The sequence below is a fragment of the Lichenostomus cassidix genome, chromosome 18 (assembly GCF_008360975.1).
Source record: "Lichenostomus cassidix isolate B80296 chromosome 18, HeHo_3.0, whole genome shotgun sequence".
Lineage (NCBI taxonomy): Eukaryota > Metazoa > Chordata > Aves > Passeriformes > Meliphagidae > Lichenostomus > Lichenostomus cassidix.
Window position 1 is genome coordinate 11713761 of NC_139498.1, and position 60994 is coordinate 11774754.

The following is a 60994-nucleotide window of genomic DNA, read 5'->3' on the forward strand; positions in this document are numbered from 1 at the left end:
TAGTGTAAAACTTGCTCCATGCAGGCATGAAACTGCTGCAGTCAATTACCTAACCATGAAAATGGAAGGATTTTATCAAGCACCATTACTGCCAAATCTGCCTATGTGTAAGGCCTTCCAGTAAAGATATAAATCAGTAGTTAAATGGTACAAAGTGGGGGGCATGGCCTTGCTGCTAGGAGAGAGCTTGACTCACAGGTGAGGGAAATAGTCCCTTGGAAGGGCTTCCAGGGAAGCCCTCTTGAGTCTCTGCACAGCCAGCTTGAACCAGGAAAAAAATTGGGTTCTACCCCAAATGTTGTCATGTTATGATCCATTTTATGGTCTTGGGCAAGATACAGCCCCATTTTTACCTCAGTTTCTCTAATACAAAGTGAACCCAGCCGACTTCTGAGAACTGCTTTAATGTTCATGGGGAAATAAAAGAAAAACCAAACAACATTAAATTCTCCCCCCAAACAACAGACAAAACCAACTCAAAAAACCAAGCAAAGTTTTTACAGACTCATCAGTATGAGGAACCAACAACTATTTTTTTTCCTTTGCAACAGCAGAAATCTATAAAGACCCTCCTCACAGGCTCTTGCAGCTGGTAATGGGAACACACAAGAAGGTAGGTTTTCCTGTTCAATCATTTTGGTCAAAGTTGTCCCTGCCTAGGGGCTTTTCACTTAGAGGACACAAGGATTTAAAGTTCTTTGTTTTACAAGCAGACAGAATATTTTACTCCTGGGAGAGTTGTTGTTGTTAAAATCATTTTGTTTGTTGTTAAAATCACTTCCCATCAAGCCCTGCCCAAATAATTTCCCTTCTCTATCCCCGCTACTCATTCCCCAGCTCCTGTATACCAGCACTGTCAATTCCACTCTAGTTTTACTTAAGTGCTATTGAAAACAAGCAGGAAAACTCTGTCAGAATTCTGTCTGTCTGTCAACATTTTTGGAAAGTCCAGTTTTCTTTGGGATCAAGACAGCAGTTCACAGTTCACTGGGCCAGGAAACCTGGGGCTGCTCCTGAGTTCTCAGTTTCATTTTCGCATCTCAGTGTTTGGGACAGGATTTGTACTCAGGGAAGCTCCTGCCATGCTCATGGTGCTTTTCTGGAAGACAGAGTCCCAGTGAACCTCAGACACAGAATCCCAGAATGGTTTAGGTTGGAAGGGACCTAAATGACCACCTCATTCCAACTCCCTGCCATGGGCAGGGACACCTGCCACTAGACCAGGTTGCTCAAATTTATGTGTGGGTCATTGGGCCAGTGCTTTGAGGGAAACTGCCATTAAATCCAAACCAAAGCTGGCTATTTCAGGCTCAGGGACGCTTGGACACTGGCCGGGCAGCCCAGGGTTAGCTGCTGACGTACATGTTGCTGCTCCAAGGGAGGCAGAGCTCAAGGGAGCTGCTCAGCAAAGTGTTCCACAATTCGCTATTCCTGCATCACAATCAGCCCAGTTTACACCTGGAGCTTCTCCTGGAGGAGATCTCGACTTCAGACTCATCTGAGAAGTGCCTGATGTTGCAGAAGAGGCTGCAGGAGCTGTGCTGTGAGACCCAAGTTCAAAAAGGTGCATAGGACAGAATTAATCAGTCTGCTCTGAAGAAGAAATTCTCCTTGTTAGGGAAAGAAACAGCTTTCCCTGATAAAAAATTAAAGAACCCCTGGTTTGGTTGTTTCCCCCTGGGGTGAGTTAAAGCAGCAGCCTGAAGAGAGAGGTAAACCTTTCCCTTTACATATTAACTGCAGATATGCTGCCCATCACAGAGTTTCCTAAACAAATTGCCCTCCTTGTTTCCCTAAAATCCAGGGGGACATACATCCCTTCTCCTGTCCAGAAAAGAAACAGATAAAAGAGGAAGAAATCTTACTTTTCAGTTAATATTTTGCTGAGACTGAATTCTTGCAGCTGCACCACCCCAGACTGAGCCAACCCAGCATCTCTCTCATGCAGCACTAACATTTGCCACTCTGATTTTGGAGGGGAGAGGTTAATGTGGGCATTTACTGCTGATTGACCAAGGTTACTGTGTAGTTGCTGAGAAGAGAATCAGCTCCTTTGGGATTTCACCCCTTTCCCAAGTTCAAGGGGATGGGAGCATTGCCTTCCTCACAACTCAGTTCTCCCAAGAGTAAAACAGGAATGATGGGGACATTGCCCAGCTGTGGGCATTCATGGCTGGCACCCCACAAGCAGAGCAGTGGCTGTGCTCTCCTGGCCCTCTGTCCCTTCCCAGCAGGAGACCCAGCTGTTCCCTCTGCAATCCCAGGACATGGAGAGGTCAGGGAGCAAACTTGGCATGAAGGTCTGACTGTCCCTGCTCCCTTAACCAGCACTAAGCCCCTAGCAAACCCAATGGGGCTCCAGCAAATGGGGAAGCAGCAGTGCCTGCAGAACGAGGGGGGCTTTATTCAAACACCTGCACCTCTGCTCTCAAACAAAAACAAAGGCACGAGCTTTCCATTTTCTTCTTTTATTACCCACCTTAAAAAAATACAGCACCAGTCAGCCACAGGATTTCTGTTTTATGGAGCCCATCCTGCCATGCTATTGCTCCACAAGGACATTATTAATGCCATTTACAGGTTAGGTAATAAGCAAACCCTGGCCACTCTGTAGGCAAGGGCTGTGGAGGAGTCATTCCAAAGGTGATCCCAGCAAAACCTAATTCTGCCTGGCTGCATGCTGGCAAGGCCAAAGCAGCCATCACCCTGCATCCTGGCTGTAAAATCAAATTAAATAAAAGATCCCATTTCACCAAGGGCCTTATACTAATTTGTGTAACATTTCCATTATACAGTGCTGCCTACAGAAAATATACACTAAAGCACTTTGACGATTTGACAGAGAACATTCCGGTAGGAAACATTATTAGATTTTCCTATTAAGCTGCTCAGGGCACATGCTTGCTTAATAGACGTTAATTACATTAGCAAGGCTGCAAATTCAGTCCTGGTGGAATCCAAGTGACTTTTACAAAATTGACTCAGTCCTGGAATTTCTGTAGGGACAAAAGGCAAAAGAAAAAACCCAACACAGATAGAAAATTGGAACAAAGCCACCATGTCACCACTTTCTCAGCAGTGGCTCTAAAATACTTTAATGTACTGGCATGTTTTGCTTTCACATTTCCAGAGTGGAATTCTCACAAATTTCCCAGCTTGGCAAAATAATTGAAGACAGCACATGACATTAGAATAACGGATTTTTTTCTTGCCATTGGAAAGAATAGTTGAAACTGCAAAAAGGCTTAATATTTCAGTTCAGTCTTTTTGTGAAAATATTTCATATTTCCTCAGCATGTGCTTGTGTCCTATTACATTCAATGTGGGTTTAAATACAGACTTTAACAAGGCATATAATGATTAGCCTAAATCAAGATCTAATTACAGAAGATTGTTGACAAATCATTTCAGACAACATGTAAATGCAAGCGAAACAGTATTTTGCTTACACCCAACAGAATTACTCTTTTAGAGATCGTTAACTTCGGTCTGGATGTGCCAGAGCCAACATTTAGGGCTCTGCTTCCACAGACAGCTCACCTCCTAATTAGTCACATTGTGCCTTAAATCCAGTAATGAGCTGATGACATAGGGCACTGGACAAACCTTTCTGTTCATTTAAAGATTTCAGTGTTATAAATGCTAAGTACAGCATATCCCAAACCTTACCCTAATCCCTTCTCTTACTCTGAGCTGACATGATTTCTAGCAGATGTGTTGCTTTAATAATAAAGATAAATTTAAAGGAAGATTAGGCCTGGATGCAAGTTGCTGAAGAAGTGGGAGGTTATGGAGCTCAGCACAGTAGCACAGGAAGGTTGGACTTGATGATCTTGTTCTTTTCCAACCTTAGTGATTCTATAATTCCAAGGTAAAAGACCCACCTGAGTACATTTGCTACTGTCAGGCTGGGGGAAAGCTTTATCCCCCAAGGCTTCAGTGCTGTCATTCCTGGCTGTTGGGTTATAACCTGGTTGGAGTTTTATCAGCCCCAAGAGGGTGAAATCAGCCCTGAGTTCTCATTCTCTCCCACTTCTGCAGTGCTTGGGAGCTGAAGCAGGACTCTCTGGTGCTCTGGTGCTGGGTCCTGCTGAGTTACTGTTTCCCATCAAGGTGATACAGTGTGCGTCATCTTTCCTCCAAAATCACTGACTACACTATGGGTGAGCATCCTGAAGGAATGTTCAGATTCTGTCACAGACTGGTGAACCTCCACCACTCATTATTTCGAATTAAACCCAGCATGGATACATATCCTGGCCTGACTTACCTCCATACACAGTATTGATGGAGCCCCTGAAGCTTCTCTGATGCTCCTCCCATCAGTCTGATGAAACCAAGATCAGTGTTTTCCCCAGATGGCCATTCCTAAGACTTGGAACTTCCAGAACAGCCCATTTCAGCAGCCAGGAGAAACCAGCTCTCCCAGGACCCTCCCGGTCCTGCTCCACTCATGGATTACAACCCATGTCTTCCAAGGTGTGATGTTATCTCATTTTGTCCTCTTCCAGTGAGAAACCAGCAGGGACAAACACCTGAGAAGGAATCTGATCCCTGTGTGCCCTGTTGCTACCCTGTGGGAAGTGTCCATGCCCAGTGAATTGGTCTCCTAGTGCTGTTCACCACCTGGGCTGCAGGGGTCTGGGTGAAGATAGGAAACCATGGCGAAGGGCAGGTATTTCTGACGTTACTGGGTAGACCCTTAATTTGAATGAGCTTTGTGTAACAGTGCTCAGCCCCTTGGGTCTTTCCCTGACCCTTCACCAGCTGCAGGCAAAGGGCTCCAGCTGCGTTTCCACCCCTGGGGCAGAGATGTGCCTGCACCTCCCAGGACGCTCTGGAGAAGAACAATCATTTCCCAACATCACCCTGAGCAGGCAAAACCAAAGAAACTTCTTGTCTCAACACCAGATTCCTGACAGCTTTTAAACAGACAGGCTCAAACTGAAAGGCACCATTAACAACCTGTGTCCCAGGCAATTGCTCAACTTCTGTCGTTTGGGCTGAAGTGTCATTTAGACTAATTGGCCTTTTGCAGAGGCCAAATACTACTTGAGAACCCTCCCTTAAAACTACATGAAGCCAATGACATCCCCAGTGTGAAGTCTTTCATGTTCAAACCATCTAATTAAGTACATGATAACATCATCACAGCTACTGCTCAACTCCAGGAGCTGTCATCACACAGAACCACTGTTTCCTTCAGTTTTTATCATGAAATCCATTATATTTGGCATTTTTCTTCAGTGCCTACCACAAGGACACACACTATTATAATGTAACTCTCAGCTTTCTAATTTAACTCCATTTCTACCATTAATACTTGGAAGGAAAAAAAAGGCTCTAGAAATCATGACCCAATTGTAATTAAGGCCTCAGAAGTTGAAGCTAATTCAAAGCAAAACAGGCCACCCTCTCCCTGCCATCATGCCCTCTTTTCCAATAGTAAAGCTGTACTAAGAAGCACTTAACATATTACTCAGCTCAAGTGATGTGTCAGGAAGGCAGCTCTGGCTGATAATCCACTGAAATCAGCACTAAGCCCCCCAAAGCACAGAGGGACCTCGGACCATCTCCAACCTCCCACTGAGTGCTGGGACAACTCCAGGGGCCGAGCTTGGCTTGACAAGACAAACTTGTTTCTTCACAAAGCCAGAGTGTTCCACCAGAGAGTGAATGAGGGTAATTATGCTAGGTGTTTTATCCAAAAGTAAGCCTCATGCAGGGAACACGAAGCCTCAGTCAGTGCCAGCGAGTCAAAGGACTGGAAAGAAGACATAACCAGATAGGAAAACAGAGGTTTCTGGGCTAAGCCCAGTGAATGCTGCCTTTCTGGCAAGTTTCCCCAGTAGCCTTTTGCAATGGGAAAGAAATTTTGGATTTGAGGAGCTGATGGCACTAAGGATGGCAAAAAGGAAAAGCTCTTTGAAGTGTGGCTCAGCAGCAGTGGGCTCTGCTCAGCCCAGGGCAGCCAACCCAGTGTGGTCAGTGGGCAACAAGGGGGACATTCCAGCCTGAAGGACATATTCTGTCTGGGACAGAAGATTTGTTTCCTCCCCCAGCTGCAACCCAGATGCTGTTTTTCACATGAGCAGAGCAAGGAGCCTGCTCTGCTCACAAGATGCACAGAACAGGGACATTTGACTGACAGCTGTGGGCCTCCTCCATTGAGCAGATCCACAGTTCTAATGGCACTGGAGGCACAGCTGAGTCTAATTGTAAGTGGAAGGGGGTAAAAGTGAAAAAAAAGTACTCTTCTTCCTCAATAAATGCCTTTGCATCTATTCATATCTATGCTCTAGATAGGAGAATTTAGTTCTCAGAATCAAAACCTCTCCTGCTACAAAGATTAAGTGGAATAAGAGCCACACCTGGTCATCTCAAGGACTGCTCTCCTCTCACTCTGCCAAAGCCCCACTGACATCAGTGAACACCATCTGAAACTGTTTTATCACTGTGAAAACATGTCTTTTCATTCCTTTTTATTAAAACTCTTCTGAAATCTTTTTGCTTCCTTCCTGCCTATAGCACCAATCAATATTTGCTTGAGTGTTTATGCTTTTTGCTTGCCAAGAAGCAAGTCTGGTGCCTTTCTGCCATTCAGCATCACTTAAAAACATGAATATATCACAATATTCAGGAAAAATCTCTAGCCAGACGCTTTTCCTAATCCGCGGGCAGCACACGTCTACACATTGATTTTGTCAATGAGTCCAGGATTTTTTGACATGATCATCCTCGGGAAGTTGATGACCTGCCTGACATTCCCTCTGCTCTCAGGAAGGGCAGGTGCCAGTGAACAAACCCGCAGGTACAAGCACACATCTCCCATAGCACTGCATCTACATGCTGATCTTCATCCAAGAGCTGAACTCGGCTGACCTCACTTGGCTGATGAGATCACAACCCAGGGAGGGATGGCTGCAGGCCAGTGAGAAAACAGATGTCTGTCATAGACACCACACATTGATACTTTATTCCGATTTATTATTTATTTAATACACACTGTGTGTCAATTAGGGTTCTGTTCTTGTGAACTGTGTACTAATGCTTTTATAAGCGAGGTTTGAGAACAACTGGAGACACAAAAACCCTCCAGTTCACTGAAGAGGAAGATTGTTTCAGTGATGCTTTTTATTTTCCCTCTCCTGTTTTTTCGTGCTGTGTTTGTTCAGGCGGGAGAATGCTGAAGGGAGACCTCAGAAGAAGCCACAACTCTCTCCTTAGGGACAGCTCCAATCTCTGCTCTCTGTGACCAGGGACAAGACCCCAGGGAATGGCTGGAGCTGTTTCAGGGAAGGTTTAGGTTGGGTATCAGGGAAAGGTTCTTCCCCCAGAGGGTGCTGGGCACTGCCCAGGCTCCCCAGGCAATGGGAACAGTCTGAGGCTGCCAGAGCTCCAGGAGTGTTTGGACGGCACTGCCAGGGATGCCCAGGGTGGGATTGCTGGGATGTCTGTGCAGGGCCAGGAGCTGGACTGGATTATCCCTGTGGGTCCCTTCCAGCTCAGGATAGTCTGTGATTCTATGATGGAGAATTTTTTATCCTCTGGTAAGAAACACTCTTCTCCAGCCCAATGACACCCTCTCTGAGGCAGAGTGCCGTGTAAGTCCAGTCTCCACCATCAGGAGAAGTCAACAAACAGATGAACTGCTCCAGTAACAGTTTTCCTGGCACTGCACAAGGCTCCTCCAAGCAGAGGCAGACACAGGACACATTGGAAGTTTTGCAGCAGAAACCCCCTGTTTCTAACCCAGCCTTGCCACCTTTATGCTGAAGATTTCACAAACAAGATTTCTTCAATTACAATGGAGGGACATGGGATGCAAAATAAAAGATATTATTTTAAAAAATCATTGTACCCTTTATCATCACAAAACCAGCTCAGTGAAGAGATTAACCAGTGAATATCAACACAATTGGGGGCAGAAAGGGAAGGGAAAAAAACCTCAATCCATGAGAGCAGGGGAGATTTCTGCCAGTGTGGGGAGCTACTCCCTGGGGAAAAACAGGCTGGAGATAAAATAAGAGGGAGAGTGAGATGTTGCATTGGCTGTGGTCTTCTGCAGAACAGAGAAATGGCTGCTCATGGACAGGCACCTGAGCAGCTCAAGTTACTGCTGATTTGCTGGAGGAAAAACACCCCCTTTCCACTTTATCAGATCTGCCCTTGGTGTAGAGATCAGCTCTGTGGTTATTTTGATCCTGACTCAACTCAACCCCGTGAGGTGTCAATTCAGGGATATAAATGACCTGGATTCCCTCCACCCTTGTGAGCCAGAACAAGGAATTGGACTTATCTACACCTATTTCATTTGCTGGGAAGGTCTAGGTGTGAGGATACAATGGGCATTTTATTCTTCTTGTCCTCCGGGGCAGTACAGGAACATAACCAATCCACCATGATCTGTAGCACCTTCCCAACAATCCCTTGTGGAAACCAAAATTCAGTACAGGTGTGTCCCATATTCTTTCCCACCACAGCATTCCAGGGGCAAGGGAGCAGCCTGAGCAAACACAGCCAATGAGACATTATCAAATTACATTTTCCTTTATCCAGTGATAATTGATGATCAGGCCATTAGAACAGAGATTAATGCCACAGGGTCACAGAAGATAGGCTAGAAGGGACCTTCCAACTGCTCCTCAAAAGGCTCATTTCTGCCTGATATTTGGCCTCTTTGGAATAAGAGGGAAATTTCTGACCAGTATTTAAAACAAAAATTTTCTTTGGCTAACAACAAAATAATTAATTTTTCTTATATATAAAATGGCTCTAAGTTTCTTCAGGTATTTTCAAAATGTAATGAAACTCTTGATGAAAAGAGGCACTATTGAACTTCTACATTGTTTCTATCACAATAGTTCATCTTGGAGCGACAGAAACTCCAGGGACCCATTCTTCTCTTGGTTTTAACATTTGTGGTCAGCCAAGATATTGTTGCTTTCATTTTAAAAATATTTAGAATTTCCATCAAAAAGAAAGGATTTCTGCTTCCACAGGTGTGTGACATACTGTGGCACCAGTGGAGCAGTAAGGACACAAGGGATTTGCTCTGAAGAGTTTTGGTGCAATTAACTCTTGACACATTTTTCCCTCACCTGGTTTCCTCCTGAGTTCCTGCTTGTATTGAACCAGGATAGCGGGCTGGCAAGGAGGGAAGAGGGGAAGGAAGGACCTTCATTAAATACTTCATTGGACTTGACTGAGGGGTGCCACCAAAGTGTGAGCTCTGGGATGACAGATGTGGAAGTGTTATGCCATGTTTCCCTCCCATAATTACAATTTCATCATGTAATAGGTTGTGATTGATTGTGACCCTTCACTGCTGCAGGATGTTGGTCATTAGGAAGAGCTGACTGATCGCTGGAGCTGTCATTTGGCTATGCAGGGGCCTTCCACCAGCTTTTAGGAAGAGAATGAAAGTATTTTTAAATAAATAAGCTTTTAAAAGATCCCAGGTCACTCTCAGGAGACTCCTAGCCCCTTCCTACCCTCATTGTGCTAGCTAGCAGAGCAGAAGGTTGCTATAGAGCTGTCTCAAAAGGCATCATTTGGGTGCTGTAAACCTCCAGAGATCCTTCCTCACCTTAGACCCCCTCCAGGTGGGGACACACTGGTGAAGGACAGCAGAGAACATTCTCTCAGGCTCCGTAGGCACTGTTTCAATTGGTGGCTCTGACAGAGGGACAGTTTCTGCTCTCTAATCCCAGCAGAGAGCAGAGGTCCAATCCTCAGATGGGATTTGTATCTGCTTAAATGCTTTAAAGAACTGTGGGCTGAGAGCCAGGAATCCACCTCTGACTGCAAGCTCTGCCACGGGCTCCCTGCACATCCTCGTGTAAATCCCTTCACACTTGTGGTGCAGGGATGAAATTCCTCCTGTCTGACTGGCAATGCTTTCGGAGACAAGAACTGACCATTCCACAGGGATGCTGCCCTTCCAATCCAGTGGTGTTCAAAGTGACCAAAGACCTCTTGGAAATTCCTGCAACAGCCACAAGGACCTCACACTCCAGGCTTCATCTCTTTCCATCCCTGCAAGAAGCTCAGCAGCTTCCCAGATGACTTTAGGCACTTCTTGATGTCAGTATATTAATAAACAGAGATCAGCTGCCTGACAGGGACAGAGCCCTGCACTCTGCCAGCATCTGCCAGAAGTGTTGTCAAGCAACTATAACTGCCTGTAATTGAGTTCTCAGAAGTATCTGCCCTGAGGTGAGCCAAGAAGAAATTTTACAAATGAAGATAATAGATGTTTATGTCACACACACACACCGAGCTAGCTATGATCACTCACTTGGTAAATCCACCTTTAGCAGTGGTTGCAACAGCTTTGTATTCTACAACTGAATTAGGGTCTCTCTGGCAGCATTTATGCCTCAGCAAGCAGAGCAGGGCTGCTTCTTGCCCTGCACTGAGCCACACCTGGAGCAGGTCACAGTAATCCATGTAAAAACATCTTAACCCACAAATATTCATAAATTTATGCAGATTTCCTGATAGGATTCATTATCTGCAGGCATTCACCAGAACACCTGGAGAAACAGGGCTAGCCACGTTGTTAACATCAATCAATTCTGCTCCCTTGAAGACAACACAGCTATGCCAACTTGCCCTAGCCAAGAATTAGTCAATCTTTTCTAAACTATAAGCTCTTCCTGAATCTACTTTATTTATTCCCAGGTTACATCATTATTTTAACTTTAAAATAGGACAGTGAAGACGGTGAACAGCAAAAAAGATACACATGGATCCATCTGTAGTATGCAAGTGCTGCTTCAGAATTAACAATTCTGTCAGGGTAGGGTAAGGCAGATTTGGGACCTCTACTCTCAGGATGGAAACAACACAAAGGTGGTCTGGCAGGGTAAGCAGCTTGCCAAAAACACTGCATTGAAACAATCCAGGAGCATAAATGAAGCCTCCCAAAACACAAAACTTTGTTTTCGCTGTTTAGAAAGTCTCCTAAAAGGGTTGTGAACCTCTGAAGAGCCAGCTAAAATGCCTGAACTCCTGGGGCTGAAGTGTTTGAGCTAACATTTTCAGAAATGATTGGTTCTGAGGCCCAGATCCTAAATAGGCTCCTAACTGACAGGGTAAGCAAATTGCTTCTATATTTTGAAGCTAGAGGCCATAGAAAACTGGTCCTCATCATGATTCCATAAGAAAATGAGTGCCAAGAGACCAATTTGCCATTGAAAATAGGATTTACAGAATAAGAAATGTGCCACATTATAAATCTTCTGGAGTTTCTGCAAAATTACCAGAAACACCCAGAAGATCAAAGTCTCCCACCATTATCCTTCCTTGGGAGGGCAGAAAGTCGAGTCCCTGAGACAGTCAGGACATCTGGAGGTGACCTTCTGCAATGACCTCATGGTTTGGTCTGTGCAGACCCAAATACAACCCTTCAGTTTCATCTTTAAAGAGCTACACATGAGTACTAGGGTTGATCCCTTTCACAGGTGATTTTGGGCACTGCCACAAATAGCAACACAGAGTTAGCAAATGTTTCATAGACTCCCCTTCCACAGGTATTCCAGTCTTTGTGCCCTAAATTCCAGCACCTTGACCTCCTTACTCTGAGATATCCTGCACAGGACCCCTCACACCGCATCCCCTGGCTGTCTGTACACTGTTATTCACTGCTGATACATATACACTGTATTTTCCAGCACAACTCTTGAACCGAGTTGCCAAACATGCTCTCAAACAAAGAGGCGTAAAGCAAATACACTCAGAGGAATGTAATGAGATCCCAGCACTGCTCCCCCTCAAGGGATGAATAATCCCATCAGATGCCTTAAGCCCTGCAGGAACCACAGAAGTTACTTGGACAACTTCAGCGCTACAGCATGAGAAATGGGGCTGATTTATACCAAACTGAGGATCTGGTCCTTTGTGTTAGAATTTGATACAAAGACTTGAAAAAAAAAATTATACAGTATTGTTCTATGTCCATGTCTGAGGATCATCTGAGCAGACCAGAGCTCATCCTGTAGATGGAGGTGCAACATTTAGAACCATGGAATGATTTGGATTGGAAGTGACCTCAAGGATCACCTAGTTCCAAACTCCCGGCCATGGAGAGGAACACCTTCCACCAGACCAAGTTGTGCAAAGCCCCATCCAACATGGCCTTGGACACTTGCAGGTATGGGGCAGCCACAGCTTTTCTGAACACCCTGTTCCAGGACCTCACTACTTTCACAGGGAAAAATTTCTTCCTAGTGCTTAGTGTAAACACCCTCTTCCAGGACCTCACTACTTTCACAGGGAAGAATTTCTTCCTAGTGCTTAGTGTAAACTAAGTAGGCATGACCCACTGAGTTTCAGAAATACCCTTACATATAAGGTACCTCTAAGCAGCCCCAGCCCATGCATAGGACACAGAAAAACAACTTTTGTCCCTGTGCAGTGTTCCCTTTCCCACTCTCTGCACCACCCTCTAGCCATCTGTTCACTGCCTGCAGCTTCCTCCCAGCTTGCCCTTTGAAGGCAGTGGAACTCTGCCAGATGAGACTGTGCCTGCCTGGCTGTGCTCCCTCCTACTTTCCCAGGGGAGGTGCTGGAGGAGCTCTTGCTGTCTGCCCAGGTCACCTGACAACCAGGTTACCTTGCAGCAACCCAGGCTGGCTGGAAGTGGCAGTTCCTCCCACGGGAGATGCAGTATTCTTGGTGGCTGAGGGTAGTAGGCTCTGCTTCTGAAGTGCTTGGAAACAAAGGGATTTTTCGGAGGTCAGGCCAATATATGTAAAGCATCCAACACTTTGTTGCCTTTCTAAACCACCTGAGTTACTTTTCTCTGTAGCTGGGACTGACCTGTCACATGAAGGGTATTTGTTGATGTCTTTTGGTTATGCTCAAGGACTGCACTGCTACAGAAACCAGAGCAGAGCACAGACCTCCACATTACAGATTCACCCCTCTTCACCCATGGGCAGCAGAAAACAAAGGCTCATCTCCAGTTCCTTGCCCTTGGAGCTATCTGGGATCAGAGGTGGGGTACCAGATGAAAACAATACATCTGATCAAGTCCTGCTTGGGAGCATCCTCGGGCTTTTTCCAGGGACTTGGAAACAAGCTGAACTTGAGATAACAAACCATTAGTAAAAACATAGGCATGAACCAAAGCAGTAAAGCAGAAATATGAACACTTCCAATAACCAGGGCACACATACCTGGGACAGAGGTGTGGATGATCCAAGTGAAGGAACCGAATTTTAAACCTCAGCAACAGCCTGTATCTATGAGAAGAACCAGAGATTCTGGGAGAAACAGAAAATCCAGTGATGCTCTGTGAAAAGCACTTGAAAAAAATTCCCTGAGAACTGCAGACAAAGGCCTCTTTTTTGATAGAATAAAAGCCCAAACCAGAGCCTGAATATGCGGTGTGGTACTAGAGGGAATTTCTCAGGGAGCAAGGATAAGCTGAGATCCTGGGTAAGACCTGGGGTAGAGCCTATAAGACTTCCTGGGAAGGGAGGCTGGAGTTGTGCCATGAAACATAAGCTACACTCCCTGCCCCCTTTCAAGAGTGATCCAGAACTATCTAGGAATGCTTTTCTTATTAAAAAGAAAAAAAATTCTTTGCTTCAATGCCAAAGAATTATATAAAAATCATTCATGGCCAAATTAATGAGAGAGTAAGTCATTAGAAATCAAAAATGAGATAATTCTGTTGTAGATATGAGTGATGGTGAGAAATAAATTATGTTGGGTTGACATTACTTAATTAGTTGGAATCATGGTGCTTGCTTAAATTTTCTTTGGTGAAGCTTTTAAGGTTTTGATACATCAATTCCCAGCTAAATAACCTCAATGGCAGAGCAGCCAGTTGCATCTTCTCTGCCACGCCATTTTTGGAGCATATTATTTTAAAACTTCATCCCTTTATTCAGGCTTTTGGTGGTTACCAGCACACGGCCTATAACTTCTGGCAAAAGCCCAATATCCAGATTGTTCCTGAGGGCAGCTGGTACCTGTGTTCTCCCTACCAGCTCCTGGTGGGATGGGGAAAAGATCTAGGCAGGAAAAATGGTGATGCCTTCATTCTGTGAGCAGCTCAAATAGCCAGGAACCCTTAGCACTGCTGCAGTGCTGCTTATCAAGCATCTCAGAAGACTTAATGAGCATGAATTAGGCCTCACAATTAGAGCTGACTGTATAAATAGTTGCAAATAATATTCTTGGAGGACAATGCTCTCCAGTTCTTAAGCAAATTGCTCCAATGAGAGTGGCTGATTCTTTCAATCCTATTTGTAAGCCCCTTCTCAAGGAGAAAGAGTAAACTGCAGAGGCAGAAGTTGAGATCTAAAAGTCCTGCAGGACTGAATCATGGTCTGCTGGAAAATAAGGGAAAGCAGCAGGAGGAAAAGAGAGCAAACAGCTTAGTGAGAAGAGCTCAGAGACAGTGAGACCAGCCAACCTACTGCGTGTTTGGGACCACCTGCTGTCCCGGTGAATTAGGCTGTAGGATCCTGCAAAAATCAGGTGTTTTAATGAAATTAATTTTAATCTGTAAAGGGGGGGAAATAGTGATTTATGGGAAGGTCTTAGGACTTGCAATGGTCATAAGGTTTTATCCCAGCTGAAGGTACCAACACAAACATCTGACACAGGAATTCCTCACTCTAATAAAGAAGACATTAAACAAGGTGCTGAACAATTGCCTTGCATAGAAATGTTTGAATGATTTATAAGCAATTAGTCACTATTATTACCTTTCTAAATATATGCATTAGGAAAAGTTTTAACACCATGTCTACTAACCATGGACAGAAATTGAAAGATAATAGTTTAGCTTTAAATAAAGCAATTACAGACAGATCTAGCAGCTAAGTGACATTTTTGAAGGGAAGAAAAAAATAACAAAAATTGCAATGCCCTGGTGTTTGGGGATCTGGGACTGCCAGCAGCACAAACTCCCAGCCATCTCTACACCAGAAACAAGGAAAATACATATATATAATAAAGATATCTTCCTGAAAACAGGGCCCAGTGAAAACCTTCTCAAGCTTCAAGATGCTTTTTAAATGCATTTTGGCCTGAAGCTCAGTAAATGTGGTTCTGCCTATGAAAACTACCAACTTTTTCAATGCCTTTTTTAGCATGGACTCAACTCCAAGCTTAACCAGCACTTCTTGCCTTCACAGATCCTTGCCAGACCTTTCTTTAGTGCTTACAGGCTCTCCAGATTATCCTTTCTCATTTCAACCTTCCCTCACCTTCCTCAGGGAGGTCTTCACACCTTATCAGTGACACACAGACATGCTTCTGGCAGCAGCCTGTCCCCTTTCTGGTGGATTCCTCCCTGCTCTGTATATTCTCATTCCTGCAAGGTGATGCTTCTCTGGGATGCTGCCATCCGCCCAAGCACCTCCCCTAGAAATATCACATTCACTTGCACAATCTGGAGACCTGGTGGATTTCTGTGTTAAAGAAATTGCTTCTCACCTTCCTTGTATCAACAAAGAGAAAAAGTAAATCCACTTTGGCTATCACCTTCTTTAGCAGCAACATTTCAACAGTCTCACCTACCTCTTCATCAATCCATTTGCCTCCTTCAGAAGCTTCCTCCTTCAGCTGAGGTGCCCAGAGCTACAAGAAGACCCTGCAGCCCATCTTCTGAGCAAACCCTTCTCTGTATTCAGGACTGCATGAACCACAGACATCCTTATCGTGATCTTCAAGATGTTTTTGCCAAAATGGTACCTTGAGAATGGCTCCCAGACCAAACTGGGTAAAGAATCCCCAATATCCACAAGCCCAGGTACACCTGGGAATAGTGTTCAGGAAGATACAGAAGACAGGGCAGATGTTGAACCCCTCAAGGACTCACATTCCCTTTCCTCTGCAACACCAACTCGCCTGTGAAGGAAAAGCACCCACACTCTTTCCAACCCAGAACTGAGCAGATCTTATAAAGTACAGAAATGAGGGACAGGGGTCCACGAGCTGCTGCAAAATTAGGGTGAGCTCAGATCCAAGCTGCCTCCAGGACTGACATCTGCTGGGGCATTCACACCTGGTTTGGAATGAAATCAAGGGGAGGTGAGAATGAGGTAAGGAGCAGCTCAACTCCAACGTGAGTTCATCCAGCTGTGGTGCTTTAAAGTTACACAGGAATGTTAAAGTAAATCTACATATTTTAAAAATGAGACACCTATAGAGTTTAAGCACTGCCAGAGTCTGGGAGCAGCTAATTACAATACTGAACAGCTGGAGGTTTCCAGGTTGAATTCTTCCTAAATTGCTAAATTAAATCTTGTGCTCCATTCTGACTCCATCTCTAGAAGGTCTCTGAAAAATGGACAATTTGAAAGAGTGCCATCAATTACTCTGCACCAGATGCAAGGCTTGAAAAGAAAAATGAAATTATTTTAATTCCTTTTTAATGGCGTTTGGTACATTACATAAATCTGCATCATTCTTCAGGTCCTGCTTTGTATAGCACTGGCCTGGGATTCTTCTGAATTTAATGATAATGAAGTTTTATGCTGAAAAATGCTGAGTGTGGAGGGAGCAACAGCAACCACTTGCCCCAGAGGCAGGATTGGCATCACTACAGTATGAGCACAGCTTTGGAAAAGGAACTTGGCACTGGAGAGGTTCCCCACTGCAGCTGTAAAGGACTGAGTTTGTCCTGCAGCATCCCTGGGCCCATCCAGTTTTTGCAGCAGCTATATGGGTATCTGAGGGTAATCGCTCTCATCTCTTCCCTGACATAGCATTGGATAAAGGCGTGTACCATGGCACAGATCAGCCCCCATGCAACTGACTGAGCAAAACTCAGACACCTGCACCCCCATTAAAGCAGCTGAGTGCTGGATGGGAGCCCACAGTCAGGATTGTGTCCCACTGGGCTTTGCTTCAGGGCCAGCTGTGCAGAGGGTCCTGGGATGGCTGTGCCATTCCGGAGGGCAGCATCTCCAACCATCGCCAAATGAACACAGACGTGTCCGTCGCTTCATAAAATAGAGTTTTTATTTGTTCATACAAATAGTATGAATTATCAGAATTTCATTTTCCTAGAAACATCTTTCTCTGTGTAAAATTAATTTGTGTTGTACATACCACAAAATACTCCATATACATTTTTTTTAGATTTTCTTTTTTGAGGCTTTTTGTTTGTTTTTCTTTCCATTTTGTTTTCTTTTTTACAAATTGGCTACTACACTATAGAACCATGTTACAGACAACACATCACTAATACCTGTACTGCACTTCTGAATACAGGACTGAATGAAACTCAGCCATAAATTAATGTTACAATGTGAAAGAAAAAAAAATCAACCAACCAAACTTCTAATCACACCTCCAAGCTTAACTTTAAAAAAAAAAGGGGTAAAGGGGTATTTAAAAAAATGCACTGATTCCAATACTAGCAACCAGATGAACACCACAGGGAACTCACCTTCATTATCATATTTGTTAGGTAAGGCTTTTTCATATTAAAAGTCTAGTGCAGACTTCATTTTGAAGGACATTGAGTCAGGATTAACAATTTGCTTATGGTTAGAAGAACTATTACTCACTGTCTGTATTTCCACTCTCCAACTAGTTTGCTCCACAAGAGCCTTTCACAGCAGGGTTTGAGTATAAAAATGAAGCCTGCACTCTGCTAAACAGCTGAGGAAGGCATTGGGATATTAATTTTTTTTTTCCAAGAAAGCAAGAAGGAAGACGTAGGGGATGCAAAACTCTTCTGGCACTGAGCAGCTGGCACAGGCTGCGGAGGGAAGCACCCAGAAAGGAGTCTGTGCCAACACACAGGTCCTGGAGACTCCACCACTGAAACATCCAGGTAAGTGGCATAGCCGTGGCTGGGAGCTCACCCAAAGGCCAAGTGGGGAGGTCAAGCTTCTTTCCATGCATTGCATAAGCTGCTAGAAGGAAGACTGAGGTTTTGAGAACCAAAACCCCCTTGTTTTTCCACAAGGAAGTATTTTCTTTTCAGTGCCTGCAGCTCCATCCCCTCAGTCACCCAACAGTGGCAGGGCTTGTGGTAAAGCAGACACACTCCTGCATTTGCCACCTGTCCTGGCAGCAGGGAACAGAGCCAGGGACCTGGCTGGAGCTGAAGCCAAACCCCTTGAAAGTGCATAGATCCACCCAGCTGCTCTGGCCTGCAGCTGGATTCTGCAGGAGCAGGGGAAAGCAGGGGCTGTCAGCCTGCACAGCCCAGCAGATCCCACATCTCACCTGTGCCCCTTGAAGTCAGACAATATTAGGCCAAATTGTCATTCCTTCACTAGAAATGGCTCAGGGTAAGGAGAAAACTTTACCTGTTTGTGGGAAGATGTGTTTGGGTGCAAACCCCCAAGGAGGGATTTGCATCCTGCTTACAGCAGCTTTGTGAAGTTATGCTTAAAATCTCCCTTTCCTTGAGGTCACCCCCATGCACTGCACCCTAAGAGTGAACCCTCACACAGTAGTGCAAGTCCCTGAATCCCTCTGGAGATGTGACACTGCTGAGCCAAGCCAAAAGCCCTCAGGTTTAAACAAAGTTCTGAAGGGCAGCTCTGGACCTGCAGATCCCTGCAGCAGACCCACAGCCAAGTCTGCTCTGTGCTCTCTCTGCCAGAGCAGGACCAGATCAAGACCCAGACAGAGCAGCCCAGGCTCTGAGGAACATTTTCATCATCTAATAGCCACAGCAGAAAGATGGAACGGGCAGGCAAGAGTGAGGAGGCTGCAAAAGTAAAACAAACATTTGGGAAACACCACTGAATGGGTCCAACGACAGCTGGGCACAGCTCAGCAATGGGCAGCTCAAAGGGGGAGATGTGGAGACCATGGAGAGGTGCAGGGCATGTATTTCTATAGGCAGTGCATATGAAATTGGATGTTCTGCCCATCGGTGGTTTTGTTGTTTCCAGTTTCACTCACACTACTCAGGGAAATGCTCCCATGGAAACACCAGGAGATGCTTGGTGCAGTGCATAATTTCAGTGCTGCAGGTGAGATGTGGGGAGTTTTGCTGCCCAAATAGATCATAGTTCTGTTTCTGATAAAAATTCAATGAGAAAATCACTACTGCTGCCACCTTGCTCCAGAAGTGCTCCCGTCACACTGGCAGAACCTCTGACAGCAATGATAAGGCATCAGACACACGTGGTGTTTATCAGGACCTCCTGAGCTCACGAAACACTGGCAGAGCTCTCAGGACAGCCCACCCAACCTATCCTGGAGTCCCACAGCAACTGGTTCCACCCAAAGGGAAAGATTTCATTAAAGATAATGATTACATGCTTGGACCCTCCTGTCCTGCCTGGCTGGCACCCCTGTGCTCAGACAGGACATCCCTGGACTGGCAGAAATACCCCAACCCCAGCATGCCCAGACTCGCCTCTACTTTCCTACAGACTCACCCTTGTTGATAAAGCAGCATTTCTTCCTGGTTCTAAGCAAATGCTGCTCTTTGGGAGAGACCATGGATAACGTGTTGGACCAAAGAGTGAAGGGAATAAACAGGGCTAAGGGTGCTGTTCCCCAGTCTCATGTACCAGGAGGTGCTGTGGTGGCCGTGAAGTTGGAGGTGACACTGCTTGTGTCATATCCTGGGATAGACTACATGCTGGGCATGGTGCCAGGCAGACACCTGAGGTTTTGTCATGGTTCTGCTGGTGTCTTTGGTGGGTGGAGCATGCTCTAAGTGCTGCAGGCACTTCCATCTCCCAGCAGTGCCTGGCGTGTGCATGGATATTCCTGGAGCGATACTTTCTGCAAGTCACTCTGACCAGCACCACACTTGTCACACACAGACACAGCATTTTACATTTGTCCTGCAGTAAAGATTTTAAATGCATAGAGGGATTGTGGGAAAGAACCTCCTGGACAAAAAGCAGGAAGGAAAACTCTACTGAGAAGAGCTGTGCCCATGCAACAGGCTCTGCAGCTTCTGTGCTGAAAAAAGAGCACATTGCCCTCCCAGCAGTCCTGAGGCTTATGGCTTGGGGTTCCCCATGCTTACAGACATTTGGAAAACATGCTGCTGCCCAGCAGAGGTATGTGGGGTGCAGGGATGCCCAGCCTCCCTCCCACCCACCCCAGAGAAATTCCCCCGGGGCTGTGGGAATAACCAGAAAACTGTGGGATGAGGGAGCACAACACCGGAGCAGAGACTGGGACACCGGAATAGGGAAAGCAAGTGTTTATAAAGGCCAGATACCCGTAACAAAAATAAACTTGTGCTTTCCCTCCCTCCCTTCCCTCCTTTGCTTTTTTTGATTTTTTAAATAAAAATTTTGTTTAGGAAAAGTGGAAGCACTGTCTGGTACAAACCAAACCAAAGAGAAAGCAGAAGGGAAAAAAAAAACCAAAACCAAAAGGAGAGACATATTAGAATTAAACACCATGGAATGTTAAACAGGTTACAGGCTACCATTCTAGCCAGGGCAGTTAGGCAGCTTAGTGAATTAATTGCTTAGGAATTAAAAATAAATTATTATAAAATAGATTTCTGTACATTTTACATACATATATATCTCTTTATATAAGCAAACCGTGCTGGGCAAGTAATTACAGGGGACTTTCCCATGCCAGGCTCAGTCCCAGCCAAAGTCCTGCCCTGTCATCTGGTAGAACTTCATGTTGAAGGGTCTGTAGAAGTCCCGCAGCCTCTGCACCACCTCCTGGTCGATGTCAGGGTGGGTCCTGCCTTTCGTCTTTCCCAGGCAGTGGGGTTTGCTGCTACCTTCTGCCTTCTTCAGGCATGGGAACCCCTTGGTTTTGTTGAAGTAGAAGTGTTTGTCAGTGATGATCCTCTTGAGGCCCAGAAAGTCCTGGACCCTGCCCAGCTCCCCCGCGGGGTCGCTGATCAGCCTCTCCCCGCTGACAAAGAGGATCTGCCCGATGGGGAAGTAGAGGAGCCAGTTTTCCAGGTGCTTGGCGTAGATGCCAATCTGGATGGCACTCCATGAGGTGTCAATCAGACCCGTAGTCCTGTTTTTGAAGGTCAGGCTCTCAAAGGTAGGGATGTCGGGCTTCTTGGAGAGCGTCTGGGTGTAGTCTGAGATGGCTCTGGTCACGGGGTCCCGCACCACCACGATGAGCTTTGTGCCCTTGGCCATAGAGGAGATGCGGGCTGGGGCCTCCTTGGTAACAAAGTAGCTGGGGGTCTTCTCCATGGTGATCTGTCCCTCCAGTGTCTTGGGCATCAGGTCTCTGCCAGCAAAACACACAGACATGGGTCAGAAGGGCAAGGAAAAGGAACAAAAATATCTACATGCATTTATATATATGTTCATACCTAGATACACAAGAATTCTCCTTAAAATGCCTTCACAGGCCATGTGGTTCATACAGAGAAATCAATTTCCCATTGATTTAGACATTAGGGGAGTATTACTATTAAAGGCCACTGCATTAGAAATCCAGCAGAGTAATCTCCCAGTTATCCATGAGTGGATTAGTTGAACTACACTCTGCACCTTGACCACGGCTACATGTACCACACCAGTTACAGACTGGTCAGGATGGGTCCTGAGCTGCACCAGGTAGCTTTCCTGGCTCATGTCAACACCACTGAGACCTCAGCCCCAATCCAGAGTTCATTTCCCCATGGGAATGAGAGGATGGTATAGCAGAAAAGCATGAGCTCACTGGAGCACGTCCATCTAACTTTCCCTCAGCATCCCCAATGCAAAACTTTTCCCATTTCAGGAAAGAGGGTGAAACTTGTCCCTGGCTTGCCAACAGCAGGACTTCACTCACAGGTGTTCTCTTGCACGCAGCTTCACCCGCTGCTTTAACATTCCTTATCACTTGTTCCCTCACATGAGCTAGAAAGAACATCAAGAGCTGCTGGTGGTAGCTTCAGCACACCCCAGTCCAGGAGACAATGATGACAACCCCACCTCAGCACTGTCCCACAGGTTACAGCAGGTCAGGATATGGGATACAACTATGAAGAACACAACCTTACCGCATGGGCGGGACATACCTCCACAAAGTACCTTTAAAACCTAAAGCTTTCAGCAATTCCACCTTATTCCCTGGCAATTTCTAATTAACCACATGGGTTAATCAGAAATTATGGAAGTGGCACAAAGCAGGAAGAGTTATTTTTTCCTATCATTCACTAGGCAAGCAAAAATATTTTAGACAGTTTTCTGGTTCTTTTCCTTTATAGCCCACATAGACTCATTTACTATGGACTGTGAGACAGTTGAAAAGAAAAGGCAAAAGGGGAGTCAGGCACAAAATTAAGGCTATAAAACTTGATTAAGTTTTCAAAGCATCCACCCAGCACAGAGAAATAAGCAGCCAGTCTGTGATCTGCAAGCCTGAAGCTGTGCTTCCCTCAGCTGTACAACACTGCACAGAGGCTGTTCCCAGGAGCCATCTCCTAGTTCACTGTTTTTCTGCTTCCACAGCAAAGTTCACCAGTGCAATTAAAACAGCCACTACTAATTTGGCTAAAGCCAATGGTTGCCCTGATTAAGAATTCAAGGGAAGTAAACTGACCAATCTGTTCTGAGGGCAAACAACAGGGGACCCAGGGATGAGAGGTCTGTTTGCATCAAAAATCATCCCATGCCTATGAAATTCGGTCAGTAGCTATTCATGCAACTACTGGTGAGCTCACACTGCACCCTTTATACTATTTCATCAGCTTCTGGCATTACCTTTGAGCAATGTGTTTACTGGCAAGGGGAAGACAGTGGCTGCACCTCCACCCCACAGGTGAGCTGGGCCCGGAGGCTCCCAATAAAGCCCCTTCTCCATAGTCCCAAGGTGGAAGACAGTCCCTGTGCCACATCTGCATGGGACTCTGGGAGAGGTGGTGATGGACAAGCAGGTGGAGGAAGAGGATATCAGCTTGTGGAAACCTCCAGTCATGCCCAGGGATGGTGGCAACCCAGAGGGCTAGGATTTCAAGTCCACACAAGTGGAGTTTCACACGTAGATAAAAATCATGCTGGTCTACCAGATACCTGGGATGTGAGAGCTTCTGGAAGTCAGGAGCCAGTGTGTCTGCCAAAAACAGCAACCAGAACAAAACTCTGACTAATCCTTTGCCTTTCTGGCTAACTCTGCTACCCCATAATGCTGTCACAGAACAGGGCCAGTCAACAGTGTTCAGAGCAACTCTTAAATCAATCGTGGGCTGATTAGATTTCGACATTTGCTCATTAAGTGGTGTCTCCTTTTATGGCCACATTAAACCCAAGTTTTACATCCTGCACTGGCCACCAACTGCTTTTCAGCTTGATTTAAGAGGTTGTTTTCAACCCATGAAGTTCTTAATGGCCTGGGACCTGCCTAGAGAGAAGAAAGCTTCCCAAAACATGCTGCACTGAAGTCCTTTGGCTTTAGGTCAGCTCCATCAGATTGCTGGTTGTATGGGGCCCTGCATTTTGGGACTGATCTCTCCTGCAGGACTCCAGTCAGTATTTATCAGTCTCATGGGAATGAGGCAAGGCTTATTTTTCGCCTCCTTGCACAAGAAAGGCATTGGGTAGGGCTGGGCTGTGAAATAGAAGGAAATTGCTGGGGATGGAGTGCCAAGGCAGTTCATCCAGTTGGGAAACACAGGTTCCTAATTAGCATTCCAGCAAATGCAGAGGAGCACACCATAAGTGGAAGAAAGCAGGGAGCAACTCTTTACCTAAGAGGCATCCACTGGCCTGGTGTCAGTCCCTTTGCAGAACAGTTCATCTCCTGAACCCACACTGCAGCTGTGGCTGAAAGCACTCAGTTCTGGGCAGGTCTAATCCTCCCAGATTATTATTTTTGGCAAGGGCCTGAATTCTAGGCAATTTACGAACATTTTGCTGGTGACCCATAGCAGCAAGCAAACCAGAACAGGGCACATTGGCACACCTACTGCCCTCAGGTTGGTCGACACAGGCTGAGGTGAGCAGAGGTAGAAATGGAACATTCAACCCATGTACAAGACCTGGATCCACCAAAACCAGCCCCTAGGCCTTTGCTCCTGCTTTCCTTTCATTGTACCCACACAGGTGCCAGGTCTAGCCCAAAACTAAGACCCTCAGGACTGTCTCAGACTCTGCTTTGTTTGTAAAGTGGCTGCATGAAAGGAAGACAGCTGCCAGTAAAGATAAATATTTGTGGCCCATGGATGTGGTTTGAACCTCTGAGAACATCACATCCAGAACGGCAAAGTTTTATTGCATGGGCAAGCAAGTTGTGAGGAGCTTTCCCATGGTTTCCATAATCTCTCACAGAGGCACCATCCATCATGCTCACAGCCAGAGATAGCAGAGCCTCGGGGACAGAAGGAACTGGTACGTTGGCTGGTCTGAACTCACAGTGGTGGAAATGTCACCAAGCAACATTTATTCCCATTCAAACCATGTCTGGAGAAGGGCAACTTGGCTCAGCAGAGCACTGAAGCTCCAACAGAATACAGTGGACATACATGTTGGTTGAAGAAGAACCAGATCCAGCCCCAAACATATCTGCTCCTGGGGCTCCAAGACAGCAAGGGCCACACTAAAGTACAGCTGCTGCTTCAGGAGGGAAAAGAGGAGCTGTGATGATCACAAGCCACGATGTCCTGGCAGGATGCAGCCCCTTGGAAGAAAGGAGTGGGGTCCAGGAGAAACCCACTTTCAGCCCAGGGGTGGACATTGATCCCCTCAGGGCAGCTTGTGACTGCTGTGGAGCCTCTCTTTCCATGGAGGATTCACAGGCACCATGGAGACATAGGCAGCCTCCTGCCAGCACTGCCTGGTGCAAGGTGAGAAAGGCAGAGGTACAGCCACCACTGCTGTCCATATGGGAGAGCAAAGGGAGCTGATAGAGGGAATCAGGCTGTGGGAAACAGGGAACTCAGCTGAGCCCCAGGGCTGGATGGAGACACCACTGTGGGCCATAGCATAAACTGTAGTGGAAAATACAGTATGAAAAGCTTGGCAAGCCATCCCTCTTGCCTTGCTATCCTCCTGCCTTCTGGCAACCCGGAGTTCAAAGACCTCTGGAGACAGCATCTGCATCCAAATCATCCCATTTCAGTGACTATGAACTGTCTAATTCTTTCAAACCCATGAATACTTCTGGCCTTGAGAACATCCCACAGCAGAGTCTCCCAGCACCAAAGCACTGCCTCTACCTGTCATATTAACTCCCTCCCCACTACCCTGCTTGGGAAGGGATGAGGCACCCGCTTGCTGAGCATGGAAGAAGGAAGTGAGGATGAAGAGCACCAGCAGACTCTCAGCATCCTTTATTCCCCACCCAGCCCAGCCAGCAAAGCACTGGTGGGGCTCAGTGCTGCTGACTCAGGCAGAGCTGCCAGCAACAAGATCCCAGCAAGGGGAAGGAGCTGCTGCGTGAGCACAGCCATGCATTTTGCACAGCTATGATATTTGCACAGGCAAAGAGCAAGCCCCTAACTCTGAGCTATTAACATGTCAAGAGGGACGGAGGAAAAGCTTTTCCTTTAATGAATATTTCCTCAGTGAAGCCTGCACCCTTCATAGGCAAAGTGATAGGCTTAGTCTAAAGATGGATTGGCCTACTTTACCTATTAACCACTTAAACTAATGTAATAAAGGCTCTCTTCATTCAAACAGCCCTAATCCCCAGCCCCACACAACTCTGAAGCCTGGAATAAGGGATACTAAGATGAACTCAGCCAGGCTGCTGCTTGGAGAGCCACTGGGCAGGGGATTTTATGGGGGGCTTTTAAGTGCAAACTTCTCCAATGTGAAAACCTGACCCAGAGCGAGATAAATTTACAAAGTGGAGATGACAGGTGGCCACATGGTAATCCAATCCTGAAGCCTAATGCCCTTTGTGGCAGCTTTTGTCTGCACAGAGGGGCTCCAGGCTAATCTGCTGCCACTTCTCAAGGAAGAACAGGTGAGGGGCCAGGGGGGCAAGGGGAACCCCACAACCTGTGTGGTGGTTTTGATTGGCCCAAAACATCAGCAAGGTATCTTTAACATCTAGGAGAAATTTAAACCCCTCAGAAGCTGTTGTGGTGGGCTTGGGGAAGTGTCTGAGGGGTGGGGAGTGGCACAAAGATGGCTCCTGTATGTCCTGAGTGAAAGTTCTAGAAGTTTTTTCATCAAGTCCAGCAGAGCCAATCTCTGATAGCTCTGAAAGTGATAGACATGCTGCCGGCCAAGTCTGGGCTAATTAGAGGTGCTAGTTATGCCTCTGTGAAAACATATTTAAGAAAAAAATCAAAACAAGGTAGTCACGCACTTCTTTGTAGTCAGAGGAGGAGGTGGAGGTAAAAATATGTGAAAGGAAAACAACATGGAGACGCCAAGGTCAGTGGAGAAGGTGGGGGAGGAGGTGCTCCAGGCGCCAGAGCTGAAAACCCTCTGCTAGCCGTGGTGAAGGCCTTGGGGGGAGCAGGAGGTCCCCCTGCAGCCCATGGAGTCCACAAGGATGCAGAAATCCACCCACAGCCCACATCAGAAGAGCAGGTGGATGCCTGGAGGAAGCTGTGATCCAGTTTGGAGTCTCATTGAAAGAGTTAAAGCTACAAAGGCCTTGCAAGAGAGAGAAAGGCCTTGCTCCTGGGATGGAAGCAGCCTGGCCTCAGCTCGGGAGAATCTGCATCTTATAGACAAAAGAACTCATGTTGCAGCAGAATTCGAGCGAAATGTTGCTCATGAGATTGAACCCATGCCAAAGAAGTCCCCAGAGGACTGTCTCTCATGGGAGGGACCCCGTGTCTAAGTAGTGAACCCCTCTCCCTGATGGACTGACCAGAGAACAAACCCCTCACCCTGCCCCCTGCCCGTGCTGTTGGTTTGGAAAGAGGGAAGGGGGGGGTGAGCAGAGAGACTGCTTCTTAAGAGGGTGGGGGTAAGAGCAGGAAAACTGGAGAGAGAGAGATAAGTAGAGATAAAGAGTATTCGTAGTAGAAGAATTGTGGTGATGAATAGATTTATGGACCTGCTCTGTGGACTAAGAAAATACCCCACATCCTGCCCCCCTACTCAAACTGTTGGTTAGAAGGAAAAAAGGGGGTGAATAAAAAATAGGGAGGGGGAGGGGGGTAAGAGGGAGGGGGGTGAGTGAACAAAATAGTCTATGAAAAGTTTATTTTTACCTCCCATTTATCCTCCAACTCGGTTAGGTAATTAAATCACTTTGCAACTTTTAAGTTTAGAGCCTGTCTGCCCTTTTTTCCATGCGTCCTCCTACCAGTGTCCTATCTCACTTAACTCGTGAGATTGGTGCATGTTTTTACAGTTTTTTTTTCTTTCCCCTCTCCTGCACGTCTGCAGCAGGACAGAGTTGGAGTGTCTAGCGTTTAGTCAGGGTCAAACCCCGACAACCTGTTGCTGCATTATTTGCCACAGGCAGGACAGAGCAGGGCAGAGCACAGCAGTGGGAGGTGCTTTTATCCCTGGTGTCATCTGTCGGTCCCCCCACGCACCTCCTGCCATGGCAAACACCTGCTGGGATAAACCCTCCACCTCTGCTGGAGCCTGGAGGCCACCGCAGGACTAAGCCTGGGGGTCTGCAGACACAACTGTCTGCCCATGGCAGGGGTCACTGTCAGGCTTCCAAGCCAAGCCCCAGCACACTCAGGTGTCCTGCTGCCCAACAGGAGCCCCAGAGCTGAGTGGATGAGCTTTTCTTTCCGAGGAAGGTTTCATGCTGGATATATTCCCACCCAGCACCTGGAGCTACCCAGCATCACTCTGGGAGATGTTCCCCCCACTCCAACAAATTCAAGTTATGAGTGCCACAATAGGTGTTAAAATCGGGTTGTCCTGTGCTGCAGCTGAAGTGATGGCACCTTCCAGTCTCAAACCCCTCTGCTTCAGACCACGCCACTTCCTCAATCCTCTGAGCTTTCTTGGTTTCCCCTCAGCAAAGGTGCCAAAACTCTCCTGGAGGAGATGGACAGCTGCATACAGGGTGTTGAAAAAGCAAGAGAAGTGCTGTTACGGTCAGGATAAACATCACAGCACCCGGATGCAGCTACGAGATGCAGGCTGGGGAGCACTCACAGCAGTTCCCACAGCAGCTCTGCCAGCAAATACAGCAAGAACCACCTTTAGTGCAGAATCTCTAGATTTTTCCCCCCACAGCTGCTCCCTAGAAGCAAGGAAAATATGGGAAATGGGAGAAAAAGGAAGTCAAACTATTTTGGACATCAGCCACATTCATGCCAAATTCAGGTCTGCTATCCAGAACCATTTGCTTTGCAGCCCAGCACTGCACACACAGAGCATTCAACATATTTCTAGCCAGTTTCTTCCCCATTCCTCACTGATGTTTCAAGAAGATAAAAAGTGATTCCTTTCCAGAAATCCAAATTTTGACAACCTGATTTTTTTTCCCCAGGAAAGTGCCCCCAAATCCTCCCAAAAGTCTGTCCAAGAAACTGCATAAATTAGATTGAAAAGTTATGTTGAGAAGGTGAATAGAAATAGAAATGGTAAACACCAGAGTAACGACAGAGGGTTTGAAAACCCAAGGTGACAGCAAGCTAAAGTAGAGCCAGAAGCAGAACAACCCAGAACATGGTGCAATTCAATGCACAGGACAAATTTAAGATTTTTGCTGCATTTTTAATCTACAGGTTGGAAAGCAAATAGGCTCAGTGGTAACTGCTTGGAACAGCTCTGAGAAACCAAGTACAGAAGATGAGGCAGATTAAAGCTGCATCCCGTCAGAAGCTGATGCTCTGCAGCCTGCTCTCCATCTCCTTCAGTCTTGTCCCCATCCCAGGGGCAGTTTGGTACCCTGTTCCCATACCAGCATGGTCCTGTTCAGCTTTGCTCCAGTCAGGATCCCACCAATGCCAAAGGGCTCATTTCACACCACAGTCCATCTGTCACCTTAAGTCAAACATTTTTAAAGAGGGCTTTACTGCAACAGCCAATTCTCATTCTAATTCCTGCTGCTTCTCTGCCTTTCCTCTCCTGCCCATCTCAATAAATAAATTCAGGCCAAGTGAGCTGACTCTAATCTCTTGAAAAAGAGCTGTAGACGACCAGGGAAGGAAGGGGATGTTACCTCCATTGGTGGTAGTTTTGCCTTCCAGCCCTTCACCAAGGCGATATAAAGTTGGTCCCCATTTCCGAGGCAGCATGTTGCTGTCAGAAAGCAGGAAAAATGTACAGTGCTGATAAGGGCAGTGAGGGGTTGGATTAAAACCATACAGTTGTAGCCCCATACTGACTGTGAACAAGAGCTCAGAGATGCTCTGGGAATCAAAACCTTGAAGCATCATTAGCTCAGCTCCCAAGGCCATCACACTGGTTCCATCCCAACCCTACCAGGCCCTTTTAACTTCAAGGCTTATTGTGATAATAGCTGCAAGTTCCCCACACCCCTTTCTTAATGACTGTACTTGTCACCTATTGTCCTGCCTTCCCTACTCCACGTAGTCCTAGCCACGCCCCCAGTTTTCCCTATTGGTTCCTATACCCTAACCCCACGTGGCCCTGGCCACTCCCTCGGGTCTCCCCTATTGGTTCCTGTACTCCTAACTCCTCCCCTGTACCCAGAGGTCACTGGGCCTGTGTGCTGTCCCTGCCCCTCTCTGTTTCCCTATAAAACCCCTTACCCTCCACCATCTTGCTGTCTATGCTCCATGTGTGTTTATGCTCCACACGTGCTGAGCATGTGAGGCCTTCGCCCTCGAGGCATCTCTGCCTCGGGGAGGTCGTTGGCCTCTGCTGCACCATGCGAATAAACATCTTCCATGGACACAACGCATAGACCCTCCTCGCCTCCTTTATCATCGCCGGTTGTGGAAGCAGACGAACCAGAGCCAGCCTTATGGCTCCCCGGCCGGTGAGAGCGCAGTGTCCAGCCCTGGGACAGAGGGTTTGGAGCACTGAGGCGCTGAACCAGGCTGGGTAGAGAAGCTCTAGGGTAAAGTCTGCTGCAACTTCCTCCTAAACTGCAACAAAGGCTGATCACAAAACCATCGAATACCAGCAATACTCCTTAAAATCAAGAATCTGACCAGCTCTGGGAAAGACTGTTAAAGTAATAAAGCATTTTAATTGCATCACAGACATTGCCAACTGACCAAGGTCAACTGGCTTCAAAATTACCTTCTTGGCTTTGACTCTGCTTTCTGGTGGCAGCAATGGGATGCGGGAATAAGGAAGATAGAGGAAGAGGAAGAAATAGAGAAGAGGCAATAGCAAATTGGGTGTGGAGTGCTTTGGGGGTGGGAGTGCTTGCTGCTTTAGTATTTAATACATCAACTTACCACAATTATCCTTGGCTTCAGCTGCTGTTGTACCACAGACCTGTACAGTAGTAGGCAGTCTCTCCTCTTTTTATGACAAGTGGTAAGAGCAACATGTGTGCCTTTGTCTCAAGCAAGAGCCTGTTGTTTGGGTTGGCAAATTTTACAGCAATAAAAGGGAATGGCTGGGAACCAGTCTCGGTAGTTTTGAAATGGGTGAAACCCTATCCAGCTCCGTCAAACACCATAATGCTTACACAAACTAGATGATGGGAATTAATGAACTTAGGGGGTGAGGAAGGAGTAGGTGAAGGAGGAAGGAAAGGAGGAAAAAAATACGTGGGCTTGAAATTAATGTTTTTCTCACTCTCCTTGCTCCTTGCTGCCAGATCTGCTAGGTGCCCTTTACTTGTTGGGGAGTTTTGGGGATTGAGGGAGGGAGAGGACAGTAATGGTGTGTGAGGAGTCCCCATGATGATGGTGCTCTGGGACTTCAATGGGACCAAAGAGCCAGTGGCCACAGGTGGCATCACAGCATGCCCCACAGGAACAGGCTCTGGCCTGGCTGTGCAGTCTGATCTAAGCTCCTCTGACATGGATAAAAAAGCCCATCAAAGGCTCGGAGAGTGGGGAGATGCAGGACATTGGCAGATGGCCCTTTCGTCCCCACTCCACATGGAACAGCCAGAATAAACCAAACAGCCCTGGCAAAGAAAAGCCAGCAGCACCTTAAGGAGGGGGCAACATGCCCTGCAACCAGGTTTTGGGGTCTTTTTTGGATTTAGGGATTTTTTTTTTTTTAATAAAAGACTTTATCCACCTCTTCAAAAGTCACTGCATCCAAATCAGACCTAGGAGCCACCATGGAGGCTTGAACCTCTCTGTGCTGGGACATGGGGAGCTAACCCAGCCACAGAGCTGAGCAGTTTGCAGCAGCATCCGAACACCAACCTGGACAAAGGTGCCTGATCCACATACAAAACTTGGAGGGTTTGCGCCTCTAGGAACAGCAATGAGTGTAATGAGCTCCACCACCCTCTGCTGCAAAGGTGGCCTTGACCTTGTGCCAGCCAAAACCCAATCTCTCACCCAAATGCCTCCCCTACTGCATGGGATTAAATGGGTTAATTAGAAGCAGTCTCATAACCAAGATAATGACATATTATCCCTCGCAGGGCTGCTGCCTTCTGTATTGAAGTACCATATATGGTGTACCATATAGCTACAACTTATAGGGGAGGAATAACTTAGATCAGCAGAAACACTTGGTGGGAGTCTTGTCTGCACCAGACAAGACCTGCTTTCACCAGGAAGCCCTATAAAGAAGCCCAAGTTCCACAAAGACTCCTGGGAGGCTGATGGGTGATGTCACCATCACTTCTCAGACATGCCCATCCCTTGGCAAAGGATGCGAAGGCATGAAGGTGGTCTTGGAGGTGGCTGACTGGTGGCCCCCTTCTCACCCAAGCTGATTCTCCATGCTGGGCAGTCTCTGGGAGGAAGGGTTCAAGGAGATGGGACCCCTCTGGAAACTTGGGAGAAGATGCTCCCATGGATGTGCTCACAGGACACAATCCTCTCTTCTCTTGTGGTCTGGGGATCTCCAGCCCTGGCCAGAGGAGGTAAGGGCAGAGCAAGAATGGGGAAAGCAGCATGCTGTCCCCTACTGCTTTCTCAGCTTCCATCCAAATTGAGCTTTCTTGTGCCTGATGCACTTCATCTGCCTAAAAATTCTCAGTCGACCTCTCTTCCAATCCCTTGTCTAAGTGGCTGCCCCATTCCTGTAAGTGTTCAAGGCCAGGTTGGATTGGGCCCTGAGAAACCTGGTCTAGGGCACGGTATCCCTGCAGGGGGGTGACACAAGAGGATATTCAAGACCCCTTCCAACCCAGGCCATTCTATGATTGTTCCTGAACCCCCACATGTAAAGCCATCCAGGCTCCTTGTTTTGTCCATTTTTACCAGCCCCTGTCCTCACACCATAGCCTCAGTCCTTGCACCATCACACCAGTTCATCCCTCCCTCCTTCTCCAGCCTGGCTCTGAGTCTGGAGAGTACCATAGCTTTCCCCAAGAAATCTCTTTTCCAGTCTGAGGACTCCCAGGCTACTTGGTCATTCCTCAAACAGAAATTCCTCCAGTCCTACAGAACAAACCCAAAATGTAGCCACTGTCACTGGGTAGATCATGCACCAACTGAACACAGGCTGCATGAATGTGGAGCTTTCTTTGGGTTAGGAAGGGCCAAATTTCCAATTATTTTCTTACCTCTTTGCCAATAACCAGCATGAGATGTTACAACTGCTAAGCAAGAATTTTCCCTCCTCCTTTGCTGCAGCCAGACAAGATATATATCAATGTCCCCAGTTCATTACACAGGCCCTCCTCTTCTCTTTATGTAAACATGGAAGCCTCTTTCTACTCCCCACCATACTTAAAAGCTCTGAACTTCCACTAAATAATTATCTTCACTGGGGAGAGAGGAGCAGCACTTTACATATCAAAGGGCTGCTTTGGAGGGATTTACAATAATTTAAGATGAAGTGGTAAATATTCTATTCACTCCAGTTCATCTCCAGTAATAATTATAATCCTATTAGCAAGGTCCCAAGAAAGCGATTGCATTATCATCTAGCGAGCATCTATGTGGATTTCTTGGAGGGGTGGGATGGGGGAGGCCATAGGCAAGTAAAAAGGGAAGAACAACAAAAGATGCAATTGCCAGCATCTCCCTTCCCCCAGCAGGATTTGGGCTCCATTGTCCTGACGCTTCAATAGTGCTTTGCTCTGAAAATAAGAGCTTTTGAGCACAGTACGGGGGTGGGGCTGAAATGAGCATCTTATTCCTCTTGGTCACCCTCACTCCCCTTTCATGGCCATGGGTCCCCTCTGGTGCCGCTCCAGCGACAAAGAGCACCCGGTGCTGTTCCTGCAGCCTGGGGCCAGCAGCAGGGCCACAATTAAAAGCTAATTGCTGTTTATGGGTGAGTTCTTTAGAATATTGCCCAGCATCACTGGGCTGTGCTGCCCACTGGTCAAGTCATGTGAGATTACTCTAATCTGTCTCCATTTCCCCCAAAAAGGACAAAAAGACTGGTTTTGTTTAAAAGCAGAGCAGGGAGAGGGAAGTTCTGTGAAACTCATGATTTAAGGGGGAAAAAACCCCTAAACTCAGCAGGAAACACGACTGAGCTAACTGGCAAACTGGGACTAAAGACAGATCAGCAGATCGCCGCACCAACTGTCTACACCAAACTGTGTTTTATTCCTGCTCCATGTCACCCCTTTGTACACCCTGCTGGAGTGTTTAACTGGAATTTATCCCTGCAGGAGTGCCTCAGTTGCACCAGTGTAATCCTCTTGCCTCTCTTCTGGCATCTGGAGGCCACCAGTGTGTCCTCAGCACTTCCACCAGAAGCAGGCATCTTGGTTCTGCTCACCCTGGGAAATCAGCAACTACTCCAGAGCTGCACCCATTTGCAGGCTTGGAGCAAGCCAAGATTACTGTCACAGTGTGCAAGAGTTTATCACAAAGCAGTAGAAACATTTTTCTCAATAAATTACACACCAGCCTGAAAGAGAGGAAAGAGGAAGAATTTTAGTCATCTGGAGAGACTTCAGTGCCTACAACTCATTCCTGGTAAAAAATAAATTCTCTGGACTGCCTCTGCCTCTAACTCTTTTGCAACCAGAAAGACCAGCAACTTCTCCTCCCTCAAGAATTATTGGCCTACAGTGAACATTATGTGTACTAACCTCTTACTTTGCACAGATTTGATAGGTCTGCATATGGATTCATTGCAAGACAAAACTGTTCCTGAAGAGTGCTGGTTCAACATATCCTTGCACCAGAGATGTGAATTCTTGAACCCAGCTTTTCTTAGGTAGCACCAATCCTGTCCTCATGGGAAGCTGAAACCAGTATCTGGACTGGCTCAGCACCTGCAAGCACAGAATGTCCCTGACCAGAAAAAAACCCAGCAAAGTAAGAGAGTCAGGGTCTGGAATTATTGGCCTAATTGTGGAGAGAAATAAAGACAAAATCCCCACACCTCTTGCAAGGTTTTTGCTAGCTCAGAGTAGGCCTGAGCAAAGGAAGCCTGGTTTGGAAGAGGCTTAAAAGTAGATAAAGAAATCATAGCAGTGGGACATCCAAAACACATCCATGGTACCCAGGTGACAGGAGGGTCTCCTGCAGCAGAGGATGTGGGACTGACACAATCTACACTAACAGAGTCTTTGATCTCAGGGATTTGGCTTCAGCTCCATCAGGAGAACAACTGGGCTGTTCCCACAAGTCCCAGCCAATGCCCACTCCTTGCTGTCACCTTTCTTGCCCCACAGCAGCCACTCAGCCATGTCCAAGAGGCACCAATGCCCACTGCTCACACCACAGCCTCTTCTCTCTCACTCCTTCCCTGCCACCAAGGCTCAGGCACAAACCACCAGTGTGGCAGGAGCACCAGCCAGTACTGGTGGTGTGTTCAGCTGTAAAGTCCATAGCCCCAAACAGCTCCCACACCCACCAATTTGCTCTCTTAATTGTAGCAACAGTACTAATCCTCTCAAAGATGTTAACCACCCCAGGCACTGCTCCTCACCAGTCTTCAAGACATCTCTCTTCCTCCTGGGTCTTGGGAAAATGCTTCCTTGCAGCAAAGGGAGAAATATCATCAGGTAAAATCCCAGAGATATGAGGATTTGGGGGACGCAGAAGCGCATATTGAGACACAAAGTGCTGGCACTGTAGAAAGGGTACAGCCTGTTAGCTTTCCACTGCTGTCCCAGGACCGTCAGGTGTTTCAGGAATTAGGTGCCCAAACCAAGCAGCACCACAACTCTACCTGCTACTGCCCAGGGAGCAGAACATCTTCCTGGCTCATCCCACCTGTGACACCAGAGCACCCTGGGGCTACTACCCCTGGCTAGGACACTAGGAGGTATTCCTAATCCAGGTAGCCCACAGGAGGTTATCCCACCAGCCTCACCCCTACAGCACCTGCTCTTCTAAGCCCTGCTCCAGTGACTCATTTTGCTGTATGCTGGCAGCGGTGAGCCCAGCAAGAAGGGTACACCTCGATTTGTACCCAAAGGGCACACCTAGTGTAATCACTGCAGGGGAGATGGTCACATCACATACCCCCTAGTCATCTGTATGGCAGCAACACATTGCCACACTGCTTCTGTAGCCATGATGCAATAGGAAATTTTCCCCGTTTCCCAGGAAAGGAGCTGGTTCAAGAGAAATAACCCCTGGTTTGGGCCATTCTAGGGTGGGGGTCCATGCCAGTTATATGGATATAGATTTTTATGGCACACACTCATAAATTAGCTTTCTGGTTAAGTAACCATGTAGTGACCATGGCAGCAGCCTCTTTCCAGCCACCAAAAAGCAGTTGAATGTGGGTGGCAAATCCTGGTCCACCACAGCTGACTCTCAGAAACACTTGACAAATTTCTACCCAGGAGAGCACTACAAGGAGATGAACTTCCCAGGCTTTGCCTCTCCTCTGGGGCACTGCCAAGCTACCACATTTCACCCGCTCCAACTCTGCTAGAAGGTGGGAAAAAAACCCAACTCACATAGCAAAGAGCCAACCCCAAAAGGAAATACAGGTCAACAGCCACTCCAGCAAGATAGAGGTAGGACCATGTTCCCCTAATGCAACGTTCATAAATCACAGCCCTGCTGAGAGGTCTTTTGTGTTTTCCCCAAAACAGAAACAAACGCCCTAATCTGTGTGCCTGTATGGGCAGGTAACAGGTTACACTGCTAATGCTGCCCCTTGTTAAACACCCACACAAGTGGCCCAGCATTTGCACAGGGAGGACTTTGTTTGCCCCCTTGACACACATTTCTCCTAATCAAGCCCAGCCTTCCTGCTCTGGAGCTTTGCAGCCATGATTAGAGAAAAAAATCCTCCTGATAAACTTTGGAGTCCCTTTCTGCCTGGAATGATACCCCAGCTCTCACCCTTCAGATCATAACCAGTGCTGGGGAGGATCCCCAGCGATTTGTCTGCCCTTGGGGTATGACATGGCAAAGTCAGACTTGAACAAAGTGCTAAGTTAGAACCCCAAAAAGGGACTGGTGGCAGCTCTGCTCCTGCTCCTCTTCCTCACCATGGACATAACAAAGCAGGAGGGGAGCAGGGACACTTATTTATTCACCCAGCAGCACTTTCCTTTGTGCACTGAAAGCCCCTGGAACATCTTCCATGTCACATCTGAACCAGAGACCACTAGCTCCTCCACAGCATGTGGGAAGGGATCTCATAGGGTGGCCAGGGCCTGGCCTGAAAAACATTTATAGTTTTTTGAAAAAGGCATGTAGGATCTCCAGGAATCCACTTGCTGCACCTAAAGGGAATCCAATGGGCATCCAGCACCACCTGAACAGCAGAGACCTTCGAAACAACATCTCAGAAAACAGCCAGCTTTCCATTTTCATGATAAAAAAAAGAAAGCTATATTTTTTCTGCTGTTTCTGATCATGTACACATGTTCCACAGGCCAAGTAATGATGAGAAGGTGCGGTCAAACCTCAGCTGCACGACTCCACCTGCCTCTTCAGCAACACCCAAACCAGCCTTGAAACTGTGCAGCACTGAGGCTTCTCAACTGTGGTAAAGGGAAGGAGATGTCCCCTCTGACCATCAGAGGACCTTCCTGGTGGCCAGTAATGGCAGAGAAGAACAAACCCATCAGAGGAAAACCAGGAAGGTGCTCAACCAACCAAGCAGGTCCTGTACTCACCAGCTGCTTGTTACCCTCAAGCATCTCATTGAGTGGGTCAAGAATGTAAAATTGGTTTAGACTTTATTCCCAGCTCAGCCACCTAATTAACTTCTGAAAGTCTCCTGCTTCCTTCTCAGAAGGAAGGGGTGGCACCAAACACAACCTGAACCATCAGTAATTTGGGTACTGGCCCGGTCACTGTGCCCCTTGTTCGGATGAGGTAATTTTGCCACCAACTGGAACAAAAGGCCTGGCAAATTAATACACTGGTGATCCTCTCAGTACTGATCCTTAAATGCATTTTAACACAAATGGGATTATCACCTCAACTCATTTGTTAATGGATTTGTGATTCACACTCATAAAGGAGTGCAAATGTGGCACTGGAAATTAAGATCTCTCCATGATAAACAGACCAGGGCAGTGAGACATTTGTCCAGAATGAGATTTTTATGCTGACATCTCTAGTCAGGCCAGGATGAACCTCCTGACTGTCCCCTCCCTTTGACACCCCACATAAAACACCAAAGACAGAAAATACAGTTAATTTCCAGGATAAAAACCCAGCATGCCCATTGAGGCAATCAAGCTGCAGGTTTGTGATGCCACCACATTCCTGGGTCCCCAATGATGCTGCAGGACTCAAGGTAGAGCAGAAGGAACCAAACCAGCCTCGGGAAGGAGAGAAATTCCCAATGAAGGAGGGAGACGGGTGCCAATTAGGGAAATTTGAAGGAGCAGGTCTGTCTGCAGACTGCCTTCCTGCCCAGTCATTACCTGGGATCATGACGCAGTCATAAACAGTCAAGGAAATCCAGCCAAGGGTTTTTTAAAGAGCAAGCTCAGCTCAGCTGGTGGAGATGCTCTGTTGCAAGTACAACAGATGCAAAGCACAGCTTCTCATTAAAAAGGTATTCTCATAATTAGAGACTTCACATGGCTGTACCAATGGCTTGATCTAGTCCAGTGCACTCAGGCAGTATTTAAGAGGGCTCTTGCCTGCTTCCCACTTCGGATAGCTTGGGTTATCTTTGTGTGTAACCCTGTCATCTCCACACACCCCACAAACTGCAATGGCAAGTCCATGGCTATGGTGACAACCAGGAAGGATCTTATGGAGCAAAACTACACGTCCCAAAGCCCATCAGCAACCTTCAGCATCTCACCCTACTTTCATCCAGAGCCAGCCATGGGGCTGAATTACCCCAAGTCCTTCAAACCCTTCTACATAAAGAGCACTGTGGGCCAGTCTGCCATGGCCTTAGAGCACAACCCAAGTGAAATGACTTTTTCCTGAACACTGAGGACTCTGAATGACAGCTATTGTTATTCAGATGAAACCAAGTGTCAGATTAACAAATCAATGGGCATAAGAGATATAAAATGGGTGACCATTGAAGCTTTTCAAATACCCAAACATATGGATGAACCAAATGTGAATTGTAATTGACTCACTCACACCTTTGATCTCTACACCCTTGGGTTCTCAAAGAGACAGCCCAGCCCCCTCCGACCTGGGCTGAACTGATCTGGGACTCCATTGTGAGCCTCACAAAGTCTTTTCTCTCTGCCTCCATCCCCTGGATGTAGATCCAGCCTGGTGCTCGAAAAGTGAGAAAAGCTGCTCTGCCTTGCAGAGCCAGGGAACTGGAGATGGACAACCTGCACCACCAAAACACAACCTCTCACATGGAGGTTGACCCATCACCTCCACATCTCCTCCACCAGTCCTCACCCCCGGTGATGGCCCTCAGTCAACTGGACATGCATGAGGAGAGGCCTAGGAAGCAGCAGAAGAGGCCCAGGAGGAAATGTGGCCAGTAATGATGCTCATTTCCCCACTGCTCCTGGAGCCAGACAAGGGGTCTCTTTTGCTCAGGTCTCTTTTTCCTGAGCAAAACCAAGGATCAGACTTCACTGATGGGTTTATAGCATGCACATGCCTCTGCTGCAAAACCTGGGCAGATCTGGAAGTGCTGGAAACTGCTTTGCTCTTCTCCAACTGCCTCGACAGCACATGCTGTCCACACCTATGCTTGATTAAGAAATCTGATTTTCAATTTCCCCCAAGACATTTCTGCAGCTACATTGAAAATAACACAGAGCTGAAATAAATGTTATCCCTAAATTTTTACTTGTGGAGTTTGGAGAGAGTTTTGACCAGTTTTAGATAGATACACGAGAAACTAAATAAAAGAGCATTATCAATTTTGATACCATACAAACCTCAGCTCCCCAGGAGTCACAAGTCAAGCAATTGTTTGGGTTTAGTTTCAAGCCTCATTATAAACTTAAGTTTCTGTAGCTCTTCCAGAAAATCCACCCCAGCTTATTCTTCCCCCTCCATTCTGCAAATGCCACAAAAAAACATACCTTCAGGGAGGTTTTGAACCCCACACTGAAGCTTCCCCATGGTGGGGAACAAGCTGTCCAGCTCAGCTCTTGCTATACTGAGTCTCAAAGCAACAGGAAATTTGGAACGCCTGTTATTGAAGGCAAATGCCAGAAGCTATTCCCAGCACAGGGGCTATTCCCAGCATCAAGCACCACCACTGAGTAAAGCGATTCACACTGGGAGGGCAGAGACTTGGCATGTGCCCTGTCCTCCAGCACCAGGAGGAGTGGGTTTGAGGGGGGAACTGGGTGAGGCAGAGCAGGAATTGCTCTGCCCCCATCATTTTTGGGCTCCAACCCAGCTTTGCAGCTGCTTAACCCAACTGGTGAGCCCTGCTGGGACAGCAAAGCCTGCAACAACTGCAGGGCTCACCCACAGAGGAACCCAGGAAGAGGAAGATGCTGGGGAGGAAGGCGGAGAAAACTCACGGGCTCTTAATCTGCTTTAGGACCACATGAGCTTTCTGTTTATTTATAGCCTAGTTAATTATTACACGGCATTGAACAGTTTGACCTTGAAATCATCTCTGGCGGTGCAGCCAGGGTAGCTGGCCAAGGCTCCGGTGTGTGCCCAGACACCCGCATATGGGGCTGGTGGCTCCTCCCACCTGTCCGGCTGTCCAGGCAGCACCAGCCTGTAATTACTAGGCTTCAGAGCAGATAGCAGTTCCCAGCCCCTCTCGGCTTGCAGAAAACACAGGTTGAAACCCTAACCGGCTATTCCACTTCTGCTTTGGTAAGGCTGATATCTTCTCCCAAGGCTTCCTTTCCCGCTTACCATCTCGTATTAGCAATTCCAAATGCCATGCAGACAGCCCAAGGCTCATTAGTTACCAGACCAGCTCAAGAGGGAAATTAGGAGGGGGAGAAAAAAAACGATGTTACAAGCTTTGTGTTAAGTTGCAACAAGTTCAGTGCACTGCACTGGGGAAAAGAAAGGAGACGGCCTTTGCTAAGCATGTCCTTGAGAAGGGGAAATGCCCAGGCTGCCTAGCTCTTTGCACCTTTGCTCTTTAGACCTGCTTGGTCCAGCCATAGTGAAGTCAGGGCGGTAGCCCAGGGATACTCACAGACACCCAGACATCTACCACTGCCCCACTGGCCCCAGGTTAGACCCTCATGAGTTTCCCCCATTCCAACCCACTTGCAGAAGATGGGAACCCCTCAGCACTCAGGGGACTAGCTCTGATCTGGCACAATTCACTGAACGTGGCACCAGAGATTTGTGCAGGAGGTTCAGAGCAGAGGCACAGCACTTCAGTGTCAGGCATCACGTTTGCTCCAACACGAAGAGACACAGGGCACAGCACAGTCATGGGGTGCCTCTGCCATTCTCATTCAGCAACAGCATTTCCAGCCCTGTGTACAAACCAGCTAAGGACCGTATACAGCCACTCTGGGACCAAAGGGCTGGGACACACCTCCTGTTTACTCCAATGCCTCTTGATTTCCTTCCAAGTCTAATACACCTCTAGCAAAACAAACGAAAGCCATGCCAAAGCCGCAGGCCTTGCCAGTTTTTAAATAAATATTGTGAAGCAGCAAAGCATTTTATGATGAAGACACCAGAGTTTTGTCCTCCCCCTAGTGACGGGAGGATCCATACTCTGAGCCTGCTCCACCACAGTCCCTGGATCTCACTACAAATGAAAAATACTACTGCAACCTAACCCCAGTGTAATGCTGTGCTCACATTCAATTGCCCTTTCACTAAATGAGCACTTTTCCAAAGATTTCTTACACCTCTCTGTGCTGCTCACCCACACTTGAAGTTTTATGTTTTCAAGTTTCAAGACTTTCAAGCTTTAACACAAGTTTGCATGTGATAATTGAGAGAGGCTGAGAGCTCAGGACTTCAATATAAAGCTCGTCAAGCTGTTTTATTGAAGTTAATAATTGCAATGGATTTTGGTTTCTGGGGGGACACTTTATGCATAGTCACATGGATCCACGCTGAGGGTCTGATCCCAGAGCCCTTCCCTAGGCAGAGTTTTGGACTGTGTTAAACACAGTCACATTTGGGGACCTGGTTCAGTCTCTGTCACCACACACTGTGGAAGACTGGTCTCCTTCTCAGAGCCAACTTCCCATATGGAAAAGTATATTTTTAAAAGGGAATAGTTGTTTTTACTCCAGCCATGCTCTGTACTATTGGACCATGTTTGTGGCATTGCAGGATTTGGCCTCATTCACTTTTAGGAAGGATCTATAAAACATACACATCCACCTATAATGTTATAGATTGGCATATAAAATGAAACCCCATGTGCAATTCTCCCTTTCTTCTGGAAGAGCTGCCTGCTTCACTTCCAGGAATGCAAAGGCCATGCCAGTTCCAGGGAAAGGTTGCAACTTCTCACTTTTATTGTAAAACAGCCACTTTGGTGGATTCACAGAAACCCCCAGCAGCACCAGCAGAGAAGACTGGCCAAAACACAGCTCTGACTTCCAGAATTTTAGCAGCACAACACTCACAAGAAGACCGGGACAAGGAAGGATGACCCCCACCAGCACAGGGATAGCAAAGCTGGACTCTGTGGGTGATGCTGTACAAGCCATATCGAGGGCAGGGTTAGCCACACAGCTCTGCAGCCCAGACAGGCTGGAAATTAAATTCTGGGTCAGACCTGCTGCCAAACAGAGCCATGACTCCTTTGATGCCAGGCCTAGGTCACACCATGCCATGGTAGAGATGTTCTCCCTCCCTCCCTCCCTCCCTCTTCTATACAGGGAGGAGAAAACGAAACTGCTGTAGAAGCAGGCTGGCTCTAGGGCGTTTCCAAGGAGGTTAACACAGATGCAAAGCATTTAGCAGAACCTGAAACTATTTTTCTCTAAATAAAGTACCCCAAGCCACCACATGGCAGGGCATTGCCATGCTCATGTATCTTGACAGAAAAATTAAAAACCTAGAATTAGTCATTTACTGGAAATTAGTGTGAGATCTTCTGCCAGCAGCACTTGTACACCTATCTTCCTCTAATATTCCCACCAACATAATCTAAAGTCAATCACCCAAGTTTCTAGTCCTCTCTGAATGATTCCTATGGCCACAGAGCCAGGAAGAAAGGTCAGGCAGCCAAGCAAGCAAGTTCACACCTCCCACAAGTCTCTCCTAACCGCTGAACCTTCCCAGTACAAGGGCATTACATGCTAAATCATTACTGAGCTCACTTTCCTCCTCCTTCAGTGCTATTCCAAAGAGTAAAACCACTACGGGGAACACTCAAAGCCAGCATAGGAAAGGCTGTCTCCTTTGAATCATTATTGTGAAGGGACTAAGGTCTACTGCACATCCCTGCCCTCCTTAGATGGAGACAGAGGGACTGTGCTCCTGACCTCCATTTCTTTCCTGCATCTGACCCATGACACAACACGATGCTCTTCCTCACTTGTCTCTGGGCACTTTCCAGCCACCTCCAGACTGGGAGCAACTCTCTGATGGCAAAGTTACACCATCTGTCCTGAATTCACACCACCTTTTCAGCAGGTTCAGAGGAAATCAGTATGTTTCATCACATGACCCCTTGTTTCCATTGAGAAAGCCAAGATAAGGTCCATTTGCTGTGTGCCTTCTGGCTCCTGCTGGCTGAGCACCTTTTAAAAGCACATGATGTTTCTCACAAGCAAATTAAACACACAGCAAGCTGCTGAAAGACGTGGAATTGCAACGGTGAGGGCAAGCCCCTGTACAGTCATCAGCAGCAAGTCAGGACCCAGCACAGCACTTAGTCATTTCACACAAACCAAGGAAGAAGCCTCTCCAGCCCATCCTCACACACCACATGGTGACAACAGGTAGCAGCGGATAGCCCCTGACCTACTAATTACGTCACTTAGACAACATGCCCCACTATTTGTTGTTCTTTGACCCCATAGGTTACCCATCCCATATGGCCCTGGCCCATTCATTATCCCCTGAACCCACTGATCATCCATGGTCACACCACCAAGAGACACAGATCCCATGCTGAACGATGACTAAATTAGACTTCTTCCTAGTTGGGATGGATAAATAGCCCTGAACCCAGGCTCAAGTGAACAAAGCAGCTCAGCAAGACAGGCCTGAATACAGGACAATCCTATCATCAGGCAGATTGGAAATACAGCTCCAAAGAACAGTAATTTGGGTGGAGTTTTTACAGCCGCTGCACCCAGGGCTTGATGGATGCTTTTAAAAACAAAGCCTTGCCTGGAAGTGCCTTGAGATTTCCAACATTCAATGTGTGTTACAGACATCTGCCATGGCCCACTTGAAAAGAAAAAAATAATAAATCCCAAACCCAGAGCTGAGCCCATGGGTTTTCATTCCCATCATTTTCACGCCAAGGAGCACAATGCTCCCCGGTAGACCGTGCGGTACTGTGCTCACACGATTAGCCAGGCAGATCCACCATCCACATCCGTCACCCCCAATGCTTGGTCAACTTTGAAAAGTGCAGCAGCTCAACAGGTGAGGCCATGAAACCCGATCACAACAGACAATGTCATCCCCCCACAGCGTCGTGCTGAGAAGAACTTGTCACGTGCGTCATATCGGGCAACATGCTTGAAACAGAGCAGTGCACTAAAACCCCAGCAACACGAATAATCTTTGCCATCTGTTTGAACAACTCAACCATCCTCAGATCTAAAGGAATGATCCCATGCAAACACAAGGGCCTTGCTGACTGATAATAGCAGCCCAAGCCCCCTTTTTTGGGGCCATTTCCCTCCTGTTGTTACACAGCTCCTCAGGACAAGTCTTGGGGAGCCAGTGCAGTGGCTAAGGGGGCACTGAACTCCATGCACATTCTGAGGCGACTATTAAAAGTCCCCACTTGCTTAAGCACAACACAATGCAAGGTCAGTAGTTGAGTTTTAATTTTTTTTCACATCAGGAAAAGAAGATTTCAATACCAAAACTGTTTGACAAAACCGTCCCAGAGAACACAACCGTCCTTTAGGAGATGCTTTTTCCGACCCAGCACAACTCACAGAAATGTGCTGGAGGAACTGGTCCTTGTTCGGATGCAGTCATTTGCACACAAAATCCAGTTGGGAGAATCAGGACTGTTCCCAAACTTTCTGGGGACAATGAACCATGTGACACTCAAACCAACACATGGAGTTTTGCAAGCAGCCAGTTCCATCTGCGCTGCTGGGTCCATGCCCCACTGGGGAGGCAATTAAGCAGCAGGTATTAAAACTTCACTAAAGCTGAGATTATAGAGAATGGCCAAACACAGGGGAAAAACCCTGCCTTGCTCAAGATTTGGCTCATCAGGGCATTCACCCCGAAATGTTAACCATCATTTCCTTATTCTTCCCTTGCTCTCAGCCTGGCCAATTGCAAGCACCAGCTTGCAAACCCACATATTCCTTGGGGAAAAAAAGGAGGCTCCCAGGGAAAAACAAAAATAAGAAAGTTTCTCCTGATTCAGGAATTGCTGTCAAGCAGCACTTTGCACATTAAGGTCCAAACAATTTGGGAGTCAAAGAAATGCGTGCTTGAAACAGTTTATCACACACCACCAGACCATGGGGCCTGATCCTGCTGATCCAAATCACCCAGTCTCAGCAAGGAGAATGAATTAAGGCAACTTAGCAGTAGTGGGAAGACAAAGCACTAGCATTTAAAGAATTTTCCATAAGAAAAAAGAAGAAAAAAGGACAAGAGGTTTCCCTGGTGCTCTGCTAGGGGCAGAGGATCTCAGCCTAGCCCTGCTGTTGCAGTTACAGTCGGCACAGTCACGGCACAGGGGTTCCTAGCAGAAAGCTACAGACTTGAAATATAAATCAGTGATGTTGAGTAGGGCTGGCAACGCCCAGCCCAAGGCAGGAGGGAGTGGATATTACAGCCTACTGAACTGAAAATAATAATAAAAATAGTAAAAACTCAAAACATGTAACACTAATGACACGACCTTTTTCTTTCATTAATTATAAGACAACAGGCTTTCAAGTCCCTAGGACATTTCAAAATGCATCATTGTTGAGTTAAACGAAGAAAATAATAAAAGAAATTCATCAACTGATTTTCAAGGCTTGCAAGAAACACTTCTTTCCTCCCCACCAAGCCCTACAGTAAACCCCAAAGAGAACAACAACTTCCCTGCAGGCTGCTCAGCCAGACACATGCAAACAGGCTGTGGAGCTGAACTCCCTGCTTCTGGAAAGAGAGAACTTCTCTACTATCCAAAAATTCAAGGCACTTTGTAAAATTAGTTTGCAATAGCGGCTGGATCCCATTTCTCCTCTGTCATGGTACATATTTTCACTAGAAGCAGTTAACATGCTGTATTCATTACTTGGGGGAAACCCTGCAATGTGCATACAGAAGTTATTTCCACCAAATTTTTGTTATCTCACTATCGAAAAAAACATCTAATTTTTCCTGTTTTCCCTCTGCTTTTCAGGAATTTTTTCACCGCTTGATGCTGTTCTGCCTTCCACAAAGGAAACTAACCAACAGATTTCATTTCACTTTACAGAAGATGATGCAAGGAACAAGTTTGTGTTCCCTCCTTCAAAAGTTATTTTTAATAGATGAAAACTCCAGATGGAGATAAGTAGTTAAACAGGATTAATCACAAACACCCCCAAAAATAAGAATTCATCAGTCTAAACAAGTAAATCTGTGATGCCTCTGCATCTTGAAAATTGGAAAAGAAAATTTTGGATGGCAGGAACAACTTAACCAAAAACTCCTAATAAATACGAAAAAAATTAGCCATTTAGAACTTTTGACCCATGTCTCATTAAAACTGTATTTTAGCTATCTTCATATTTTTAAAGCCAGGAAATTGGATTTACACTCCACTCTGTACTGAGGTACTGAGGACACAGTAACTACCCCAGTTCCAAAGTTCAGTTGATGTGGGCAAAAGCATCTGAAAAACAGAGATGATACTTGCCCAGCTCTCTGCACCATGCTGGCACCATGGACCTTTTATAGCATCTTTAATCCAATTGCGTTGCACCATTAACAAGAAAATACAAACACATCTCCTCGTAGATACTAAGATAACAAATAAAAGCCTCATTTTGTCTGGGAGAAATAAGCATGTTCTTGAGGAGTGCTGAGAAGCCAAGATTCACTGAAGTCAGAAACAGATTGGAGCTACTACTATATGGGATCTGACTTCTAATGCCAAAATTTATAACAACAAACTTCTGCATCTACTTCTAATTAAGTTAGAAATAACGCACAATATATAACAATTTGTCTGTTGGTTTTCATCCTCCCCCAAGTATTTTCCACTATTCAGTCCCTCCTAATTGACCCAGGTCCCAGTCCCACAGACAGCCAGACACACTCCCATCTTCAGGGTGAATCACACACGACTGATTTCAAGACTTACAGGATCACTTACTCTTGCTGCTTGAGAGCATCACCATTCAGACCACAAGTTGTGTTGGATTTCAGCTAAAACAGCCCTTTTGCAAAGATACTAATGAAAAACTACAGTGTGTTTGTAGGGATGGGGCCCACACTGCTTAAAATTCAGCAGCTGATAAGGTGAAACTTTAGGAAGTTAAACACAACTTCGATACCTGTTCTCCAAATTTAAAAGTAATGTGTATCCTTTAAATATTGGCTTTGACCCACTACATCTGGGATAACAGATGAACGTAATCATAAGCATCATTCTCTCCTTCTCCCCTTCCACCTCATACTTGTAAAAGATTAATCAACCATTTTATGGTCTAATTTAGGTGCCTAATTAAAAACAGTTCAACACGTACAACACCATTTTGCTAATAAATCCTGACAGGTCTTCTGCTCTGCTATATTTAAGTTCTCCTTCAAAATGCGAGACTAGTATTTTTTTAAACTCAGCCAAATTTATAGAGGTTTCATTTGGGCTGCTGTGGGACGACACGCTCAATCCTCTACCAAAATGACAGAATTTCCTAAAACGAAACAGCTTTCAAAAATTACTTCCTCCTCATCAGATGTTATCCTGCACTCATTTCACTAACTGCTGAGGGACGGCAACATTAAAAAAAAGAGACATAAACCTAATCGGTCTTGTCGGGTGGGAGTTTCAAGACTACAAAGAGGTTACAATTCGTAACTTCACAGCTCCGATCTAGCTTCAAAGGTTCCATCTCTCCTCCTTTAGCATTCCTGTAAACACTCAGTAGACAGACATTCAAAATACTCCTGATCAAGGAACTTCAATCGGAAAAGGAATAGAAAGGCAGCTAAACGGGTCTCGCCCCTCGCTCGATATTCGATCGGGCTTCTCCTCCGCACCCACCGCCGTCCGCTCCGCCGAGCCCACCCGCACACAGACATCCCGCACTGGGCTCCTCCTCACAAAACCACCTAGAATTACAGCCTTCCTTACAGGATGCAAGCCAGAAATTTACAATTTTCTCCCAGTCCAAAGGCCTCATTCCGTTCCCGACGCGTTCGTTACCCACTGCAGCCCTCACCGCTCCCGCAGTCCAGCGCCGGGCTGGCAATCGCGACCTCTGGCAATCGATCAGCTCCAGAGATGATTACGGGGTAGGAATAAAGTTTACGGAGACGGAAGGCAGGCAGCGCGCGAGGAAGTTTTCTCGGGAACGCAGAGCTGCCGCCTGGCTGTCCTGGCTGCCGCCGTGCTCCCAGAATGGGTCAAACCCCTCCAAATGCGACAAAAAATTCTCAAACGGGTAAATCCCCTCCAAACAGGTAAAACCCCCTCCTCGCTCCTCCACAAGAAAAGGGAAAAAAAGGAAAACGGGTAAAATCGCACCCCACTAGGTACACAAAAACCCCCAAACGGGTCAAAACCCCCGTAAATCCGCGGTGGCTGAGCGCACCACCGGCCAGCCCGTGCCCACCCGGGAGACACGCCAGTCATTCCTCAGCAACACCCTGAGATGGAGAAAAATAAACTTTCCAGCAAAAGACCTGGAAGCAGAATAAGAGTGTTTAAAAATGTTAAATTAATATTTAACCTTTATTATAAAGATTAAATACGATTTGGCTCGCGTAAAACCCGCAGACGCCCCGCCGCCCTGCGCTAACGGAGAGCTAAAGTTGTGCGCTGGGTTTATTATATTTTTAGGAGTTGTTTTCTTCTGGAGGGAGCACTTAGCGGAACATTAACTCTTCGCCCCGGGTGCTTCCCAACCTGCTCCGGAGTGGCCATGCCCCAGCACCGGGGCGGCGAGCGCAGGACGGCGGGGACGCCCCTCAGCCCCGTTCCGCCGCGGGGCCGCCTCCCGGCCCGTCCCGTACCTGTACCAGGCGAGTCCCCGCTCGTAGTTGCGGTCGAAGAAGTGGGGCTCGGCGCCGACGGCGCGCACGTCGGGGTGCACCCGCAGGAACTCCAGAAGCGCCCGCGTCCCCCCTTTCTTCACGCCGATGATGATGGCCTGTGGCAGCCGCTTGGTGCCGGAGCCGTTGAAGAAGCTGGACATGGGGCTACCGGCCTCGGGCACTGCCCGCTGCTCCTCCAGGCTGCTCTCCTCGCCCGGCTGCCCCGGCAGCAGCGGCGGGGCGGCGCGGGTCGGCGCGGGTGACCCGCGGGCTGCCAGCCCGGCGCAGGAGCCGGCGCACGAGTAGAACATATAGAGCCAGAGGAAGAGCATGATGAAGAGCAGCAGCAGCCTCCGCCTCAGCGGCGGCAACGCGACGGGGACATCGAGGCAGCAGTTCAAGCGCTGCCCCATGTGCCCGAGGGCGCACCGGGATGCATGGCTGGAGCCCGCCCGGCTCGGCTCGGCTCTCCCCGGTGCCTCATGGGCACTCGCGGAGCCTCAGCATGGTCCCATCGCCGCCCAGTGCCCGGCGCTGCCGCCCGCCCAGCAGCGTCTCCCGCCGCCGGCAGCGGAGGCAGAGACAGCGGCGGGGCGGGGCGCGGACCCGGGGGACGGGCAGCGCTCTCAGCCTATCACAGACGCGGGTTTGCGCATAATGAGGAAGGCGGGGCAAAGGTGGTAGAGGACTCGCTGATTGGTTGATGGCGCGAGGTGGGGCGGGGGAATCGCCCCATCGCGGCGGCGGCTTCGTCGCCCGCCGTGGCCGCGAGGTTGCCGCAGGTCCGTTCTGGCACCTCGGGCGGCTCCCGCAGGGTCCGTGTGCTGGACATCGCCTTCCAGCCTGGTATTTCCCTTGCCTTGTCCCCAACGGCTGCGGAAATCGCCAGCTGGGGGTCAGACACTGGGGGCCTCATGGTGTTGGGAACATCTCATTTTTCTCTCCTCCTTGTCCCCCAAATACTTGGATAATAAGGCCTCCAGGAAGATTTTATTGTGGTCTTTCAGTACCTAAAGGGGGATTACAAAAAAAGGTGGGGACAAACCATTTAGCACAGTCATGGGATAATGGTTTTAAACTGACAAGGTTAGATTAGAGGGCAGGGTTAGAGTAGATATTAGGAAGAATTTTTTTACAATGAGAGTGTTAGAGCACTGGCTCAGTTTGCCCAGAGAAGCTGTGGATAATCCTTCAAAACATTCAAGGCCAGGGTGGATGGGGCTTAGAGCAACCTGGTCTAGTGTAAGGTGCTCCCTGCCCATGGCAGGGGGCTGGACTAAATGACATTTAATGGTCCCTTCCAACCCAAACTATTCTGTGATTTGCCGGTTCTTTTCATGAGTTGGCTTTTCAATGAGCAGCACTTTCTGTTGTGCTGTATTTTCTGAAATCCTTGCCTGACAAATCCTGGTAAGATTTGCCATGGTGTATATTATGGGAGTAACACACAGAAACCGAACCCAACACAACAGCTCCTGAAAGGCAAACTAAGAGCACCTGTCTGAGGAGATCCTTCCCACAACACCATTAACTCTGGGACCCTTCTTTTCAGGACCAGATCACTCCAGCGTTCTCCAGGGATGGGGATTTTGCACATTCCATGAAAATGCTTTAGCCAGTATTGTCACAGCAATCATGTAACTTACAGCTCCAGTGCGTTTGGGCAGCTTTTCCATCATGTTTTTATTAAAAGATGCATAATTTTTCGTACAGATTTTGCTGATTTCAGAGCACTTTTTCATTGAGAGTAGAGGTTTTGCTGAAAATTCTTTATTTTATTTTGAAATTTCCCCCCAAACAAGAGTAGAATCCTTTCACCCTGAAGAGCCTTGATTTTGTGTGTCAGAAGCAACAGCAATGGTCCTGGCTTATTAATATATCAACTTTACATCAATTCCTCAACTGTTCTGCAAAAGTAAATTGTTTCCATTGCACTGGCTGTGGTGTGAGAATCTTGTCAAATAACCTGAAACTACAAACTGCGGTTTACAAACTAATTAAACCAAGCAGATTGAAGAGGGGAATTAAAACCCTGAGAGGTGTATGACTTCTCTACGAGCTGCTCAGTAGGTTAACACAGAGCTTGGGCCACACAAATCTCCATCAGTACCAGTGCCACTCATCTCCATTCTCCCCAGGACCCGGTATTTGCAAAGCAGATTTTTGGAATGATACAAGGACAATTCTTGTACTTCAGTTACAGAGTCAACAGTGAACAATTTCAACATTTCTCTGCTGTGAGATAAAATAGGTGGCACTGCTGGACTCTCTGTGGTGTGAAGGGTGATCCCAACCAAGCAGAGATGGAGGCGCCAAGCTGTGGCAGGAGGAAGGAGCAATTGCTTTCCAGTTTCCCTCTGTCTGCTGGCAAAGCTCTGCCAGCTGACCCAGATGGGTAATTGTGAAGAGAATTTAAAAGGACAGTTCCAGGTGATGCGTGTGTGGCAGGACAGACACCCCCCCCCTTCTCTCTCTCCCTGATTGCTAGCCGAGATCGATGGCTCAGATTAAGTCAATGGCTTAATCCTGATTATCAGTGCTGGCGTCTGGAACTCAGAGCGAGACACTGAGAGAATGTGAATAATTTTCAGGTGACCGCAAATACACACTCTTTTCCCTATAAAACACCACGAAAAACTCAGTAAAATCAGAAGCTTTTCTACATGGATATCGGAGCGTGGAGAAAAGTCTCTCCCCTAAGCTTGGACGCAGGCTTTGCGGTTACTTCCCGAGGGATTGAGTGAGGACGCTGATGTATCCCCAGCTCCAAAAACTGGATTTGGTGAGATCATTGAGTTTCCTAAATTGTATTATTCCGGCTAAATTATAGGTACCTTTCTTAACTTGCATGTCAGCTAGCTCAAGCAAGCATTTCTTAACTTGCATTATCGTTCAAGCAAGCATTTCTTGCGTTTTTAACTATCTTTATAGTTCAAGCAAGGTTTTACCCCATAATTGCATTTTTAGCTACCATAGTGTTGCAATTATGTATTCATTGTGTGTCTATGTGTGTCAATCTGTTCTATGTTTGTATGTTTGTTATGTTCTGTGTCAAATAAATGGTATTTTTAGACAAATCGGCCAGATATCAAACAATCTTGCGAACGGGACTAAGTCTTGGGGAACTAGCTATCTTAAAGTCTGTCAAACTGCACAAACACATAAAACTCCTCTCTCCCATGCAAGACAGCGTGACTCACAGTTGTGGGCAGCAATCGTTCCACAGGTGTCTCTCCAGCACCCAGGTTTACTCACCTCTGCACTTGGTGTTTTGCACAATTCCAAACAGAAATTCTGCTGCTTCCACGCATGGGTTGCTCCACTGCGTGTCCCTACACCCATGAGTCAACAGGGAATGGAATTCAGATGGAATAATTCTCCTTGTTCCTTACATCAACCAGCATCAGCCAGGATAACATCAACAAAATATTAGAGAAAGTTTGGTTTAAGGCTTTAATACATGTCAGCTATAGCTTGTAAAAGCTGGATTGACTTTTTAGGGAAAATAGCCCCAAGATGGGTTTTACAGTAACTGTATCTTACAGTAACTGTATCTTCAACAGTTGGATGTTGGGATTTTTTTCCCTAGGAATGGCAAATGGGTAAATGATCAGAAACAGTATCCATGCAAAGGTAGGTCAGGTGGAGAGTTGGGCTCTCCCTGGAGCAGGGAGTGTGGGTGAGAGAGGTTTTGACAAGTGAGTTAGGAACCAATAGTGGCTCCATCCTCCAGAGTGACCCACTGCCTCCAGCTGGAGCCCCCATGGCTGCTTGGCAGGACACAGGTCTCCTCCATTCCTGCTGCCATGTCAAGAGCAGGGCTCCAGCTGGGCTCAGCACTTGCTCTTGGCTCCTGGAATTGGCTTGACATGCCACACGCAGCAGCTGTGGCAGGAGCATGTGTGCTGTGGCCACAGATGGGGGCATAGGATAAGAAACATTTTGAAGAAACAGAGTTGGAAAGGAATGGGCACAACCAGAAATGCACAGCTGGGTTTTCTCCGTGCTCTGGAATCAGAGCAGTGACTGTCTTGCTGGCTGGTTAATCAATAACTAATTGAGCTGCATCATACAGTCTCCATATCTTGTTTCTTGATGATTATTGATTACACAGATGGCACTGGGAAGGTGCAGCTCCTGACAAGGGTTTACCATAGCACTTAGTGGAGCACTGCTGACATTGGTCTGGAGAGTACCCAGTTCTGCAAAATGCACTTGTTAAAGCAAGGCAGAAAACAGATAACCCAGCAGGCTTTCAAGCCAAGATGATGGCTGCCCAGAGAAGCTGTGGATGTCCCAATCCTGCAAGTGTCAAGGCCAGGCTGGATGGGGCTTGGAGTACCCTGGTCTAGTGGAAGGCGTCCCTGCCCATGGCAGGGGGTTGGAACAAGATGATCTTTAAGGTTCTTTCCAATCCAAATTATTCCGTGATTCTGTGATCAAATCCACAGTGAGGACAGAGAAAGGGTCAGGTCTGTAGGATCACCTCCCCAGCATCCACCCCGGGTGACTCTTCCCAGGCCATGTGTCCCACAGATGCAGCCATGTGCTTTACAGCATTTTCTTTGAGTCTGACATAAGACAGCAATTTCCAGTGCTGATCCTGTCGTGTCAGGATGCTGAGTTTCACCTTGTTGCTTTAATCTCTTCCCAATCAGAAAATCCATTTGTCCCTTTAGCAAATGTAATTTTTCTGACACTGAAGAGGCCATTTCTGAAATGCTCCGGAATGCTCCGTCTTCTTAAAGATGAAGGCTTCACACACAACTCTTCAGGAACAAGCCCTGATGGGGCAATAAATAGGAGCAGGAACCCAAAATCAAGTCAGTGTGCTCTTGGTCCCAATCCAGACAGGTTGCAGTTTTCCTGACATGGTTAAAGTTCTGTTTGGAGAAAAGTAATTTACCATTTCACTATGTTAATCAAGTGTATGATCATGGGAAAATGAGGCATTCTAGAGCGTGTAACCCTGGAGTACTCTGCTGTTTAGCGACCTGGCCAGAGAGGAGGTGACCAGCCAACACCACCCCATTTTAGGGAACATACAGCACCCAGAACACTGAGATGCAGGGCTTTGGTGTGAGACTTCTTCATTCCTTGTCCATCCATAAGTATCTATAATGGGATTTTGTCCTTATTGCAGTACTATGAGATGTTCCTCAGTCATGGAACTGTCTCAGCCCTCTCCCCCTTACAGGGTCCCAGGAAGAGAAGTTCTGCACTTCTTTATTCCACTTTTTCCCACCATAGGAAATCCTTATTGCTGTCGCCTCCCCTTGCCTCTGCCACACATGTCCTGTGCAGTGCATCCTGCACACAGTACACAGGAGCTGAGGATCACCAATGGATAAATCCTGTGTGTCTGTCAACAGCCTTCTTTCCATTGCACACATCTGCTTGACTTGTCTTAATGTCACAATAGTGAGGAAAGAGCTGGGGGAAAGGCATGAGGACATTGAGGATTTTGTCCTGAAAAACACATGTGCTTTAACCCATAGAGGCACAGCTTGCAGTGAGTGTTCTTGAATCAGGATTGCTGGACCAGCAGGCAGTGGCCCTCCCAGCTGCAAGCAGCCAGATGGTGGGACTGGGCCACCCTGGGGGAGACAGGCCACAGGGTGACTTGCGGATGCCATCACTGGGACTCAACACAGTTCAGCCACTGGCAAGGCAAGTGCCCAGGTCTTTATGCAACTCCTCTGCACTCAAGTCCAAGTGCCACATAATGCCTTAGAGCCCTCAGCTGTGGCTTCATAACCCCACCCATAACCACTGCCCAGAGACAGCCCAGGAACATCCTAGGGTCATCCCAGGGACATCGCTGTTTCTTACAGTGTCCCACAGCGTTGTCCTAGGTGTGCTCCCACCAGGGCCATAGGCAGCACCGCTGTACAGACGTAAGAGGAGATCTTGTTTCTCTTAACTTGAAACCATTTCCTTTCCCCCTACTGCCCTCCCTCCCCTTGCTCCCTAATTCGTCCCTGGGGTTTTAATATCTATTTTACCAAGTGCCACAAGACAAATTTACTGCTCACATAACTGCACCGACTTCAATGGAGAAGAGCATTTAGGGTGCTCCAAGGAGTTGTAAGTAGGAGTGATGTGATGGAATTGAGTAAAGGAAAATATAGTCTGAGTGTCAAGAAGAGTTTCCTACCAGCAAAATCTATAGGCTGTGGAAGTTTCCCATGGGAACAAGCAGAAACCAAGTTGCTGAAGTCATTTTAAACCAGCACAAGAGAATGGGAAATCAGCCCAATGACTGGCCAGAAGGAGAGATGACACAATGCTACTTCTCTGTCTCTAATTTCTGTGGCTGCATTGCTTCATCCACGGAATTATGTTTATGCAACTGGATTTCTCCTTGTTTTGGGTGATGTGATGGCCCTAGCTGCTTTGAAGAACTGTCAATTCCTCTGCTAAATTCTGCCCTGAATTAAAGCAATACCCGCTGCAGCCCCAATTAGTCTTCCTCTTATTTCTGCTGCTTGCAAACCCCTTCTGGGGTCTTTTCAGGCTTCTTCCCTGACTTACCTGAGCCTCTGGCTCCAGTCCTTTATTTATTGACCTGTATAGAATGGACCAGCCATTGACAATAGTGGAAGGGTTCATCCAGGCCAACAATGCCATTTGAGGCTATGGAAGGTACCAGCCATGGAGCTGTAGGCAAGTAGGAAAAGAGTCCATGGATGGAAACCTTCGCACCTGCAGGGATCCTTCAGATAGATTCCTTGTAGATAATTTGCTGCAAAATCATCAAGGAATGATTTTCATCACTATATATTTCCATCATTATATATTTTTATCACTATATATTTTCATCATTATATATTTTCATCATTATATATTTTTGTCATAAAGGAATTATTTTCATCAAGGCATGTAGGGAAACACTACTTTCCCTGATGACCTCTGGCTCTGGTAACCCCTGCCTGCCTAATGTGGGCTCCATGGATAAAACTAAGGCTGCAGATGCATCAGCCGTGCCCTGCTACCACCCAGTGGCTTTGGTAACCTCTTGCCCATGGAACTTCCTAATGTATTTATGAATGACTTAACATTCACTCACCGTCTCAGCATTAGCAAGTTAAAGCTCTAGTGCAACCTCCTACCTCACACAGTTTCCAGATAATTACAGATTAGAACCGGCTAATTTTTATTTTTGTAAAGCTGTCAGAGATCTATGTTTGTTATTATTGTCTCCTAGGTTGCCAGTTGCATAAATACATATGTAAAACCCCCTTTGATCTCTAAGTATAATGACAGAGATTTATCAAATGTTTGCCTTTTTCTGTCTCTTTGAAAAGGCTGATTTATAGAGTGCAGTCCCTACCTCCCTTCCTCTCTTGAAATATGAAGTGTTTGTGAGCAGCCAAGGTAATATTTAATATCCTGCCAAGAATCCTTTGCACTTCCTAACAAATGAACTACAACCTAACCAAATGGTTCACATCTGTTTAGCCTCTTCTTCTTTTTAACTAAACAAATTAGCATTATAATACCTGGGAGGAACACAAAGTGCCGTTCTAGATGACAGAACACAGACAATTATTTAGCAAGGGGAGTAACTGTACTGAAAGGAGCAGGCATGGACCTAGCAGATGTTTTCACATCTCCTATAGTGTCCATGAATGACCCGCACCACAGTGGACACACTGCCATGGTCTTTTGAAGTGGGTGAGGAGTCCATTCACAGTCCCCTTCTGAATGAAATTAAAGGCACAGGTCCCAGTGAGTTAAGTGCTCCATTTAAACCACTTCCAGCAAAGACAGGTTTTGCTGGGGGTGGTTTCCCCCATAAATGGCTAAAGTAAAGAGCATCACCCCACTCCTCCCCACCCACAGGCTCAGGATGCTCAGGAGGCAACAGCCTGCTCTGGTTTTATTTGTTTTCACCAGTGCCTTCTCATCCCAAGAGCATCAAACCACCCAGCCTCATCACCCTTCCTCTCTGAGAAATAAGGTGTGATGGGTTATTTGAGGTTTAGGAGAATCACAAGGCACAAATGAACATCTGCAAAGTATAGGCTGGATTATTACAGTCTCCTACAGCCTGCACATGGGCAATTACAAGTTCACACCCCTCCAACCACACAGCGCCTTTCAAGCACCCTTATTCCCACAGGGGTCCCAAACGCCTTTTAATCAGTGCAAGAGAGGCTCTGGGGCAGAGGTGGGATGGGATGGGATGGGATGGGATGGGATGGGATGGGATGGGATGGGATGGGGAAAGACGGGCTCTCCACTGAGCACTCAGTTAATTGGATTCATCGCTGGAGGAGGTAGCCAAAGTAAACACATGTTTTATTAAGGCTAACACTTAGCTTTTATTGTAAATGTTTCAAAAACACTCTAAAGCTTCACAGAGATACTGCTATTAATACATCATCTGAATAACAAGTGATTAAAACCAACAACAGCTACTATGAAAATGTGGCTTTGTAGCACTGGACCGCATGGGATGCAGCTGGGAAAATCATTATAAACACACCAGCAGGGTGCAATTATAAATAAAAACAGCTCTGTAAAGGCTACAAAAGCAGTAATAATCAGTCCGGTTTAGTGAGGGCTACAGACAATACGGAAGGTGCTACTTATTTCCAGAGCCAGGGACACCACTGGATGAAAGAATGCAACTTCAGGAGAAGTCAACAGAGGGAGTTCCCGCCACCGCGGCCAAGCGAGACTCGGTCCGCACACCCCGGCAGCCGCACGGAGCGGTCCCTGTCTCTCTGGCCGTCCGTCCAGCACGGCCTTCCTACATAAGGAAATATACAGAAAGGCATACAAGTGGCGGGCGGCGCTGGGCAGGCTCCAGAGCTCTGAGCTGTGGGAGTCCGACAGCATCTCTAGCACGGTCACGGCTCCAGAGACAGACCCCAGCAAGGCTCAGCTCCGCAGGGACCTCATTCAGCTGCTGCTTCTTCCAGCCTGGGGGCTCCTCATCTCACCCACGGGCATTTCCCAAACACCCCACAGAGCAATCCCCGCAGGAATTGCTGCTCCCAGCAGGAGCATGGAACGCAGTGCTGGGTGACTCCTGGGGACCAGAACTGATGTGCAGCAGTTACACCACAAAGGACAGACCCCCTCCCACCCCGAAACAGATGTGTTTGTCATCTATTGGCAGCCCTGGAGGCACTGCAAAGCTCTGAATATTACAAGGAAGAGATGGCATGGGAACATCTGCTTGCAGATGCTTCCACTACACTCTTCCCACTGCTCATTTTTGAAGTGAGAAGGGTTAATCAGCCTCACTCCCAACATATTGATAGCTCCTGCCAGTCCTTGCTCCTGTTGAAAGCCAAGCGCAATGTAACAACAAAGCCAAAGCAATCAGATGAGGGAGAAGAAATCTAAATATTATTCCTCTCTGCTTCCGGGTGACTATGTAGCCCCAGCCATCCTGCTTCCCCTGGCAAGCCTCAGCTTCCCTTTGGTGCTGCTGGGAGTGGTTCAGTGAAAGGATGGCCTTGGTAGCTCTGCAGCACGAATATCCATCCAAAGCCTTGGAATTCAGCTGATAAACTCAGGCTGTTCCATTCCCCAGTCTGGATGCCATCCAGCAGCTTCCCTGGAAGCACTGCGGAAATGCCTTAATTACTTTGTTTGCATCTCTGTTTCAACTTTAATTTGATACAGTGCCTCCTCTCCATGAAAAAAAATCCCAAACATCTCACAGCCTTTTTCAGCAGCAAAAATCTTGATCTTTCTCCTTAGTTAAAAAAAAAAACCAAAGAGCTTTGAGTGCCGTGTGTCCTATCCTGTACTGGAAAGAAGAGGTTGGTGCTGGAGCCTGTCCTGCCAGGCTGGGAGATCCCCTGGCACCATGATCTGGTCTCTACGCACCCTACCTGCAGGGATGACTCTTTCCCTCTTCCTCCAACTTGCTTTTTCAATGAGGAAGATGGGCAAGATGACCACAGCAGTCCCAGTTAGGGACAATTTTGGTCAGTGTGGAAGATCAGATCCCTGCTATTTCCAATCACCCAGGACAATTTCCCAAGTCTGTGTTTGCCTTGAAGAACAGAGTTCAGCTATAGCTGCAGTTTTGAGGGGCACAGGCAATGTGTATTATAGCACATATTCCATGAAAAAAAGAATGAAAGGGAATCTGTAATTACAATAGAATGTTAAAAAGAGGAGCAGGGGGCAGAAAAGACCCTGAGATGCATCTGGGACAGCAAAGCCAGGGGAAAAAACTCAACTGCCAAACTGCCCTGGTCCTGGGGGCTGCCCACACTTTGGAGACATATGGAAACCTCCCTTTGGGTACCCAACTTAGTGGGCAAGACTGAGTCAGGTGTCCTAGAAAAATGGGAATACAGGCAGGAATTCAGAGCTGTCCCAGCACCAGTGGTGAGCACCAGGCACACTCCTTTCTACCACCGTTTTTTAGTCCCTGTGCTCTCCCAAAACACAGGGGCTGTGGCAGCAGCTCTTCACCAGCCCCCTAGTACAGTCCATGGCCACCACACACAAAGCATCCCTCAGGAAGGGTCAGCAATTCTCAAACAAGCATTTGGGAGTCATGACCTTTCAGGCACTGGGAGAAACACCCAGCACCTTCCCAGAATGGTTTGATGCGCCAGCCTGAGCCCGCTGCCAAATTGCCAGTTCTCGCTCCAAGGCCTGGGGGTGCCAGAACTGGTTAGAAACATTAGGAAAACATCTCCACATTGTGGGAAAACAGCTCATTTTGCCAACCCTGTTCTGTGAAACACATGAACTGTACCTTTTTGAAATACTGGAAACTAGCCTGAGGTGCTGACCCAGGCTAGAAAACCTTCAACATAAACAGGTCACGTCTGGAAGCAGAAAAACAGAGATGACAGAGGATGGTGCCAGACTCTTCAGTGGATCCCACTGACAGCATGAAGAGAAGTAGCCATAACCTAAAACACAAGAAGTTCCACCTCCATATGAGGAAGAATTTACTTCCAAGAAGGGTGGCAGAACACCAGAACAGCTGCGCAGGGAGGGTGTGGAGTCTCCCTATCTGGATACATTCCAAACCCACCTAGATACGTTTGTGTCACCTGCTCTGGGTGACCCTGCCTTGGCAGGGCATTGGATGAGATGATCTCCAGAGTTCTCTTCCAACCCCAGCTATTCTGGGATTCTGTGAAGAGAAGGGCTCATATGGCAGCTTTGAAGCTCACTAGACCTCCTGTTGGAGCCCTAGAAGCCTGTAGTACTTTTATTTCAGGGGGGATTAAAAACGTCAAGGGAATCACCTAGAGGGGCACAGTCTGAAGGATCTCATGGAGCAGGGTCCTCACCAATGACACTTCTGAACCCACACCATGCTTGTCACCTTTGACTCCAAACTAACCCCACGCTGTCTGGGAGATGATGAACATTAGAACCAGACTCTGACTTATCTTGGGCAAGGCCAAGTGCTGGACACACACCCCTGGGGGACAAGCCCTGCCCTGCAGCACTGACATTGCCATGACGGGGAAGAAGAAATTGCAGCACCATGAGGCAAGTAACTGACTCAAGGTCTCATGGGCAGCACAAGTGGCATCTTGCATCCTATGAGCCCTCACCAGGACTGGATCTTTGCCTGGTTAAGAAATTCTATGACTTGAAATGCCACTGGGGACAGCCTGTAATGAAGCATCTAGAATTACCACCTCCAGCAGAGCTGCTTGGTAGGAAACAGTGCTGATATCTCTGTTTTCATAGCAAAGTGTTCTGCAGACACCCTGCATTTCCAAGGAAGAGGGAATATCTAATTCCCTTCGGGAATTAGAATTAGAATATCTAATTCTAACTTCAGGAGAACGACGAAGACAACATGCTTTCTCTCTGTAATGATTTCTAATAGTATTACTTTGTTTCCATTCCTACTCTCCTGGGATTGTCAGAACTGAAAAGGATGTATGCTTTGTGTAAGCCTTGAAATGCTGTGGCCTGGCTGAGTAGGAAATGCTGCTGGAGCCAGGAGAGTGCGAATGTGTGACTCTGCTGGGGCAGATTATATCGCAGATTGATACAGGAAGAGAGGAAAAAAAAAAGCTCAGTGGGGGAAATGAGAAGGAAAGCACTGTGGGCACAGGGATTGGGTTTCTTCACTCACACTGGAACAAAAAGCAGAGCCCTTTGTTCCACAAACTGCCTGCCCTGCTGGGATGCCTCCCTGGCAGGAGTACCAAGATGCCTGCTCTGCTGGGGTAACACACACATCTCACACAGGACCTGGGGCTCCTTGGGAACTTGAGAGCTCAGGGCAACTCCCAGTCACACAGCTCAGCTCCCCACACCACCCTGCGAGGCCAGTGCTGTGCTCCATGATCTGCTGAAGGTCAGGGCAAAGGAGAGAGGAGAGGGAAACCCCAGTCTCTCTGCAACTCCTTAAAGCCTTATGCAGCACTCACCTTGCAGGGCTGTTCAGGACAGCAGCCCAGCCCTTTGGCATGGGCTACCAAAGACACGAGCTGCTCCCTCCTCCAACAAGAAGTATCC

General features: G+C 47.2%; 1 protein-coding gene across 1 annotated transcript; it reads right to left on the reverse strand.

Annotated features, from left to right (window-relative positions):
- Positions 1–16967: 16967 nt before the first annotated feature.
- Positions 16968–49099, reverse strand: LOC146429726 (heparan sulfate glucosamine 3-O-sulfotransferase 3B1-like). The gene is made up of 2 exons (XM_085078043.1): positions 48503–49099; positions 16968–21171 (listed from the first exon to the last, which is right to left on the reverse strand). The coding sequence occupies exons 1-2, from the start codon at positions 48934–48936 to the stop codon at positions 20553–20555; spliced, it is 1053 nt and encodes a 350-aa protein (XP_084934169.1). The 5' UTR covers positions 48937–49099; the 3' UTR covers positions 16968–20552.
- Positions 49100–60994: the final 11895 nt, after the last annotated feature.

Excerpts from the sequence above, each read along its gene's own strand:
- LOC146429726 (XM_085078043.1), bottom strand. The coding sequence starts at position 48,936 with ATGGGGCAGCGCTTGAACTGCTGCCTCGATGTCCCCGTCGCGTTGCCG. Across the intron at positions 21,172-48,502 it reads CGGGGACTCGCCTGGTACAG|AGACCTGATGCCCAAGACAC; the intron begins GTACGGGACGGG and ends TTTTGCTGGCAG.